The following is a 51,235-nucleotide window of genomic DNA, read 5'->3' as shown; positions in this document are numbered from 1 at the left end:
TAAAGTTATTCAAGTTATTCAGGGTTTAGTCTGGTGATCAGGGGTTAACTGGTTGATAACCTAACAATCTAAACTATGTTGATTGTTATCATTTCCAGGTTGCTGACAGTACTTCCTAGAAGCTTCATTCCTCGGAGTTTGATCCCCACGTGTTGATCTGTCTCTCACATTGCACCAGCACCTGTTTCCCTGTCCTTTCCAGACATTTCCTTTGTGTCATGATGCACTTCCTCTTCCTGTTCTCATCACCCATCCAAATCTAGTCATTCCTCCTCATCACCATCCATTTCCTCCGTCGGCAAACCTTTGAAGGCACCACATGTGTAACTTTCAAAACCAGACGCACGCTTGTCCCAGTTTACAATGAACCTGACCTGTGCAACAGTTACACAATTCATCCTGAAAGCCTGCACAAAAAGCAATATTAGTTCAACCAGCATTGATGTTTGCTGTTAGTACATCATGAAAAGCATAAGCTCTTTCTACCTCTGTCTCACTCTTTTTCTACTCTTTCTTTCTGGCTGGTTTCTAATGTATTCTGCCCCTTTGGTGGCCTCTAGCCAGCCTCACTCCTCTGTTCTTTAACAATGGAGAGGGAGGAGGTCACTTGATGCCTCTCCTAAGCTTGACTCTGCTCTCTTTTGCTCTCCTCATATTCCCTAATATGCTGTGTTCCCATCTCTCCTTTCTTCTGCTTTCCTCTCCTCTTTTCTGTCTGCTTCCCTCCCCTTTCGTCTTCTCCCCAGCCCTCTGGGTGAGGTTGTCCTACCAGGATGTAACTAAGCTCTCTCTCTCTTACTGTCTCTCTCTCTCTCTCCCTCTCTGAGGACGAGAAAAAGCTGATATGAGGCACATTACAGCAGGCAGGTTCTTCAGAGGATGATGTGCTTTTATGCAAAGACGTCAGGAATGTGCTGTACACTGAAAGCAGATGTTACAAATACCCACAGATTGACCATGTACTGTGCTGTCCTAAGTTATACAAATAATACATGGTCAAAAGTATGTGGACACCCAAATGTTACACCCATATGTGATTGTTGAGTATTTCATCCCAAAACCATGAACATTCATTTGCTGCTGTAACAACTTCCATTCTACTGGAAAGGCTTTTCACAAGTTTTTGGAGCCTGGCTCCAGGGATTTGCCCCCATTTAGCCACAAAAGCATTAGTGAGGGCGGACACTAATGTTGGGCGATGAGGCCTGCCTTACAGCTGGTGTTTAAACTGATCTCAAAGGTGTTGGATGGGCTTGAGGTCATGGATCTGTGCAGGCTAGTCAAGTTACTCCCAGCCCAGTATCCCTAGGAATTATGTTCGTTTGGTATGATTCTGCATATGACCATTTATTTTTTGGTGCTGACGATCAATGCCAATACGGGAAGTAGTATGTCCTTTGCGAGGTGGAAAGCAAAGGTTGGGTTATGCTTGGAAAAAAAAGCTAATGCGTACAATGTGAGGTCCGACCACATCAGAATGAAAAATTGCTTATGGCTGTTCTGCAGTCACACTGAAAGGCGGGGTAAAAAGCTGGCCCCCATAGAGAGGAACCAGACATGATATCATTTCAGTGTGGGAATACCAGTGAACATATCAAAAAGTCTCTCCTGGAAGCCATTGGTAGTGCTGGACTTGTTTATACAAAAGAAAAGTGACAATAATAATTGTGCAACTAATGTATGAAAAGAAAGGAGAGGTGTGGAGGGGAGGGAGTTTCTACGGCTATTCGATCAGCATTCTTTGCCTGCCAAGAGAGCTGCTTCTTCAATGGTGAACTTGAAAAAAATAAAATAAAATTTATGGACTTTGCTTTATGCCCAGAGGCAGTGTAGTCTTGAAACAGGAAAGGGCCTTCCCCAAACTGTTGCCACAAGGAAGGACAGCAACAGTTGGAGGGAATCTATTGTCTAAAATATTATTGTACTTTTCAGCATTAAAATTTAAACTAAAAGTCAGAACCCAAACCAAGACAAACAGACACTGACCAATAGCATGCAAGAAAATGTTGATGATATCTTCAATCTTTCATTCAACCCATAAGTAAATCTTTGAGTTAATCATGACCACAATTTGTGCAACTCAGCCTCCTTCTTTCTACGTCTCTTTATCCTTGTGCCGTTCAGGACGGCATCAGGAGCCAGCAGCTACTGCTACTACAGCCTCGCGCACTGTCTGTGGAGTCAGCAGAGGAACTTGCCATCAGGTCCTGATCGACCTTCCCTCAACCCCCTCCACCCCTTCATCCCTCCATCCCAGTCCTGGACTCCGCTGGCGGCCATGATGAATGATTCATCCTCCCAGCAAAAACAGCTGACTCATCGCTGCATTTCAGCTCTATATTTCCAAAGTGGGCAGGAGCTAAATGGCTTTACCAATAGCCTCATGTCCTCACCAGCTACAGCTACCTTCTTGTCCTGATGCTGAATATGCAAAAGAAGGAAATACAGTATCAAAATGTATTGCCGCGCTTTGAGTTGGAGCCATAAAGGCATATATATCGTTCTAGGCTCTGGCTAATTATTACAGTGTGGTGTATATCTATGTAATTTTTGAATGTACTGTCGGTGTGCAATCAAACTTGCTGCCTCATATAGTTATTTCTCAATTCAGATGAAGCTATCTGACCTGATCATTTATTTAACCATCATCCTAATAGCTAAGATCTCTAAATAGTAAAAAATCCGACTGGAGTCAATGTCTGTCTCTTTGAAGATATTGGTTTTGAGGACTTGGTGCACACAAATATTCAGATACTCACACTCACATTGTGACATTCTGAGATGAAGGACATTTTAGTTCTGCTCTGCTGCAGTGGGCTAATGGTCAATAACAGATTTATTTTCATCACAGTACAGTATGTATATATGTGTGTGTGTGTGTGTGTGTGTGTGTGTGTGTGTGTGTGTGTGTGGCGGGGGAGTGGGGGGTGGGGGGTGGTGGGGATTGCGGGTTTGTGTGTGTCCTTCACTTCCTTCTCCGGCAGTTATTATGGACATTTGAAATTCTGTGCCAGCTTCTAGATTGAGCGGGGGGATTACTCATCTGCCTCAGATATTGTGCTCCTTGGTGGTGCTTGGCTTTGCGGCTGACTTAATGAGAGTGGAAGGCTTTGTTGTTGTGAATTTCTCTATTCATCCAAAAGAGGAGGAAAGGTGCACCACAGAGGAGAAAGAAAAAAAAATAAGGTAGCTACTCTCAGCTGCTTTTCCCGGTGAAAAGGAATGACAACTAATACCTGAGGGCACTTCCTTATCTCCAGCCTGTCAACACAGACAGGCCATATCATTCACCGGGAGCTTTACTCAATGGGAAAAAGCCATCCACCAATGGGAATAAGCCCTTTCTTGAAAACAGTGGTGCTCTATCTCTCGCTGTGACTCTGTAACCTTTATCATACAGTGTTTATGGAAGAATGGTTCCTCATGCTGCCAAATGCTGAGACTTTCTTTCATTTCCTGATTTCAAAGCAAGGCTGAGATGTTCTCGGCTTAGAGGAAACAGGATGAGGTGAGGGATGCAGGAAGTGCATTGTGGGACAAAGATGAGATTATGAGGTGGGGGGAGAAGATCAGGTTGAGATTCAAAAGATGTGCTGACCGCAGGTGGTGTTATTAATGTGCTCGTCTGAGAGAACGTTGCCCTCACAGACATTTTTCTTGATCCCACATTTAAGGATCATAGTTTAAATGATGACGCAGTTTTAAAGATCTGCTCTCCCTTCTTGATGTTTTTGTGCAAAAGTGGAGATACAGAAGAACTGATTTTTGTCTATAAGATTAATTAATGAAAAAACAAATTCACTAAAAACAAAATGTCAGTCGTAATTTTCTTTGGGGAACATGGATAAAGCTGTATGGGACTCTTCACAGACAAAATGGACCTAAAAGAAAAAACACTTTCACCACTATAACCACATCCTGCAAATACCCACTGAAACCACATCCGCCTAAACTTTAAGACATCTTCACATGCATAGTAACAGTTCTCATGAACAGACAACTCAAAATAGTAATGCTATCTGTAGACATCTTTAAGAACAAAAACAGTGCTCTGCAGTGCTGAAGCTCTGGCAATTTCCTGATGAAAGAGAAAAAAGTCCAAAGCACCGCCCCCATTATCCCACCCCACCCTCCCAAAAGTGTCTCCCAAGAAGAAATCGATGACCCTCTATGGGAGGTGGAGATATGCCGCAATTGACTACACAGCCCACTAAATAAGCAGCCACTGGCAGATGATGTTAAATGAGGTCGGGAGGAGATAAAACATTTAGTTACAGCGTTGCTCTGTTGCTCTGGTCCCATGAGAATGCAGGAAGTGATTCAAAGACACGAGGTGAAGAGCCAGACAGTCATGAGTGCCCTTCCACTAAAGGACAGAATTTGATCAAAAATAAATAAACTGATTTAATCAAAATGTTAAAAAAAAAAAAAAAAAAAAAAATTATGGGTTGGTAGATCTTTAATTTACAACGACCTTCTCCAAAATAGTTTGTGAATAACTTAAAATATTCTGCTAAAAGACTGTTAGTTTGATATTTAATTTAAAATATAACCTCCATCCAGTGATAGTGACAGCAGTGACAATTTTACCTATCCTCACTATGCCATTGACTCTCTTACTCTAGGTGTTTGATATCATATGGATCTGTCTTCATATACTGCTGGATTCAGCCTAAATAATAATCCATGAACACATTGTGCAGTTATTCCGCCTCACCTCACTAACATTTGCTAATTAGCAGTACTACAGCTGGTTTTTCATCATAGACCACAGTTTTGGATATATTAAAATATTTATCCATTGATGGTGCTAGAGCAAAAGCTAAGGCATCACCAAGCTAATATAAATCATCTTGAAGTGACAATGAACATGTGCTCCAAATTATATGGTAATTCATCACAAATTTCAATCTCTTGGTGGCACAAGAGGAAAAAATCAGGGGATCATCAAAGTAAGTAGGAAACATCAGCAGGAACCTGTAAATGTCAGCACAAAATTTTGTGTCAATCCATGCAGTAAATAATGAAAGATGAAAAATCAGAGATTACTGCTGTAATTAGGATACATCCCCTGAGGATTATGAATGTCTGTACAAACCTTCATTACAACCCATCTAATATTTGTTGAGATATTTCAGTCTGGACTAAAGTGAATGGACCAGCCCAGTGACAGATTACACTGTCCATCCATCCATCCATCATCTATACCGCTTATCCATTAAGGGTCGCGGGGGGGCTGGAGCCTATCCCAGCTGTCATTGGGCGAGAGGTGGGGTACACCCTGTATGGATCACCAGTCCAACATATACAGACAAACAACCACTCACACTCACTCACTTTAGAGTTACCAATTAACCTAAGCTGTTTGGGCTGTGGGAGGAAGCCGGAGTACCCGGAGAGAACCCACACAGGCACAGGGAGAACAGGCAAACTCCACACAGAAAAGGCCCAGGCCCGACAGGCTCATCCGGACTCTTGCTGTGAGTGCTAACCACTGCACCACCATGCCCCAGATTAATGGTTGTCATCCATTTTAAAAAAAGAAAAAAGAAAAGAAAATAATTCAAGACTTTTGTGTTTGTATTTCACTTTCAAGTTTAAGGTTTTGTACTGTATAAATAATACAGTATGCCTGTTCAGATTGTACATCATTATTGATGACAGAGGTTTGTTTAAGAAGGGGTGAGTTATTGGAAAAATTGAAATTCTACATGAACGTGGAAAATTTTAGGTGGATTGATTTGTTTTTTAACCTTTTTTCCCTTTCTCCTTCAGTGCCTTCACCGTCAGTTCTCCCCAGTAACACCAAGTCTTGTGGTCTATGTCTGATAATGACAGTGATGATGAAGTATTGAGGACCTGTAGTCTCCAGAGTTCTGAGTGGCTCACATCCACTTCCATCTCGCTCTGATATGATTGGTCGCTCAGTTAATTGTGGAGGTCATGGATGGATGGGGAATTGAACTTCTTCCTCAGAGACCACAAAAACTAGATCACTCAGAAGGAGATGTCATTATTAAAAGTAAACTACTGCTATAATAATAAAGACAGATTGTGACCATTTCTTTGTCCTTTGTAGAACATCATACAGCAATACAGATCATCTATAAATGTCAAAGTAACATGGGTAAGTTATGAGAAAATAAAAGATTTGAGTGAAAATTCCAACTAATTTAACTGAAATAAATGATGATCTTTTTTAAGTTAAGTTTTGTGTTGTTTAAATAATATGTTCCTCACCTGTAGAAATTGCCAAATAAATTCAGTAGCATAAGTATCTCTAGCAATCATTGCAGTCTTAAAATGTATTTGTGTAAAGAAATGATTACACGCTTTACACTGAGAACAACTGTTTTGTTTTTGTCTTTTGTTTAGTCTGTGCTTTTAAGGCTTTTTGTCACCAGTTTGAAGTGGATCAGGCTGATTTTAGGAATGAGTACAGTGGCCAAGAAAATAAAAAAACAAACAAACAGAACACAGGCAACTTAAGGAAACATTTTCATCAATTTGACAACAAATGCACTGCAAATACACACAACACAACCAAATAGACAAATGTGCTGCAAGTAGCACAGATGACAACTGGTGTTTCCAAGGGACACAAAAAAGTAGTGAACCTGGCTTGGAGGTATAGGGCTCCATTTGAGCCAAAATTATGGCCACATGCTGGTTGTCTATATATCGACTGGACGTGTGACAAAACATTTGACTGTTTTATTTTACATGTCTGACTGTGTTGTTACGAATGTTGCCCTGATGTGAGGTTCTCCCTGTACTTTGAATGTGTTTTGTGGGTTTTTAGTTAAAAAATAATATAGACTGCAAGACTATAGGTTGTTGTTTGTATTTGCAGTGTGTTTCAGCATTTGGTTGTGTTGTATTTGTAGCTCTTATGTTTTCAAATTGCTGAATATGTTTTCCTAATTTGCTTGTGTTTGGTCTATTTGCATGTGTTTTCTTAAGTTGCAGTGCTTTGAGCTCTCTCAGCCTTAGTATCAGGATTTAGCAGCATTTGAATCAACTTTTTGAGAATGAGACTCTCAACAGATAAAAACTAAGGTTGTCTTTTCAGAAATTTAACTTTGATGAATGCTTATTTAATCATGAATATTTAATGTTATGCAGAAATACTTATGACATGAAACCCAGTAGACAGTCATAAGTTCACTGTTGAGTTGGAACAAGACACACTGCGTCACTATATGGTCTACTTGAGAATATGTAAAAGTTCAATTCTGAGTGAAATTTACAAGTCATTTCATGAACATTGAAGTGGCCTTTGAAATGAGATATAATCACGCAGAATATGCAAATGCCCCTGTAAAGTCATTCCACCTGAGCAACTGATTCTTCATTGTGCAACACTGTCATCCTCTTATTTGATAGTTCTCAGGCTTACTGGGTTTATAATGTAGGTTTTGCTTGCATATCTGCCTCTATATTGATATTGGGTTCCTCCAGACATACTGTATGAGAACAAAACTGTTCCCAAGGTAGTCAAGATTAATGATTGAAAACAAGTGGGCGAAACTGAGAAATAACAACTATAAATACTGACGCTTTAGAGAGCTGGGATCAGGCTGGAGCTGTGCACATCAATGAGTTGCTTTGCTCTACTTTTGCCACTCATTGCCTGTGCAGTGGAAAGAAAAGTGAGAAAATTTTGCCCTGCTTTCAGACTATCAATGTGAGTCATTCTGAAGGTGAAGTTTAAAGGTTACACCACCTGACATTTGTCCAAGTGGTAATTTTTTAATTTGAAGCACATCAGATATTTAAGGCTTAATATGAGGTGATAACCTCTGTTCCTTTATGGACATGTGAAGCAGTAGCTTTAGATCCACTTAGCACTTCACAACATTGGTCTTCACCACCATTTCATTTTGTTCATTACATATGTTGTTGCCCAGCAGAAAAGAAAAGCTTTTGTTTTAGCAGAGGTCCATCAAGACCTTTTCCTTTGTTGGACCTCCAATAGAGCAGACATTTGTTTTCTCCCCCTGATGAGGTTGAGATTGACCTGAAGATCTCAGGTTTCAGCTGTGTCCTCTGAGGCCGTGATTGGTAGGTGTTGGAGGCTTCCCAGCTGGGTGTTCGGTGTCTAGGGGCTTCATCACTGTTAGCCTGAAGGGTTGTCTTCTTACCACTGTCTCTTCAGTCCCCATGTTCAGGGAAATGGATACCGCTTTTGTGTAGCAGTTGTTAGGAAGGTTAGTGTAGCTTTGTCTACGTTTTCTCTTCAAGTGTTTTTTTGAATTTCCACATTGAGCTCATGTGTCCAAGTTTCCACTCAGGTTTAGTTATGCACAAATTGAAAATGCACTTAAAAACTGTTGAGTGTAAGTGCACCTATTGTCCTCGGTCATGCTGAACTTATAGTTGAGCATTAGATTTTATTGATAGCATCACTGCAACAATAGACGGATGTACCTTATGCAATCAAGCTTTGTAAGTAAGATCAATTGCTCATCTTTAAAAAAGTATCCCAAAACCCAATAGTTTAAAACCTTTACTTCGCTGGTTACATTCTGTCTCTTTTCCTTTTAATCTTCCTGTAAAGTACTTGTTAACTTTCTGAATTGGAGACCAAAACAAAGTTTGCTTGCTTCTGTCTCTTGGAGACAAAATAGAAGGAAAGAACAAGTCACTGTTTGCTGTATTTGAGTGTCCACTGTGGGAGCACACAATGGTTATTGGTATCACTACTCGGTCAGCTTGTCATGCTTTTTTAAGCAGATGTTATTTGTAGTTCCTCAAAGGTAAACTGATGAAACACTAGTAGTACTTTGACGTGACTGTACCAGTTTCTCAAAACAGGTTCTGAAAACAGGTTCTGCCAGATCTGTCTCTTGTGGTGGCAGTACAATCACAGTGTGGAGATCTGGGTGAGACTTAACAACAAAAGGATTCTCAAAACACTCAAGTTAGCTAGTTTCAACCCATCTGAGTGATCTACTGGTGGTTTTATGAAAATGTAATCATGTGCATGGCAGCATTGGAGCCCAGGTCAGTGCTTTGACTTGGCGTCCAGCTTCTTTTGCTCATGGTTGGACCTGTACATTCCTCACCAGAGGCAGGTTAGCCTCGGTGTCAGGGTCAGCTGGAGTAACAGATGGTTGCTGGAGCAAGCCTGGTTTTTCCCCTTCTCTCTTTCACTTCCTCACTCGCTCTCTCCTCACAATAACCCCACCGCTGTTCTCATGGTAACACTATCTGCCAAGTCTGAAGGATTGGATTTTTACAGGACACATGAGCTCAGCACTGTACCAGCGGTGGAGACTCTGCTCTCGCTGTCTCTCTCCTTCTCTCCCGCACCTTCATCTCTCTTTCTGTGTCTACTGAATGTTTCATTTCTTCCTCCTCTCTGGCCCAGGATCCCTTTGTCTCCTTTATCTGGCTCCTCCTCTCCACAGCTCATCTGTCATCGCTGCTTGTTGAGTCAACAGTCCCTTCTCTTCCTCCTCCTGGTTTTGTTTCATCATCTAGAAATCCCAACCATGACTGGGCTTTATCAGTTAGGGTGCATAAATCTAACTCCGATCTAATCTCCTGCATCTGCTGTGCCATTGTTCCTCTTTTCTTTGTTTCACTGTATCTTCAAACAGCTTGCCTCTACTGTATCATGTTCTCCAGGCTGTGCTGATAGTCTTATCATATGACTGATGGTTTGAGCTCTGGATATGATCTCTCACCCTAAAAGAATGGCGCCCATTTTGGTATAAGCTTCTTGCGTTGTGGCTTGGTTGACTGTTGGTGCTTTTTTTTTTTTTTTTGTTTGGTTTTATTTTGTTTTCTTGGAAATTAATCAGGGACTCGCACATGCACAGACCCATACAAACACACTTATTAAGGATATTAGATTTAAACAGGAACAGCATGGTGTAGGAAAGACAGCCAGCTGTTCTTCGGACCAACTTAGATTTCTGAAACAGTGGCCATCTGTGGTGCACCAATTGAGGGGGTGACCCATTCTGAATTCAAAACATCTACAAATCAAATGCAAGACCACACACATACACACACACACACAGATTTGCCCAACCCCTGCTCCATCAAAGAAGAAATTCAAATCACGAGAGTTAAGAAGGGAGGCTGGCTTTCTGTGTGTCTTTCCATCTTTCCATCCACAAGGTGAGCTCCACTAGCTCTCTCTACCTCCTCTTTCCCTCTTTCTTCCTCTGACGGCATTGTAAATGGAATGAGTCTGGTTGCATTGCTGTATTACGGTGGGATAAAGTATCAGTGCTGGTAATCTTCCGTGGATTAATGGCTTCTTCTTTATCTGCTGCGGCTGCTCCGCTCAGATGTCTGGCCGGGCCAGGAGCCTCCTGCTGGAATACTAATGACAGACAGACAGACAGTTCCAGCTCTCCCTGTCCCCAGCCCCAGCCCCAGCCCACGGGAGCTGTGTGTGAGTGTGTGCTTGTGTGTGTGGTGAGTGAAAGAAAGGGAGCACATATGTGTGAAGAGCATGTGCATGTAGATAGAGAGAACTCACAGCAGAGGACACAGAGAGAGGCTGCACATGTTAAGTGTGCGTATATGTGTGTGTGTGAGTGTGTGTGTGTGTGTCTATGCCAGCGTGTTTTTTGCCCCCAAGACCCTGTCGCCTCCTTTGTGAGGTAGTCGCTGTCCTCCTTGTCCTGGCTGACACCTGCTTTGCATACAGGAGGGGCCAAGCGGAGAGGAGGGGAGGGGCAACGATGGTGAAATGAGGGTCCCCCAGGATGTGAGAGAGGGACACAGAGGGAATGAGGGAAGGAAGGAGAGGAGGGGAGAGGGAGCAAGACATACAGCAGATTAGCAGAAGAAAATAAATCAGACTGATGGACTGAAAGAAGGAAGCAGAGGAAAAAAATGAGACAGGAACAATGGGAAATATGAACAGATCCCAGCAACTGGACCACACAACGTCGCCCTTTCCCTTTGAGCAGATCCACTGACAGACACACTCATTTTGTAGCAAATAACCTGCTGTAGGGTGTAGTCATTGTGGCACCAGTTCCATTCCCTCTGCAAGGTCACATTTACCCCATACAGACCCTGGGCTAAGAATATCTAGTAGGTCCTTTATGAAAAGGAAAAGGACCAACACTAAACGCCATCTGCTTCCTCAGTGAAAGAAGAAAAGAAGATGAGGGGGAAAGGAAGAGGAGGGGGAGTGACAGAAGCACACCATGTACCAACTACTGGCCATGCCTCTGTGAACAGAAATACAGAGAACAAAAGAACACTGTACACCCTGAGCTTACCTCATTTCCAAGGTGGAACAGGAACCAATGTGAGAGCAGAAGCACCAACTGAACATCCAACCTGAAAAAAATAAAATGAAATGCCGGCGTCAGAGGATACTTATTTGTAGTTCTTCAATGTCACACCAAACTGTCCACAATAAATGACACCATATTACTTCATCAGGCCAACAAAACAGTAGCAAGAAATTACAGGAAACTGGCTTAGGAGGTTCAAAATAATTTTCTCAGTGACACATCCATATAGATTTGTTCTTGCTGTAAGAATAAATTATGACAGCTTTAAAAGCCTCAGTTTGATTCAAAACTCCATTATCACCATTATCCAACAGATTTTATGGCCGCAAACATTACCATAACACATAAAATTGAATGTAGCATCTCTTCAGTTCTCTTGAGTCTCACAGTCTCAATAAAACATGGATACTGTGAGCATTGAAAACTTTAGTGCTTGGCACAGCTTCTTCACAGAGACCTTGCGTGTATTCAAGGCTAATCATGCACAAGGATTCCCAAGCTCTTGTAAGAAGCACAAAACCTGGATCCTTTTTTTTTAGTTGTAGATGTAGCTCCCTTATTCACTACACATGCCTTCTTCCCTTTCTGTTTTGGACTAAGTTGTTATTTTCCCTAGTGGTCATTCTAGGTAAGCAAATGCATGCTACAAGAGTACACACTGGGTTAGTACAGTTTTTTACTCTAAGTAATTGTGATTGGTTAAACCTGCAATAACTGATGGCTTTTCACTTGAGGGGCATGGGAAACAAGTTGCAAACACTTTGACATATTGACACACCATCACATTGATATACCATCACCTTTATAGGTGATACAGTGAAATTAGCTGCCTATTTACCCAACCAGGAGACAGATTATATTTTGGCCAACATTCACCCTCTTTCAGCTCTGTTTCTGTTCTCCACCAACACCGAGGGGAATAGATAGATAGATAGATAGATAGATAGATAGATAGATAGATAGATAGATAGATAGATAGATGTACTTTATTGATGCACAAGTAGTAACTAAAATAATTTAAAGAAAACAATCTATAATTGTAAAAATTACAAACAAGATTATTTTATCAGCCAAAACATCTGAAGTTAAAACACTGCATGTATTGTATGAGATGTAAATTACTCCAAATAAATTGGAATAATTTATCTGAAATAATCTCTATCTGTAATGATGAGTTTTCATGGGAGGAAATGTTTTTGTTCATTTCTCATTTCAAAAAGTATAAAGACTAAGTCAGAGGGCCAGCACAAGAGGTGCAATTATTACCAGTTTCTCAGGGTACACCTGTTCAACCTAATGCAATCCCCTGCAACAGCCCTGAAACAAATCAAATCTTTGCAAAGCTCATCATGTTGAGTTTTTGTTGACACTGAGTCAGAGAGGTGTTGTTTTAACACAATGGCCATATTTGAGGCTGTACTTGGATTTTAATACTCCTCATGAGTATCATGCTAAATTCCACAAACCTTTCAATACATTTTCTATAGGTTCCCCAGTAATATAGTTGGAAGTAACACTTGATGCCATTTTGTTAGAAAATAACTTGGACTGAACTAACCTGTAAATAATGGCTAGTCACCATGTGCAAACCCAGTCTTCTCTCACTGTTACTTCATTAACTCCAAGTACTGCCCATTCAAAATGAGCAAGGATATGTGTCCACTGTATCTTTATAAAAACCCACTTTAAACTGAGATTCTGTGACAGTAAATTAAACAAAACCACAATGATACAACAGCTATTTTATGCCTCCTGTTGATATATTAAGTGATATATGCAAATGTTTGGTCACCCCTGAACAAATTTCGTGATAATGTTGCAGTGAGTTTCTATGGGAGTCAACATAATAAGCTAACATGCTTTTTTTGAGAAATACCCTTTCTTCTGTTTTTCACTTTCTGTCTCTCTCTCTCTCTTTCATTCTCTCTCACATACACACACACACACACACAGCCAACTTGCTAGCCAGATGACAGTAGCTCCATTTTTTGGCATTCTCCTCACAGCTGTTCTTTTACAAGTCAGATCTTGAATGGTGGTAGACATCGGCCGTTTGGCGTTCAGTTAGAGCTGTGTGTGAGACTGCTGTGCTTGTATATGTGTGTCTGAGTGTGTGTGAGGAGAGAGAGAGAGAGAAAGAGAGATGTCATGCATGCAACACTACAACGTTGTCATGATGCCCTGATGTGACTCCTCATTCATGTGGTCCCTACATTTTTCATGTTCTCCTCTAGTTAGTATTTCTATTTTTCTTGCCCTCTATCTGCCTTTCTCCTTCCTTCTCCCTAACTTCCCTACTGAGTCTTTTCCTGTGTGGTCCCAAGCAGCTCTCTCCTTACTTTCATCTCACTTGAAGAGATAATGAGTTTGATTGCATCACCCGCAGAGTCATTCGACAAAACTTTGGATTTAAAAACACTCACTTTGATCGTTTCAAAAAATCCCAAAAGGCAGAAGTTGTTGGTAAAAAATTAATGTATGCCATGCTACTATGAAGCACCTATGAAAACTTTTGATTGCTTTAGTTGTTTTTTTTAAATTGATACATCATCTGATCAGACATCAGCTCAGAGAACCGCTGCACATTAGAGATCATGTCAGTATGCGGTGAGAGGCCAAACAATGTCCAGCATGTGGCATGACGTTAAGACACCACTGAGCTGGAGCAGGTGCACTGCCACAAGCCAGAAGATTGCAGCTAGTTTAACACTTTTGGTCATTTCCATGGAGTGATTTGAGGTACGGTACGGTAAACCATCATTGACATGACTGAGACTGACTGGAATTAAACAGCAAAGCTCAGTGTAGATGCATATTTTGGTCTAATCACTGAAATGAAAGATGAATACATGAGAGCTTTGTCTAAATTTGGACAATCCCTGAAGATAAGCAATAAAAGCAGAGGTGTCAATGTGTATGCAAATAGGTCATGTTTGTTTCTCTGGAGAAAGAGAAAAAAACAGAGTGCCCTGGTCTCAGTGGTGGTTGGAGGGATTTGGTGTGTGTGTGCGTGTGTGTGTGTGGGAGCATGTGTTTTTGTAGGTGTGCATATGTGTGTGTGTGCCCCAGAGCTCTTTGTGCCTTTTTGATGGACTCAGCCTTTGTTGCCACTCTACAGTATGTGTCACGTGCACATACACTGACACAAACTAAAACACACACATATCCACATACAGGTTGGCTGGTTTTGCTATGTTTGAGGTGTGACATATTAGCCTTATTTTAAAAACTAACCCCATCCCAAACTTAAAAATACACTCCCAGATTTTGTAGTGTTGATATTACAATATTCTCAGTTGACTTTCAATACATCTGGACAGTAATTTTGAAGTGTGATGTGCACATCTGCAACCACAATTTCCTAAAATCAGCTCTTTAGTTCATCCAAAATGCCCCCACAACCTAAAATGTCCTCACAAGAACGGTGAACTGTCTACAGTCAGTCCTCACAAGCACGACTAAACCAGACCACACACACTCGCACACGTGCAGGCAGCTACCATTGGCTCTGCAAAGAGGGTCCCCTCCTGTCCCATCCCTTCTTGCCTGCAGCTGCTGGCCAGCCTGTCAGTTCCCAGGCATCAAGCCATCACAGATGACGCCTCCTCACGCCACCAAGTGGTAATCACCTGCCCTGCACCTCTTATCAGCAGGGGTGCTATACTCCAAGCAGCAGTGGAATTCGTTAAGATGCTACCAAGAGTGTTTATGGCCCTGCTGATGGAGTTTGAAAATTAGAGTATGTGTGTTCAAGCCTGTACTGAAGGTTCAAGCCACAGCAAAGCCACATAACAAGCTGTATAATTTAAACTGTGTGATAAAACCCTTTTGTTGTAGCAGCATGTAAATTAATAAATGCTCAGAAAACGAGAGATAAAATTGTCAGTATTCTGTGTCAGTGTCAACAAACCCAACTGTGTGTTAGTCCGTCGAACAATACTTTCCAACTTCCCTACCATGTCTGTGGCACTCAGCCCTAAGCCCATAATTCGTTCATTTCGGATGAAGATGTAAATCTTTAAAAATGGGTCACAAATGTATAGTTTAATTCTTGGAGATGAATAAGCGATTTTCCTTAAACAGCTAGGCATGCTAGTTTTTGGAAAACCTTACTCCAACCTCAGTATTCAGTATGCAAAAAGTGCATTTTTAAAAACTACTTTCAGCTGTGGATTGAAAGGAAAAATAACAACAAAACAGGTCACAGACTCAAGCTGTCAGTGTCAGACACTGATGGCTCTACAGTATTTCACCAAGCTGCCTTTTTTTCACACCGTGTCTGTGTGTGTTGTGAGTTTGTTTATGGGTAGTATGCCAACATGTTGGTATGTCTCTGACCTCTACTTATTCACTGTCAGCTCAATGTCATGTGTATAAGAATGTGTGTGCATACAGTCCCTTTGTTTTGTGTCTATGTGCATTAATTGTGTGTGTGTTTTTGTGTTTGCATGTGTGCACATTGGGCTTGAAAAGAGGAAAATCTCATATTATATATACCTTGTATATACCTTGTACATAAAAAGGTGTGCATACATTGTGTGTATAATCTGTATCTGTGTGTGTGAAAGTCAGCCTATGTGAGCACATTTTAGCATGAATTTTCTGCACCTGACAACTGGAAAACAGGCAGAAGTCTGGGGATAAAAAGAGGCTGAGGAGATGAGCCGTAGGGCAGGTGAGGCACAGGGAGCAAGGGGCCAAGGCGAAAGGAGCAGGGGGGCTCGACTGGCGGGGGGGCTGCACAGTTCACCGAGTAATTGTAGTGGGGGTCATCCAGGTCTGGACCTCATTAAGAGACTTGTCTGGAAAACTTTCGGGGCTCTGAGTAGTCGTCATGTCACCTGCCTTCTTGTCACAGGAGGCAGTGTTAAGGAAAACAGCAGCTTATTAGTTTGTCTTTCAGTTTTTCCAGGGCACACGGTTCAACATTAGAGACAGTAATATCAACAGACACTAAAACAAAGCAGTTTTGCAGCAAACACTTTGAGCGTTACAAGCCTGTAATTGACATGCATACGTCTGAAATCTGTGAACTCCAGGCGTATTAAAGGCAGGTACATCATCTCAGCCGGTACTGCTTTTGATCGTCTTTGAACATCTTCTCTTTTCTCTTCAGCCCCCCCGCCCCTATTTTTAATTTGTATTCACAGGGGGGTTCTTCGCCGTCTGAAGTTACATAGATGAGAATTGGGGGGGATTTAGGGGATCTCTCTGCAGCAGCTTTTTAAAGAGGGTGAGGTATCAATCAGGTGCTGATGTTACACTGACGCAATATTTCAGCCTATGGACGAGGTTATTTCTGGATGCCGTGCCGCTTTATATCAGCTTAGAAGCAGCTAATGTAGTTATCAATTATTCTTTGACACATGATACCGTGAACAAATGTGCTATGAGAGCTACATGATGTTTGACTCTGTATTAATGGGTAGCTTTCTTTTCAGGGACATAATTTTTTAAATGCAACTGATGATCTTTAAAATACAGGGTTGTACCTATGTTCACTGACCTGCACAAATCTGCCAGATGAAGCTGTAGGCTGGATACCACAAGAACACATTTTATAGAGCATTTATAGCTGTTTAATCTCATGCTTTCAGTTGTAATTCAAAGCATTCACCAATGAAACACAACACAATAAAAGGCTGTCTTCCATTTCCAATTGTTATACATTCAAGAGTGCATTTATCTAGTATAAATAGAATAAAACATCTGAGTGTCACAGAATATAATCTCTCTTTTAAAAATGTCTCTTAACTATTTCAGAGTAGGAAATATAGCATTTACATGAAGCAGAATATATACAGAGAGAAAGAGAAAGATCGAGACATTCATAGATCAGCAGGTGCACAGCACTGTTCCCAGAACCCAGAGATAGAATTATCAACCATTTGTTCTCATTATAAATATATAAAAATTAAGCTACACATCGTACTGCAAGTGTGCAATCAGCCCAAGGATAATATGATGTTCACATCCAACAGCATAAATATTACAGTACTTTAAGGATGGGGGTGATTATCCCAGAATAAGGTGCAGGGTTGGTTGGAGTCAGCTGTTATTGAAATTCTATTTCAGCAAAAGGCTTTAAATTGAATTCTAAAAAATGTAAAAGAAATAAAATGTTAATAGAATGGAATAAAAACTGTTTTGTCCAGCAAGACAAAAACATGTTTCCTGATAAAAGAGAAACAGAGCAGGAAGTCCTGGTATGACAAATCTGAATCAGAAATGACTCCACAACCCTTAGAGGTGAAAAGGCGCTACGGGGCAGAGTCTGACTAGTTTGTCTTCTTGCAGTCTGTTGTCTCTGCGTTCTCTGACTCCTCTTTGGCTTTGAGTGATTCACTTTGTCCCCTGACGGGAGAGGCTGGGGCGCTTTTCCCCACTGCTCTGTTCTCACTGGACTCTTTGGTTGTGGAGGTGGAGGTCATCCTGTTTGTTGTGCCATTATCGATACATGCCTTCTTTACCTCGCCGGTGAGGACGGCATAAGGGGAGTAGCCAGTGAAGAGGGTCTTGTAGATGGCTGACTCGAAGGCAGCAAATGGTGAGGCGGAGGAGCCAGTCAGCATCATTCTTGACTGAGGGAGAGAAGTTTAAAAGAGAGCATGTGGCTGTCTAATCACTTCCAAATCAGTATTTTTTTTATTAACAATAGGTCACATGACTCCTTGTCGCTGTAGTGATGAACCCAAATAGAGCGTTTTGGCGTCTCAGCATTGTTTTGGTTTTCTGGCCTGCAACTTTACTGCTTTCGTTCAATCTCGCTGCTCTGATCAGCATCATTTTTGGAAGTAACAGACAGGAAAAAACTCTAAAACTCCACTGTGCACTACCTGCTCAGCACCAAACTAAAGACAGGCAAAGCTAGCAACTAGCTAGTGAACGTAGTGGAGCAATTAGCAGCTGGAGAGCCAAATATTTTCTTCAGGAGTTGAGGGACCAAAGCACAGCTAAAAAGTGATTGAATAGTTGCCTTACATCCATCAGGTGGCTCAGAAAAACAACTTATATTAATGTTTCTCTGTAACTGCTGGACGTGTACATAAACCACTGTTTGCTATCAAGTTTGTTGTAACAGCTCAACAGGTGACAATACAACAATGTTATGTTTGATTGTGCCCAAAAAGTTGCAAGTTTAACCTTGTTAACAAGCAACCATAAAAAAGTGACCTCAGTCACATGATGACACTGGACACATGGATATAGTACGTAACCCAACCAATTATGTAATGGTAACCTGGTTCACATATACAAGCACTGAGTATGTGGATAACACATTAGTATTTACTTCTCATTAGGGAGCAAATGTATAACTCATCAGGAACACAAAATAATAAACAGCAGGTTGGTCACAAGTCTTAAATCTGATGAAATGGTTGGGTGTTAATTTGACAGATCAGAGTCAGAGGGAGCTAACAGAATGAGAGTTGAAAGAAGACATGGTAGATTTATCTGTGTCTCAGTCAAGAGCACAAGTTTCCCAGAGAAGAGAGGAGAGGATGATGCAAGCTGATGAAAATGATGCAAAAGCCCCAGCCCTACGGGTAATACCGAGCTAATGTGAGTCACCACAGCTAAAACTTCAAAAAAGCAGAGGGAGAAAGGTCATTTAGAAGACGAGCCATCACAGATTTGGAGGGAGCTATGCCACCAAAACATTCATTATACCTGAGATCTAATTAATAATCAAAGAATGGTACTTAATAGTTGTCCTTGTCTAGGTAACCAATTTAACGAACCAAAACACAACTTCCTGTTTTGAATCTGCATCACTAAAACCATGGGAATATAGTCTCAAGGTCACAGCGTCAGGTATGACCTACACCCGATAAACCAGACTGACCTTGTTGATGACGGTAAACATGGTGTAGAGGAGCATCAGATGGTGCTTCTGGAGAGGCAGGTAGTGGGTCTGCTGCAGAGCAAACAGCACCGCCCCTATCAGGGTGATCTTGGTAGGGCTAGACAAACATGCAATGAGATTTTATCCGTTATGATACAGATGTATAGTTAACGATTTTTTGAAAAGTGCAAATGACAATACCTTCATGAACACACTTGAAAGATGTTACATCTTATATTCACAAATAAACTAAACTGAAGGCACACATCATCAGAGCTGTTGTGCAGTACATCCCTTTAAGAAAATAACTCAGACCAGTTTTAATGCTGCCTTGAGGTAACACAAAGAACATGTATTCTGCTGAGATTTGTTTATACAAATAGGTGTAAACTACATTATATTCTAAGCTTTGTTGAGTGACTCAATCTTTCGTTTGAAGGAATAGTTAGACACTACAATATGCTTATATTTATTTTCTGGACAAATGTTTGATGAGATAATCAATATCACTCTTATGACTGTAAGGTAAATATCAGGGTACAACCATCAGCAAGTTAGCTTAGCTTACGCTAAAGACTAGAAACAGAGGGAAACAGATAACCCAGGTACCTGCCTCCCCCCTCCCTAACCCTAACCCATTGTATCTCATTTGTTTAACTTGTACAGATGGAGTTTTATGGGGTGTTATTAGTTGGACTATGTCATGCACAGGAGCAGTTACATCCAGCCAGGTAAGTTCAAGATGCCCAACCAAGAAATACTGTGGCACTTAACCCCTCTGTAAAGCCACACCTTATCTTCTCATCTGATTCTAGTCAAGAAAGCAAATAAGCGTTTTTCCCAAAATGTGGAACAATTTCTTTAAATTTCACACTGCACTCAGGACACTACAATACACTCCCAGTGTATTAAAAACATAGTTTCATAAGCACAAAGATAACACAAAAATGTGATGCACTGATGTAACATTAGCAGAGTCCTTTAGAAGACTTACTAAGACATTTTGAGGAGCTCATTAGTCTCTGGTCTCCACACACCCCGAACAAGCTGCTCAAAATTACTTATCAGGCCACCTCCTGCACCTAGTGTGGGCAGAAAACAGACACATGGTTGATACAGATTAATATGCAGCACATATTAGCTATTCGTTAAAACACTGAATTCTTCCAGGTTATTTACAACCACCAACCTATAAACAAAATCCTTGAGTGTGACACATGCACACCAACAGTCACTGACCTTTAGCCCACCCAATGGCAATCATGACCAGCAGGCTATCCTTGTATTTACTGTGAGCCTGGGTGACCCCTCCAAGCACCTTCCATGTCCTGGTCACTTCCTTCATTCCTGACAGCACCAGCCTGAGAGGCAGCAGGGCGGCACAACAGTACACCAGGTCCATGGGGCAGTAAAACACCAGGTACCTGTAGAGAAAATGTGGCTCAATTAACTGGTGCAAACACACATAAACATTTAAGAAACCTGCTGCGTGGAAACGACTGTGTGTTCAGTAAATATTTTTACAGTATCACATGCCAGTCTCTCTAAGGTACCTGACTTCTCCAGCAGAGGGCAGTGTGTATTTTTTTGAGAGACAAGTGTAATTATATGTGCCACCAGCGGAGGGCGCCAAAGGCTTCATATTTAGAGACAGGACCTCGACAATAACCTCTCTGTTTCACTCAATGTCGTCCACATTTAACACCCCCTTTACAGAAAATTAAGTAGTTCCACATTTCTTCTACAAGAAAACCTGATTACTTGGTATTTTGCTTCAGGGAGACATAGATAAAGGAAAGGACTGTGTCCCTTTTCCTCAAAGTTGCAGAGGGCCTCTCACTAATCCTATCTAAACACTTTCTGTTTCCTTTCCTCTCTCTTTTCTCAATCTATATACTATATATTTTTCATTTCTCAGGTATTTACCAAATGACTGAAGCGAGCAGAACGCTGGTGCTGTTGGTCAGAGGTGCTACAGGTGGCTCTGCCAGCATGATCCCTGACAGCACAGCTCCACCAAAACAGAAGAGCATGGAGCTGAACCAGCAGGCTAAGGGGCTGACTCTGGACACCTCGAGAGCTCCTGCACAAGAACAGAAATGTATTTATTAGCCTGATTTCCTTGAGACCCATATGTGTAGCATACATACATCCATACATAAGGTATTAGCACTCCTACAGGATGTGTTCTCAAGTGAGTCTGTGAAAGACATGATTACTATAATTTCATAAATCCCTCCACTACAATTAGAATAAGGAACAGTCTTTGTGGTCTATGTAGTCCAGACTAAAAGTGCAGTGCAGAATGCAATCAGAATAACAGGGCAGTAGTAGACAGGAAGTGGAGTGAACACTGTGTCTGTTGCTCTGTGTGATGCATGCCTCTCCCCATCCCTGACACTGTATAAATATTAACTAGTTTAGAGTTAACAGATACAGGAACATAAAGAGAGGAGGGTTCATCAAGCACAGCTATATCATTTGTGTCTGGGCCTGTGGTTCAAAGTGCAGGAAAGGCAGGACATTCACAGTTACAAAACACTGACGATATCAGTTGACTGAAGATTGTAATCAGCTGCTCAATGCTCCCTCTGTGTTTCCACCCTGTTTAAGCACAACACTGTATTCCTTTTACCACTGAAACCAACTATATGACATGAGCACTCATGAGGTATAGACAGCATGAGTTACAGTAAAGTCAAATTGCATGGGAACTGCTCTTTATTATATTTGATGTCCTTATTGTAAATCTCCCCTATGAGAGGAAGATTTAGTGTAATTATTATTTACCTGTACTGTCACACAGGTTTTATTCACAAAATTACAACTCTTTATATTACTCTACTTATCTTTGCACAGTCCAGTAATATCTAAGGCTGACTTGTCTTATCTCTACCTAAGATATACATATTTCACTTAAGTTCACACAGGTAGGGCTCAGTTAACCCTGAGCCACCTGCCCCGAGTCACTGTGTCCACACACAGGACCATATTGGTAATCTGAGGATTACAGGCAGATTATAGACTCCTGGAGAGAGATCGGTAAACCAGGAGGATTTATAGCTCTATCTTCCTCCTCTGCAGACTCCCATGGATTCAGGCTGCGTGGCTCACATGTAACTTTCTCAGTTTTAAAAGAATGTGAAAATAGCAGATGAGCAATTTCATATACTCACGTTTAAAATATACTGGTCAAATTTACAAATTATTGTTTTTAGGTTTCTAAATTAGGGATGTTTAAGAACAGTATCATTTTGAACAGTTGTGACAATAACCCTGTGACTGATATATATTTCATACTGACAGCTAAAGTGTAAGCAGCATTTTACTAATGCAGCTGGTCGAGGTGGAACCAGTTTATCTACTTAAGATACAGGTACAAGATAAATCTGAAGGGATTGTGAGATGATTAATGGGGCAGGAAAGGGGGGAAAAAGCTCTGTACACAAATCTGTTTTCGGTTTTTGGACTTTAATCTTTGCTTTTTTATGAGATGGTGGTTTTAAATGAAACCATGTGGAAAGTTTAAAGGGGAAATTTCTCTTTGGTGGACATGCTGACAACTCAGTTGTTTTGTGAGGGGTCACAAGCTGAATGGTTGCGAATCACTGTAGCTTAACAATGTTTTGAAAACTTATTATAAGTTTTTTTAAGTGTAAAATCTTCACCTGTAAAGTAACTTGTTACTATACTGTTGTCAGATATATGAAGTTGAGTAAAATGTACAATATTTCCCTCTGTAATGTAGCAAAGAATTAAGTAACATAAGATGGATACACTCAAGTGAAGTGCAAGTACCTATATATTTTTTACTTAAGTATAGTTTTTTCTTTCCACTACTGCTACTATCATGTATACTACAGAATGTGCTCTTTTTACACAGCCTTTATGTATCCAAGATCTACCATACTGTCAGATACCTTTTACATAAGCTTATTCACTTGTTTAAAATATTCAGCTACACAAACTTGTGGGAATACAGGTGAAACCACTGACTCGATTAACTGCTGCAATGCACTGAACTCACTGCTGGAATGGAGCTATTGTTAGTGTGTTAGAGTTCACCAGTGTTCTTCCTGCTGTGACAAGTCAAATGCACAAATGGAGAAGCATGGAATTAACATGTTGGAGAGAGACAAAAAGGGAAAGAGGTAGTTAAGTAATATGCAAGTAAAAAGACCTACCCATATGGCCTGTCTTTATATAATATCTAATGTTGTTACATAAAATACTCAGAGGGTATTGTTATGATTTTAACACATATTCTTTAAAGCCTATATGGTCTCATACTTACATTACTGGTTCACTATTGCAACTAAAATGAGGAGATTCAGACATTTTAACACATTAGAGTCAAATATTACAAAACAGATGGATAAAGTCACAATTGCACCTTTGTTTCCAACACAGCATTCATTAGTATATACAGTACCATACCGGAGGTGACTGTAATGACATAACAGTGGTGCGTGATATATTGTGTGATATAGCTGTAACTGCAGCATTAGTGAAGCAGTGGTGTTGACAGATTTTAACTGTTTTTCTGTGCGTGACTTGAATTTTGAAAGTGAAAACTGGTGACACAACCAGGCAGTTTCTCTTCTGTGTGCACAGAAGTCTTACCAAATTAACATTTTGTGGTGCCACAGTTATAAGAGGAGGAAGTTTAAAAAAAACACTGGCTAGAAAAAAAAGCACCCAAACATCAGATAGGGAGGAGTGTTTGGAAATATGCCAAAACTCTAGCACCCTGACTATCATACACATCTTCTTCTCCTCTGATAGGCTGCACGAGTCAAGTCACGAACAGCACACAGTTCACAAGCACAGCACATTGTTTACTATGTTTACTATGTAAACAATGTTGCTCTGTCATCACCTTTAGTTCAAGTGCAAAACAAACTGCTGCAGTCAGTGTCTGAGCCTGATTTGGAAAGGCACCAGCTTTTAAGGGGGACAGAAAATAGTGTTTAGTCTTGAGGTGGAGACTGCATCACAGTTTCAGCAAACAGGCACCCAATGTATTTGTAGGTCTGAGAGAATTCGGTTGCTTTCCAGAAAGCATGAAAAACATTATGTTGAAACATAACACATTACTTGAACTGCTCAGACATGTTGGGCTACAAACACACCAGACCAGATCCTGCTTCCTGGTTTTGCATTTGAAGGAAACACATTTACAAGTCAAATTTGAGCAATACAAGTCAAGTACAGCACAGCTGTAACACATCATTCTGTGTTGGTTGTATTTACAAGTTCTCTTTCTTTCTGTGTATCTTCATCTCCAGTGGGAAGGTAAAGAGTGGGTTAATGTTGTGTCTCATCTCTGTTCCCCTCAGTTCTCCCACGAATTAAAACAAACCAATGACCGTTCCCTTTTTGGAAAGCTCTCTTAAAGGCCAGCTACAATAATTACTGGAATCTGAGTTAGGTTTTGCCTTTTGAACCATTTCATGGTAAATGAGAGCAAAGACCTTTTGCAACTTATGTTAATAAGTAAAATAAAAGATAAGTGTAGTTTATTTGCATGCAAATGAACACACACAAAGGAAGTATTGTAGCTGAGTAACAGCTCAGTTGTTGCTACTACAGCAGTGAACGCAGCCTCAAAAATAGTCATTTAAGTCTTAACAAGGACAACATCTCACCAAACACAACATTATCTAAACCTGTAAATAAGACATTCCTCCTCTCTCCTGAAACTCGCTCTCAAGCTGTCATGTTCTTTATTCCATCACCTCCATTCTCTTAATCTGCATTTCCATAATTCTCCCTTTTTCTCCAAGTCCACTGCTCTCTCGGACACGTTTGTTCTCACTTAATCTCACCCGGAACCCCAGCGCTTTTTTTCCTTTGCCCACTATTTCATTTTTATAGCCCCTAATGGCAGAGCTAGATGAGAGAAAAAGTGGCTTATTTACCACTGATTGACATATAACCACTGCTCCTCTTCCATGTCCCTGCCGTCCCCACTTCCTGTACAATCCACTCACAGCAATGTTTAGAAATGTGCTTAAAATAACTCCACAGTAAACAGGAAAAAAAAAACAACTAAGGTTACTTGTGCATTGAGCAGCTCCAGCACTCAATACCCAGAGTAGATGCACTGCAGAGCAGGAAGGAGAGATTAACACAGGAGAGAGAAAAGCAAGAGAGGGTTGGATGGTTTATGGCATTCCTTTCCTTTCTGGGGAAAAGAAGAACTGGAGCTGTCTCCAGCAGTGTTTTGCATCTTGACTCTTATTCCTGTTATACTGAACTTCCTTTCAACTCGCCCTGAGATTTAAACCTTTCTTTTGCTATTCTCTTAGTAACATTTTGTTAAGCTATAGTCATCTATCTTCACACACGGCACATGCTTAAACAGATAAGTACAATGAGTGCAAAGACACAGAGACACACACGTTACTGTTTGCATCCTACATCAGATACAGTCCATGTGATTAATTCCCCAAATATCTCTGTCATGTCTGACTTTGTGTTGTGAGGGCTTTGTGTTTTATTTGCTGACCTCTAGCATATTGTTTGTCCATATTTTTACTCTCTGTGTATCTTTCTCTCAACTATGGACAGATAGATAGGAGTAGAGGACAAAGGGTTAAAAGGTCACGGCGGCTCAGATGCTTGGCGAGGCAAGTTCGAAAATAGACTGTTGAATTACAGCAGCGGGACTACAATGGACGGTGTGTATGTTTGTGTGTGTGTGGAAAGTCAACTTGCTGCGCAGTTAAAAGCCACCTGTTCCTGTAGCCACAATCCCAGTGACATAACATAGCTGGCTCAGTGCCAGCCTTTGGTCTGAGCTGATACAATAGGCGGTGTCTGAGTTACAATTTGTGTTTTAAAGTTTTCCATTCTGCTGCATTTGTGTTGCATGTGTGTTTGTGTTTGTCAGAGGGCAAACATGATGCTAGGCAACTGCATCAAACTGACTTAATAATGAGATCAGGTGATGCTTTCCCAAGATGGAGACTTACATGTAGTCTTTTTAATTATTCAAAGGGCTCAGTTTTCACCTCTTTAAAGAGACACCTACACCACAGGGACAGGTGATATGGCTGAAACCAGCATCACAATATCAATAAAATGTTTTGCCAATATCAAAGTGGCAAATATAAAAACTGATGTTCAATGCAATTAACTGTGCTCCACTGTTACCAGACCAGCTACAACCGTAAATGCTATTTAGATATTAATGCATTAGTAATAATAATACAGTACTGCTTGTTGATAGTACTTATGTCTTTTTACCTAAGGTTTTGAATGCAGGACTTCAGTGTGTGATGGAGTGTAGTGTTACTGTTTTTACTGAAGCAAAGCATCTGAATACTTCTGCCACAACTGGAAAAAAATCTTCACGTGCATAAAACAAAACTTCAGTAACTAACTATACTATTGCAATACAGTAAATTACATTTCATATTGTATAGTATCAAAATAAAGTATAAGGTAAACAGGTGATCAATGACATACAACACCCTGACAGAACAAGGCTTTACACAGGCTGCTACAGCTAATTCAGCCAAGGGTGGTAGGATACCAGTGCATCCAATTATAGCTGTTGCTTATTTTGTTTTAAATAATGTAATCCAGTTAGGGTTGCAGCTAACAGTTATTTTCAATATTGATAATTAGCTGGTGGAAGTAAAATATGGCAGAAAAGTATGTCCATCATAACTTTGCAGAACCAAAGAGGACATCTTTAAATATCTAGTTTTGTTCACAATCCTCCCATTTGAGAAATTGTAATAGGAGAGCATTTTTTCAGCACTTTTGCTTGAGAAAAAATGACGCGATTAATCAACTATCAAAATTGTTGATTATTTTTGCACAACTGACAAATTGATCCAAAAATCCTCTATCTTCTACAACCACACTGAAAAAAAAACTACATCACATGATAAATAACATCAACAGTATTAAATACGGGCTTCGCAGGGGGTACTGTGTGTCCTGTAGCTAATAGCAACAGATTTAATGATATGAAATAAATGTCTATATTATATTGACAAATTAAAAGTGAAAAATCATAACAAAAGTTTTCTCAGGGCACTTTTTTTTTTTAGAGAGAGCAGGTCTGGATCGTACTCATAATATTAAAGACACCCAACAGTTCCCACCATGAGCAAGCAACAGACAGAACAGATGTATTCATTCTGATAGAGCAGACTGGGACATTGAAGTTACCACCCTCTCCGAAAACAACCTTGTGGCTGCGTGACATTCAGGGGCAAAACTTGAGATAACAGGAAAGCCTTTTGGCCTGTTAGTGAATTTCATCACTTCAAACTACTGCAAAACAAAGCAAAACTGTCCGTCACACTTTGTTAAAACTGTAAATGTGGTGCCTGAGCAGTCAGTTATCATGAGCTTGAACCTTGCGTCAGCCACTTACCTGGCTGCTCCCTCAGAGCCATGACTGACACGATATAATGCGCCATGTCAAAGTATGGAAACATGGACAAGTTTGCCAGTCCGTGGGACAGTTCGTCCAAATGCAGTAACCCGAGCACATCCATTATCTTATTTCTAAAACTCTCGAGCAACGGTAAACTATTCTAGCTAACCCGGGAGAGGAGTTCAAGTCGAGGAAAGGCACCGGTTCAAGTCAGAGCATCAGGGCAAACACTTGGCTTCATCCACCGTCTGTCAAGTCTGACACAAGCCTCCAAACCAGCTGTGTGTCCGAGGAGATCAAGGCCAAGTTGCTCGCAGCTGGTTAGTTGACTTCAGGGATCGCCGCTCGTCGCCGGGCAACAGTTCTGTACCGCCGGGGGATAGACATCATCGGTGTTACCCCGTCAACGACGCTGTCACCAGCGCATAAGCGGAATTCCTGCTCCGTGTTCCGCCATGCTAGTGATGTGGCGGGCGGAGTCAGAGCGGCTTTGTGATTGGAGGAGCGAGAGCGCGGCAAGCCAATCGCGTGTCAGAGTGTGGCTTTTGAGAAGTGATGTTACAGGATTTGTAAACGCAAACAGATCCCTGCTTACACACCTGAAATATACACACACACACACACACAGAGCATGGTCAGCAGGATGTTGTCGCTACATGTTGTCTTCTTATGGAGTTGCTTTTACAGTGGTCTTTGCCTTTAATAGGTGGAGCCTACAGGTAGATATGACACGCTGATATTTTAGGTATGTCAATGTCAGTAGTGGAAGGAGGTATTTAGAACCTCCCCTTAAGCAAAAGTGAATACCACACTGCAAAAATATTCAAGTCCTGCACAGAAAACATTACTCAACTAAAGGCATTTAAATAAAATCAGGAAAATGTACTTACAGACTCAAAAGTAAAAGTACTCAATGCAGAAAAATGTCCCCTGTAAGTGTTGCTATACACTCACCAAGCACTTTATTATTAACAAAATATTAATACTGGGTAGGGCCTCACATCTTCATGGAATATGGATTCCACAAGATGTTGGAAATTAGATTCTGGTCCATGTTGACACGATAGCATCACATGGTTTCTGCAGAATGTTCTACCACATCCTACTGGATTCACACTTGGTGGCTGGAGAGGCCTCTGAAGTACAGTGAACTCATTGTTGTGTTCATGAAGCCAGTATGAGACGATTCGACTTGCTCTGTGACAGTAACCATTAGAACACGAGTACAGTGCTGCCTTGTGAATGGCTGACTGGATAACTGCATGAACAAGCAGGTGTACAGGTGTTTATCAGCAAGAGTACAATTATGGCTTGAACATAGAAAAGTTAGAGTCATGTTTTATACACCCATGGCCCAAAGTGGCCACCATCCCAACCTGCGCTCTTACTAGTTTGGCTACATTGCCTCCAAACAACAAAAAAGCATCAATCCATACAAAAATGTGAGAGAAAGCAGAAAAGAAAAACTCAGAAAAGCTGCCAAAGAAAGTCTTGGTTATCATTAAAAATAAAGTATATGATGACTATCAGTTAGTCTATTGTTATACATTGGATCACAGTTGTTTCTTTGTTTGACAGCATCCAAAATTGTGTTGACACAACAACATTTCTGAACCACAGTGACCCTGTGAGCCTCAGTCCATCAGCTCCACCAGAGCACAACTCATGCTTTTGCAACAGCGTGTGGAATTCCACAGATTCAAACTGTATAGCAGAGGGTGGGGCTGGCTGAGTCACTATGATCATTTCAGATCCATTGAAACATGAATGGTTTCACAATAACTTTAAAAATCATGTTCGAACCAATAAAGCAACAATATATGCTGACAGAAGTCGAATGGTTGGCTGTACTGTAAATAATCTGGTTTTGTACCAGATATACCCAATCAAATGCAAATAACCTAAATCTAAATCAAAATCTAAAATCAAATCCAAAAAGAATCATACAAAAGATTAGTGGATGCCTTTTAATGGATCATGCAAACTAATAACTGAAAACCACTTGAATCTGCCATATGACACTCTTGTTTAGTTGTGAGCTATGATGTATGGAAGGCCACTTTGGTTGGCAAAGATCTACCTTAGTTCATACTGTATAATCCAAGCCATGCATCCCTAATCTTTCTGACTTTGATGTCATGATATTGTCGGTAATGGACTTACAGTGCTTAGGCCCTGAAAAGCCTATGTTAAAATATTTTTAAATGTTTCTTATACAGCTGTTTTCTGGCTTGCATGAGCATGACACCTGGTGGTGGCTCCATATGAATGTTATTCCTTGCAAGTCTCATTTTATTTTGTAGGTGACAAAATTGTCAAAGGTTAACTGCAACTGAATTGCTGACCTAATAAAAGTTTTTCTGTTATCAGTGGGATTTATTTTATTTTATTTTATTTTTTTGGGCACAATTCTAATTTGATTTATGGAACAACACATTATTCCCTCCGTTTCAACAGCGCAATACACAATAAATGACTAAACTTTCATAAGCCGTCATGAAGACTAAATTGCACAACACCTTCTATAATGCTGTAACAAGTAGCTGCAGCCAAAAAGTTGCAGTCATCTACATATGAAACAAAAACCTTTTCTCACATGTGAGGCTGTAATAACACCATACTGAATAATCACATGTCAAACTTGCTAATGACATTTAAACAGAGCACCTGCTCTTTATATCTCAGTATGTTGTTGATCATTTAAAGCAGCTGTTCTCACACTTGAAATAATATTAATGTAATAGTAAATAATCTGAGAATTGAAGTAGTACAATGTGAAAAGCTATTTTAAGGAGCTTTTATGAAGCTGTAATGTGAAGGATTAGCCACTGGATGGCAGCAGTTGACTATCCATTACATATCTCATTATGTCAACCTCTGTTGTCATAAAGTGTAATCCATCTGAAACTTAACTATCCATCAACACAAACAGTATAATCATATGTCATGGCTGTCTTATTAGAAAAGATAAATCAGCAAGTGAGCACTTGGATTATATTTAGGAGTCAAAATGAAAAAAGAGTCTGCAGTCGATAAGGATTAGTCATCAAACTTTGGGCTTTAGTGAGGTGTGGATCAGTGAAAAATGCTGGTGTTTTTCACCTGTTGTGGCCTTGGTCTGTTTCAGAGTACACAAACTTTGCGTCACTTGTTACAAATGGAATGAAAACTTCCATTGGAGGTGACGTGACTTCAAAACTCCTGATGAATATGGGCTGATGAATATCTTGAAGACACAAAACCTGATGATGTAACCACGTGTTTAAAACATTCAAGGCGCAACTCCACCTGAGACCATTCCTGTGTTTGTGTTGGTAGCCGGCAGAGCGGCGAGATGTGTATCAGCTTGTCAAACGCTCTGAGTTGTACAGTGTGTCGTCATTGGAAGCTGTGCATTATTTTCCAGGGCCCACATTTTAGATATGACCTAACTATATTATGTGACACCTCCCATAAATATGTTATAGGACCATGGGTCTTTCAGGGTCAAGGCTCAGTGCTTGTCAGTGCTTTCAACACTCAAACACACACACTTACACACATATACACACCCCCTCTGCCCTCCGAGCACTTCTCATCAGTATTCTCCCAGTGGTGCAGGATTAAATTGTGTCCACAGCACCGACAGCGCGGGGGACGGCTTCTCATTCCTTAGATTTCTGCTGCCCACCTCAAAACAACTGAAATCTTTATTCAGTTACGTCTGTGGCTGCTAAACCTGTCACCAGTGTGTTACCCCCCCCCCCCCCCCCCTTCAGTTCAAATCCCCAGTGCTGTCTTCACTGAGGAAGTCAAACAGGGGTGAAACCAGATGAGGTTGTGCTGGTATTTCTAATAACAATCTACATGGGGAGTTTGCTGGTCTTGGCACAGCTCCTGTTACAATCACATCAAATGGTTGAAGTTAAGGGGAAGCTTTTCAGTGAATAGAATGAAGGCCTTTGCACATGGCAGCTAAAAATATACCACATCAAAACTTCAAAACTAATCATGTAGTAAAATAATAGAATATCTTACTTTAAATATCACTTGTTGACATGGCCTTGTGGTTTCATAAACTGCTCTCTTCCTCTGCTGGAAGGTTAGTCTGATGCTATATCTAATGGTTTGCTAACTACCTATTAAATGCTACACAATTCTCTCCCACTGTTTTCACAACAAGGTCTCATTCTTTATTTATTTGTTTATTGATTTGTTTGTTGTTTTGTTTCATGCTGCGTTTACTTGTTGGCATGTCCCCTCCACCTGTGTTCCCCCTGATTACTCATGTTTCCTCCCACGGTCCAAAGACACAAAGGACGGTGAATGTCATTAACTTACTCTTTGAATGTGAGCCTGGCTGTTTGTCTGGGTTCACAATCACTGACATTACCAACTTTCTAAGTGTTTCCCAGCCTCCTGCCTGTTTCATTTTTAGGCCTCAGACCTAAAAATCCTTTAGATGAACAGGAAAAAACATCCCCACATCTTTATTAGATCAAGCTCCTCCCAGATTAAACATAATTTAAAAACTCAGTGAGACTTTGTATTTCTCTCTTCACTCCCTTACTGTGTATAGATAACTGTAGATCATTTTTCAGCTTGTTTATTATGCTATTTTAACTTGTGTTCATTGATTTTTTTGACCAGCTGAGTGCGGTGAAACAAGCTGTAAACACAACACTGACATACAGTACTGTCACTTTATCAAGTTGTTAAAGCAAATGCATTAGCAAACAGCTGCCTTTTCACACATTCAGAAGAGAAGGAGCAACATAAGGATTCAGCAGAAGTTGAGTTTTTGGCCACCTGATGAATGTAAGTTCACAGAATTTTAACCCTGTATTTGATCTCTACCATCTCCTGAGGGGAATACCTGATTCTTTAGCTGCTTAATGCTGCACTCTGCTCACCAGCTACACACAAATGTTGTCTATTTATTGTGTGTGTTGTGAGCAAAAAGTAGGTTGCAAAGGGTTTTTCAGACTACTTGAACTGAAAGCTGCTACCTACTGCATCTGGAAACAAGACTTGTCAAAGTGGTGAGAGTGAAACAAAGACATCACAGGCCAGAAAACGAAACAATGAGCTGAAAGACATTAAAACGTTAAAATGAGGAACTGAGTCATGTGATAATTGCCTGTGGGCTTGTCACTGTAAGTGACCCCATCGTCATTATTCATGGTAAATTTTCCCACTGTGAAACCACTCGTTATATTATAGCAACTTTAAAAGACACAGTTACCATTTTAGTGTATCAGTATGTGCCCCAAGCACAGAACAGAACTGTATAACTGTGTAAAATGAAGCCTTTCCTCATAATTTACCAAACTGTACCTGTTTAACTGTTTCTTGGACTGAATAGGTTATGATACACAAAAGATGGGTCATAATGCAACGACAAAAGACAACCTTTTGGCTCAAGTTTTGTTTTGAAAAAAAACAAGCAGAAAGAAGAAGGTGGACACAGACAACATGCCACACCTTATCAAAGATGACATAAAGAAAGAATGAGTAATCATGAATGTGCCATACAGCTGTTCTGATTCACTGCTGTTCAGGTGTTTGTGTGCAAAACATCATATAAAAGTCTTCTGAAAATGTATCCTGTCACGGACAAACAGACTGACATGATACACAGGACATTTTTATAACAGATGATACTGGTACATGAAACTCTATGCAGTAAACAACATAACTGGTCGGCATGTTCTTGTGTAAATGTGTAGCAACAGAGCAAATTCCTTGGTATGGTGAGCAAGATGCAGTACACAAGCCCATTAATCAAACTGAACCACTGAGAGGATCCATTATATGTGTGTGTGTGTGTGAGACTCTGTGCTCTGCACTAAATTACTTTCCTAGTAATATAAACTTGAGTGGACAGGATTTTTCCCATCAACACAGACAGACTCAAGCAGAAAGTCATGGTCATAGTTTCATAATCATGTGCATAATGAAAGAACGTCAAAGATAATACCTTTGATACTCATATATTATATGGTCCCAAATATAAAAAGCTCAACATCAACTGAAACTTGCTCAAATGTCTTCCAAAGAAAGACAAAACCAAAGTCTTCATTTTGCCCATACAATGTATGTTTATTCAAAACCAAGCTTCCATGTAATGCCTGATTCCGAGATTGCCTCACAGCTGTGGCTGATTTCTCCATGCGTTTTAGGAGTCTTGTGGATCATTCATTCAAATTACTTTTTAATTATAGCTTGAAACCCTAATCTTCCTAAACAGCCTGCTTATGTTCCTGCAAACAATTATTCTTCAAAGTTGAACCCTATTGTCAGAGATGGATGAGCTTACAGTAACTGCATTTACAGCACATGAAAACATGTAGCTGAGGCAGTTTAGTCTCCTGCTCTGGATACATGACCTTTTTTTCTGATACTCAACATCAGATAAACTGAAATTTAAATCAATGTTGACTGTGAGTATGTTATAGTCCACTAGTTTCTGTAACTCAATGTAATCTTTCATTTCTCTCATCTGTGTTTTTGAATAAATGACTGAAAAAATACTTTCCTTATTCTAAAACAAATTGGCCTCCATTGTAGCACTCCAGATTACAAACTGAAATTTTAACAAAATTAAACAATGTTGGTGAGCACAGAAAAAACACAGAACAGAAAGTAAAAAGAACCTCAACCACAAATTTCTGTACTATTTACATTTGTGCCTCATTAAATCAGCTGTACACACAGTGCTGTCCAACTTCTATCTGTGGACATTTTGCTAAGGTGTTTGAATGTGCAAAATTCCATGTAATGTGTTGTTATCAACTAATATTGCTAACAATGGCTAACAATGACAACTGTACTTCTACTGTAATGTGGTCAGGGATGACGTCAATCTGAGCTTTGACTTCTGACTTCTGAGGTAAAACTAGCCACAACCCTTTGAGTTATGGACACGTTTTTTCTTTTGAGATGTTTATGGTGCATTCCATTTGGAGACTGAAATTTCTGAGTTCCTTAGTCAGAAATTTCAACTGGAAGCACCACATAAAGTTGGATTTCTGTCTCGGAAAGTTGGAGGAACCTCACAAACCCTGGTTGCAAAATCCAAGATGGCAGCCCAAGAATATGTAGGTCACACGAGAAATGTCTTTCATTAATGGCCAATGACAATGTTAGATACTTTTTCAAAAGACTACCATCCTTATCTAAGCACATGAACCGAGCCACGTGACATACTGCTGTGAAAGCCTCTGTTCCAAGGCTGTTTTTTTAATTAATAGTGCAACTGCAAAACTCAGTGGGATTTTGAATGAGGAGTTTCTTACTTCAGGAACAGGACCCAACCACTTTGGCTCTTATGAATAAACATGATAAAGTGTTATTTCAGAACAACATCAGATCCTGTCTATCTGTCCTGAGAGCCAGAGCAAGGTAAAGAAGTTTGTTTACATCCACATATATCCAAGACATGGTATCTCAGGCAGTGTGACATGACACCTTCACACATTAATCCCCAGCAACACTGCTTAAAACAGAAACTAACCCCAAAATGCTTTGGAACAACCAGCAACATATTTGTGGTTAGCTAAATATGTCAAGTGGCAGTGACATGAAACACCTCGTATAAGGTTACTGCGGTTTGAAGAACATGTGAGGGACGATTATATCGCGCCTTTACCTGGTTGTGTTTGTTTCCACCAAACTTTATTTATACAAACACACAAACAGTTCCTGTTGGGATCAACTTCCAAGAACAATTACAACAAATACATAAGCAACAACACAAAGCAACGATGCTTTATTCATCTCAGCAGTGTGACAGACTCCTGAGGTTCATCTCATTCCCATGAGTCTCATGATCGAGCTTCCTCAGCAGGCATAAAGAGGTTGGTCACACAGAGACTCCCTTGTCTTTATCCTTAACACCATGTTTATATCAAAACAGAAGTTCTGCCTCCATAATGACTGAAAAGGTCAAAAGGGGTTCAGGATCAGTTCCTGCAAGTAATCCGCCCACCCCCCCACCCCAACAACTGCCGCATTCAGCTGAATAAAACTACTGCAATTAGTATCAGTCAGGCAGAGAGAAGGATCATTTATTTAGGTTGCATCAACATTGATTTCAAATAGTTAGGGTCATTCCTGAGCCATAACCACGAGCGTACAATATGAACCATTTATTTCTTTTACTTGTACTAATCACAAATATATTGAACTTCTTTTTGAAGCGAAATGGCTTTAAATATTAGAAATGTGCTTCATCACAGAATAAGAATGCCTCAGTGCACAGACTAAAGAGATTAATCAAATCAAGACTACATTCACAAACAGAATTTAAGTTAACACCAGTTACACAAAACTGAGGAAATATAAGTTTCTCTTATAAATGTGTCTTCAAAGGGAAATGTACATGTGTGTTTTTAAGATTTGATTCCTCTCTGCATTATTCATTCATATTTCAGAACCTTAATAATTTTAATGGGTGCTCTAGATTATAATAATGTGATAATGCTATAATGCTATAATGTTATCTTTCATTGTAACCAGATAATCATTGCCTGTACACAGGCGTATCTCCGGCTGTGTTGATGCAGAAAAAGAACAGCTATACTGTGGGCTGACTGCATGAACAGAAAGCCTGACTATGCATTATGTATATGTGTGTGAGAAACTTACAGTAGAGTGTGTACTGTACTGTAAATGGTCCATGTGAACAGCCCACATAGCTTTTTGGCTGAGGACACAGCAAAAAGGAGGCCAGTCCTGAAGAGGAGGGATAAACCGACAACAGGGATAAACCAGAGCAGTCTTGTCATCACTATTAATAGCCAATATAAAATTCCATGTATGACAGCAATATCACCAATAAAACACATTATATGACGCTGCATTGTTAACTAGTTAACATCAGACTAGCAACAGAACACCAGATCCGTTTGCCTTGGTACCTCTGACTAAGGCTGCACAGATAATTCTCACCCTACTCAGCAGTTCCCATCAGCTCTACAGAGTGTTTTAGCTTTCAACTCACTGTTTTGGTTTCACGGCCCTTAACTTTGCTATTGTGGTTCATTTGCGTGTCATTTAATTGTTTTCAGATGCAACAAATCTCTAGTTTCAGCAAAAAGTCCTTATAATTCACAGTTCACTACCTGCCCAGCACCCAACAGCACATAGACAAAGTTAGCCACTAGCTGGTGAACACAGTGGAGAATTTTTGGAGCTAAAAAGCCTGATATTTCCTTCAGGAGTTGGTTGAGACCAAAATCAAGGTTGAGGGAGCATGAATATTGGACTTACATTCATCAAGTAGACACAGCTTGCCTCAGAATCAATGCTAATGTTGCTTCATGTCAGCTAGGTATGTAAAAAGAACATTTAACATTTAACCTGAACAGTTTTGTGAGGGGATAATATGTCAGTTTTACCCCCAAGTGGCCTGTGTCATTGCTGTGCCTATACAGGAGGTATGCTGTTTTCTTTTTAAAGTGCTTGAATTGAATCAAACAACTCAGGACTGTGTCACATGGGACAATAGGGTCCGCAGCATACTCAATGTACATATAAGGTCAGTCAGTGAGTCAGCTTGTTGTTTTCCACCTCAGGAAAGTAGATGTATGTGGGACATTGGCTGCCTCTGGGTCTGGCTGGAAAAACCTCTCACCCTCCAGACCTCTCCACACTGCTCTCAGTTCCCATCTATACACACACACACACACACACACACACACACAAGCAGCCTAGAGACATCAATGCCCTGTATTCTATCTACGGCATCCTAAACCAAGTGTGTGTGCTGGTATGTGTGCATGTGTGTCAGTCTGACCACACAGAGATGCAGGGAGTCGTGTGGCTGGCGTCATTCTGTGGTAAATTAGTAGTCATGTTATAAACAGATTATTTTAGTCTCTGATTACATACCAAATGATGGCTTAGCCTAAACACCAGCGACTCTGCCCAAGTGTCCTCTCTTTGATTACACAGACGAGGTTTTGAGGATAATTATTATACTAAAGAAAAGTTGCACAGAGCGATTACCAAACAGTATAAAGGTATTATAAGAACCATATCACTGAGATTGTTACAGTTAGGAAAGGATTTCTGATTGCAGCATCAGATTTTCTCAAGATTTCCATTTCCTTTTTCATTTTTCTCCGGATGCAGCAGCTGTTTCCAGACACACAACCAGGAAACGAGGAGTGTTAAATGCTCCTGTGTGCCACACCAAGGTAATGCTAAGGATTATACACAGATCAGCTCGGTTTCTCTGCTGGACCCCCTCCAGCTATTAAAACAAATGACAACACCTCTGTATGCATCATACACTTAGACGCAGAGAGAAAAGGGTGGAGGGCGAACTACACCCTGTCCACAAATCTCACTGGCTTCCTCTCTCTCTCTCTCCCTCTGTCTCTCTCATAAACACACGCGCACATGTGTACTTTCTCTTCACTACCGGGCTGAAGCGTATCATTTCAGGAGGACCAAATCTGGGTGTTGTCTGTTTCTGGTGAAACCACGTCACCAGGCTGGTTAGAGAGATGGCAATACCTTTTAAAGTAACTATGACTGTTTACGTTAGTCAGAGAGAGTTGAGTGGAAAAAGAAGTCATGACTAGAAAAAAAATGCTTCACCCAAATATGGCATCACCAAAATAGGACATGATTTATACCCTCCACTGTGTGTTTGTGTGTGTGTGCATCTCTACCCCTTGGAAATTAGGGACTTGTGGATCACAGGGTAACAAAAAAAGAGAGAGAGAGAGAGAGAAGAAGACACATTTAGGAGTGAGAGCTAAAGCGAACATAAAACTCAATAGAGAGGTCAAACCAGTATTGACATCTCACATTGACCTTTAACTTGTTGAACAGCAGTGAGAGAAGATGACCCACAACATTGCACCCTGGATATGTAGGCCATGTTGTTCCTACAACAGAGCTTCTAGAGTCTCTAAACGATCCAAAAACAATACTTTTTATACTCACTAATAGCATTGTTTATAGATTGAAGATGAGAAAAATTTGTCTCAGATTAGAGGAACTGGTCCTAACACTAGTTTCATACATTCATAATCAGAACCCAAAAGATGAATGTTAAAAATGGTTTGGAGGATACAGCAAAGTTGTTGAGTGATGTGCAAAACAGTTCTTTTCAGTGTCCAGAATCACTACAATCAGTTCATTATAAAGATTTGTTCAAAAGATTTGTTGTGCTCCAAGTACATAGTCCCAGTCACTGAAATGAAACCACCAAAGCACTGTGAACAGTGATCTTACAAAAATTACTGTTGTGGACTCAACTTGTTTTCACATGAAAATCGTGTTTTTAAAATTAGATGGCTTTGTGTAGGTTTAAATAGTCTAAATATAAGTTATGTCCTCCAATACTGTATGCACCAAGGAGTTTTTCAGCCCATTTGTTTGGACCAGAGACCAGAGATCAATCTCTCCTCTCTCTTCGAAAAAAATAACCATTAACAGGGTGTCAGACTGCAGGTCGACTGAAACAGCTAAACCCACTGAGAGGCTGCCAAAGGCTCTGCTTGCTCTCTGTTTTGCTTTCAGCTGGTGGGGAAAAAGAAGTGTAGTGTTTTGTGTGTTGGTGTGCGCAATAAGTCCATGGTGGGAAAACTGGCAATGTTTTGCACTTAGTGAAAAGATATGGGCTCTCAGTGTTAAAATCAAGGCCAAGTTCTAACTGAAGCACTGCAGAGCTCGCTGTCAAGGGCACTCTGAATTAATTATGTCTGCCTAATCCTGAGTGACATAAACATGTTTATGACTGCAATACAACTCCAATAAACAACTTGTTTCATTATTTCATTGACGATAATTAAAACATAACCATCATGTAAACAACATTGTTTTAAGTTATGCCTTTTAAAACGAACTTAATTCCCTCTTTTTGCATTTCGAGTCCCATCAATTTGCCATGCTGCTTCAGACAGACATTTAGATTAATCAAGCCTGACTTGAGCAGTTGTCGTGCTGAGGAGGAATGCTCCTCTTGACTCCCTTCGTGTTTGAGGATAATTGGTACTGATTACTGCCTCTTACTGTGTGTACTCACTGCTCACTGATGAGGAATGACTCAAAAACACAGATGCTCACAAACACACAGACACACTTTGTTGTCTCAAAAAGAAACTTGATGTGCGGACAAAAGCTCACACACACGAGTTTCCGTCATTATCTGCTCCAGCGCATACCTGCAGAGGAGGAAGCTTGTTTATTTGAGCTGCTGGGTCTCTTAAAGACATTCCAGCAAGTGTTTTTTCCCACACTGAGGGTAGGGCTTGTAACTGATGAGGACTGTGTTGGTGGTGGATGGACCTGGGGCAACAGCCTCTCGGACTTTGTGTTGATAGTTGGTGCGCGAATGGCCAAAAAATGCCTTGTCTGTCCACTACAATACAACAGGCATTCCTCTGAAACATGTCCAGACATGTTAGAAAAGACCAAGCAAGGACACACACACACACACACAGACTTTCTCATAGATTTGGGTATTTAGAAAAGGGAATGTGGGTTTTATACATGCAAGTACATGAGTGCATTTGGACAGGGAGGAACTTTAATGCTGCCGGATTACTGTTGATTTTCATTGTAGTTTCTCAAATCAACACACTGCATCTAAACACAGATGCTAGAAAAAGCTTTGCCAGGCTTGAAAAGAGGGCAGCAACATCAAGCTTTAAAAAAGAGGATGGGGGCTAGATAATCTGTCTATCATTAGAAACGCGGTAAAAACAGAAAAGAAAAACACAAGTGTGGAACTGCCCTGAACTGTGTGGCTCCAAAATAGATCTTATCAGCGAGGCTCCTGATAGATAAGACGACTGACAAAAGACAACAGTTTACTGTCTATTTAAGCGCAGACCTGCATGAACACACACACACACACACACACACACACTGTTCCTTCTCATGACCTGGTGCAGCATCCCCAAAGCTCCCATTGTCAACATATATCAGTGGCGTTTTGGTGAAACCAGACTCCGCGGACATCAGAGGGCCAAAGAAACAGAGAAGAGAAAGAGGACCCCCCCCCCCTTCTTTCTCACCCCTCAGCTGCCAGAGAGGGGGGCAGCTCTGTGCCCTGCAAGACATCTGATTTATACGCTGCAGGTGTCCGGTATGTTCATGTGCATGCACACATAAGACCACGCACGTGTAACATCAGAACAAATCACCCCCTTCAGTGGGTTTTACTATTTAGTTAAGGCCGTAAAGTGAAATACTGAGATGAATGCTTCGCACTCTGGGTCTGCTCCATTGATTCCACACTGTAAAATGCCGCCTGTAAGAGCCCCTATCTATTGTGTAAAGGCAATCAGATTTAGTATGCACTCCACAAAGCACATTAGAAATTTCTTTAGAGGCCACACATCCAGTGCACATCAACTGCTGTTTATCAGAATTAAGTGCTTTATAATATTTTCTTGTTAAAAGGTATAAATAATCATAACAGCTACAGAGTTTTTGTTTGTGTAATTTAACGGACTCCAAAACCTATAAATGCCAACTGTATGCTGGCTGTGTATTCTTAGATCAAAAGCAAGGTCCATCTATCTCCATTTGTACACAAGAAAGAAATAAACTGTTCTGCAATGCACATGTACATTTACAGATTGTTCTATGTACAAGAATGTGCTGTAATGTGTATGTTTTTTTAAGAATAAGACTCATTGTTAACGAATCCCATGAAAAGACTGGAAGCAACAATTAATTGATCCCTAACTAACAAGTGTTGTCTGTATAGCTAAAGCCTGGAGTAGCATATCTCCCCTTTGCCATTGACCAAAACAGTACAAAAAACACTTATAAGTGCCACACTGTTGCACTTGGTGACATTTCCTTTCATTATCAAGAACACACACACACACACACACACACACACACACACACACACACAGTAGTTGAATCAATCCCATATACACCATCCTACTGCTTTAAATACTCCCAAGATCAAAGACCAAATGTGTATTAATTCGCAGCTGAAAACAGTCCCTAACAGATGCATTTTTACTCAAGTTTGAGAATGATTTACTAAAAACTGCAGTGCCCATGTTTTTAGGAAAACACATATACTCAAAATAACACAAGGATAACATATACTATGCCCACTTTAAACATGTTTCTTGCTCCTAAATCACTGCAGCTCTAGAGCAATAAAGAGAAGGATTTCAGTCCATGTGTAAACACTCAAAACTGAGTTCCTGTTTGCTGAAAAATTACAGGCACTGATGCTGTGAAACGCCTGTTTGCCTGCATGTCTGTGAAGTTCACTGGAAGCAGATTGTGTGCTGTGGGTCTGTTGACACAGGTACACACAGGTAAATGTGCTTACAATATAAACAAACACTATGTCTTTTCTGTGGAAGGTGTTGACAAGATTATGATTATTAGATTCAAAGAGAACAGTTGGCAATAAAGGAATCTTTTTTTGTTTGTTTGTTTGTATAAATCGAAGAGGGCTGTATAAACAGCAGTGCCCAGTTTCTTTCTGCAGTTCTCTGCATGCCTCTCTCTGTCTTGGTTCTTGTCTGAACCAGCCCCTCCCTCCCTTTAACATCACCTCAGAGTCTCTTCTTTCAGGTTCCCAGGCAGATAGTCTTGATAAAGGGTATACTATTAAAAAAGACCGAAGGGAGAAAGGATGAGATGATGAGACAGAAAAGCAGTGGGGTGGGCAAGAGGGTGTTGGGAGGGAAGGTGGAGTGGGGGTGGTGGTGGAGGGGGTCAGGTCAGTCCAGAGTGCTGAATCAGCTCCTCCTAACACCCATCAACAGTCTATTCCAGAGTTTCCCCAGGGAGCAGTTATGTTCTCAAGGCTCCACGCTCTATATAACAGGAACATTCATAGGGCAGACAGCACTTAGTGACAGGGATCACATTACTGAGATGGGGCAGTATGTGGTAGAAAGGCCCCACATAACTGTGAACGTACATAACAATGAGTCAAAGCATAAGAAATGTTGACGCCCACATGATTTTAAATATAAAGCTCTGAACATCCTTGAGGGGAAAAGTACATATGATGGTCCTGTGATATCTGACAAGTTTCCATGTGCATGTCTGCGAGGTACGAGGTACACTGGTGGGATGTTGTTTTTAGCTGTCACCATGCAGTGTTATTTCCATCTGTCCCAGAAGAACCACATAAACTTATTTGAAGTCAAATACGTGGAAATATAATGTCTTTCCATGGCTGTCAAAACAGCACTGTTTGACCTCGGTTCCATCTTCCTCAGGTTGCCACCACTTCAGCCCACTCAGTGCATCTCAACATTCAAACAATAGAGAGAAACCAACAGTAAGTCAAGGTTGTTATAGATATTATTTAGAAGCCAGCTGAGCTGACAAAACCACCCAGAAACTGATTCAGAATGACTCAGACGACCGTTTCTAATTGGCTGCCAGGAAGGAAGCAGATGAATACCAGGAAGTGAGGTTCATTGAAAAGACCCAACCAATGCAGTGGCTTTGGTTGCTTGCGGCATGAAACGTGAAAAATTTCCTGAGTCTGCCCGAGTCTGGCTGCTGTTGCTTAGCAACTCTGATTAAGTTTAATCACTAAGAGACCTTTATCTGCCTGTGACTGCAAAGTGTGCCCTGCCCTTTGGAGAGGTCGCCCCAGATAATGTGTGTGAAGTCATGATATGCTGAAGTGTGTCTGAATATGACTCCATCAATGAACTATTCTATTCTATTGTGTTCTATTCTATCATACTATGTTCTAATCTGACATGAGGATCAGTAATATGGGGGCAATTTGTCATGGAGTATGTCATTTTACAGTGCAACACTGATATATAGCACTGATAGACTTATATAGTACATTTTCAGGACATTCAAATGAGAGAAAATTGTATTAAAATTAATTGGGTCAGTCCAGTGAATTAAATACCTTACAAATCAAAGACCTTTATCATATTGATGTAAAAATTCAGTAAATACAAGTTTGCCATACAGTAAGCATGCTCACTGATTGCTAGAAAGAGATCAATATAACCAGAGATATTAAGGATAGCTCCATATAGAGGAAAAAAAATCTCTGATGGCTGACACATCTCACTGTATGTATTGCCAGACTGTCTGACCCTTGTTACGAATAAGCAAGGCCTTGCCATTTAGTCATTTGATAATGGCACCAATTGTGCGTTTGTTAAGCCTCTGAAAGGGTTCTTAGATACCCTCTTCATGGCTACATATTGTGTTAACAGAAATGTTGCATGTCACAGGGAAAACTGGCATTCTCACATGTACTGTCATTTTTCTCATACTCATAATCAGTTGGTAGCTTGTGCACTTCGACGTTCAACATAATGCTGGGTTACTACTGTAGGTAGCTACCTAGTTAGCGGGGCATGCTAATGAGTGCTGCCTACAACCCCATACACCAGTTCATTGTTTTGAAAAACCCAAATTAGGCACAGCAGATATATTTGTTAGCTAAGATATGACTGGACAATCATTGCTTGGGACGTGCAAACAGATAATTCACACAAATGTTACAGAAATCAAGTGGTCAGGTAGACAAACATTTGATTTTTCAAAAGATATCATACAGCTAGAAATTAAAGCATAAGTGAGTGCTCATACACACAAACACTGTCCTGTAAAAAATTGTCATTCTTCTCCTGGCCATGTTCATAATCCATTTGTCACAAACACATTTATTAAGACCGTCTGGGTCTCAACAACACATTTCTCACAATCACCAATCCATCTCAGTTTTCTTTCTCTCACACTCTCCCTTTATCTCTGTGCTTTCCTTCTTATCTCCCTATTCATCTGCTTTCTCTTTCTCTGCCTCTCGCTGTGTGTGGTTGTGCCTCACCTTTCTTTCTCCTCCTTATTCAGTCCTTATATGGAAACAACAGGTAAAGGTTTTTCTTACAAGGTTCCCTGGCCTTAGGGAGAGATATAGGTGAGAGTGCAGCCATATAGAGGCCATAAATGATTTATTACAGGTTTGATATGTGGTTCATTTGAAATTCATCTCACACGGGGTATTACTTTCTCTTGTACTTCTCATGTAAAGGAGAAGGAACAAAGCAGATGAAGGGAAAGAAAGAGGGTGGACAGTGAAAGGTAAACTGTTTCTGTTTTTGAATCAGTATTACAGAAATACCGGAGTACAGAGGAGAGGAAAACTGATGGTGTCTGACTTAATCTATATTTTGCTCTATTCCATCAAAAGCACAGTTGTTTCAAGAGTTCCCCAGCATTGCCCAAGAGTTGCACAACTATGTGAGCCGACTGAATTTCCTGCGTTATCGTGTTAACAGGCCGAAACGATGCAAGAAGGCATATATAAACTGCTGTGCCACAGGACAAAAAGAGACAGCTAACAAAACCACCGCAGTTATTAATCAAACTACTGATACGAGGAGACAGATGGCAGGATGTGTGTGTGTGAGTGTGTATAAGACAGCTGTGACTGTCATACTTGCTTGACGTAGACCTTCCCAGGTGTTGCCTCCTGGGCTCCACTGAGAGAGGCTCGTTGGGCACTGCCTTCTTCAGTGTGTGTGTGTGTGTTTGTCTAGATGTACAACTGTCTGAGAGCAAAGCAACACTTTCATGAGTGTGTGTTTTTTCTGCACTCAAGTTTCGGTGCCAGTGGACAAGCGTACGTGTCATGTCATGCCTTCGTCAAAGCGAGTGTTCACAGTAAATCTCACGCTGTGCCTCAAAGCGGTTGGCACAGGGAGAGACAAAGGGAATTTTCTTGAAGCTGAAGTGGCTCACACGTGTGCGTTCTTCTCATACCACAAGCCAGCCAACGCCAAAATTAAACAAAGGAAAGATATCTTTTACTTAATGTTTATGTATTCAGGAAGTCCCATTGAGACCATGAGACGAGCACAAAATAGAAAATAGGAAAATCAATAATGTATGAGGAAAGGAAGACTTTAAGAATGCTTTTAAAAACTGCACATGAGTATAAAAGCGCATTTATTCCATGCTTTCTACTTCCCTGTCAAAGCCTGCATTACTGACAATGCAATGTAATGAAGCTCACTCGATTGCACAGATTCAGGTGTGTCATGCCAGTAGTAGTTAATGTAGCCTCAAGCCTCTAACTTGAAGCAGAGATGACAGGCAGGTTACAGAGGTCTAGTCAGCTCACCTCTTTCTAGTTGTACGCCTCCATTTTTTATTTTTACATTTTTAAACTTGTAGCCTTCGTAACCAACCGATATTGCCATCTGTAAGCACACAGTGTGTAAAACTGGTGGCGTGCCCCATCAGTTACAGTGACACTTTACTGGATTTTTTTTTTTTTTTCATTTTGACAAACCACATATGCACAGAAAGTCATAACTTATGTTAATGGACAGTTATTTCCTGTTAGGATGAATGTATATGTAAACAAATGTCACTAAGAATAATTCACTATGTCTCGAAAAATGCAAACCTATAGTCACATTGATTAGTCATGCATATAACTTATGAACAATTTGAGAAGCCCTGAGTCAGTGGCCATATGAGTCACTTTAGACAACAGCTTATAAAACCAAACAGTGTCTGTGAGTCTTATAGATTATTGCCACTTCATTCATTTACATTTTTATCATCATCACAGAGTTGATCATGAACAAACACTTGAGCACAATGAGGGTGGAAGTGTGTGTGTGGACTACAGGTTCCTGTGGGCATGATGTGACTGGACCTTGAGGAGAAGTTAACTGTCACTTGCTGGCATCACACAGACAGGAAGCAGATCACTGGCTGAGGAAACAGGAAGTCAGACTGATAAGCAAGAGTGACCACAGACAATGAACAACGGTTAAATATATCGGTAAAGAGGACCACTATACTGGGACACTCATGCACATGCTGCATGGTTGGCCTTGGACTATGAGCGTGAATATGAAATATGATTCATGACCAAAGAAATGCTTGCACTGTTTTTTTTTCTGTGCCTTGTACCGTAAATGAGCTTATTGTTTCGCTATCTGCTGATAAAAAAAACACACTCTGGCAGATTCCCCGCTATGACAGAAATTTATCACATTTCCCACAAAAATGTTTTCTCATCAAAAAAGGGCTTGATGGAAACAAAGGCCCATATTCTGTGCAACTGGAATACTTTCAGTTGAACTGCAGCAACAATGTTAGGAAATAATACACACTGGCACACATTCCAAAAGCTCAGGAAGCACCAGGAAACCTTTGTGGCCTAATTTGAGTTCTACACGTGGTCTATGTGTGACTTTGTAACCTGCAGTAATCTTTAGCAGCAGAGTGGTTGTTTAGTTATTCTAGACAACAGGTGACACTTGCTGTCTTTGTGTTGCATTCCAGTGCTGTGAGTCTGTCTCCCAAGGGATCTGGATGCCACACAGTTAAGGATGTCCTGCTGGTAGCGATACTTCCTCAAGAAAAGGAGATGAAAGGTCAGCACGTGATGATGTTTTTGAACACCAGAGATGGGAAGTCAGTATCTTGTGTGTGTGTGCGTGCCTGTGTGCGTGCCTGCGTGCGTGCGTGTGTGAGCAGCTCTGGATGCCACTCTGAATGAGGTCGCGGCCAGAATTTATTCCTACTCTACGCTATTTAAGTAAAAAATACTTCAACATATTGAACTTGCATTGACTGCATTACTTTACCAATCGTTCTATATTTTATTATTATTATGAAGGGATCATTGCATTCACAAGCATCTTTAGGACTTAAAGCAGCACTATGTAACTTTAGCTGAATAGCAACAGCAGTGGCCTCTGCAACCACAAGTGGTCAGTACAGGACACTGGAGCATTAAATTCTGCTGGGCTCAGAGTCAGAGTGGTTATCAATCACTCAGGAAACAAACACAGAATTCATTTGTATCTCACTAAAGGCCCCCTCAAGTTGTCAGGACTAGCTAAGTCAGAGACACTACTATTTTCTCTGTTTTACATTTTTATGTTGTTTCATTTTAACATGCTAGGTATCGAATTTGCATTCAAATCTCAAGCATTTTCACCAGCTTCTTTGGTTTGGTTTTGTTGTTTCTGCTTCCCTTTTCTCTTTTGGAGAGTAGTGTCTTTTTTATAGCCTTTCCAAAACCAAAATCACAAGAGTGCGATTCTGGAATGGATTAAACTGTTGCACATTCTGGACGCTGTCAGAGTTTTAGGTAATATTACCAGTTCTGTGGGAGTTTACACCACAGCAAACCCAGCCAGTTTAAACAAGATAGCATTATTTTTTGCAAACACATCTTGCTCCTTATCATAAAATTCCTTTTAGAATAAAGACTAAGAGCCCTTTCACCAACTTCTCCTCATAAATGATGAGTCTGCTTTTGTCTGCCTGTGTCTGAAATCAAGGACCCATTGTGTCAAAAATTACTAAGAATTTAGAGCGGTAAATCAGCCATCGTTATCGTTCAAAAACAGAAAGCTTGGCTAGTTTTCCCAAAAAGAAACAGGCTCAGGGGTGTGTGTGTGTGCATGAATGTGTGTGTGTGTGTGTGTGTGTGTGTGCACAAAATTGAATCCCTCTCAACACCTAAATAAAGTGCACCTCGAGTTCAAGAGAGTGATCCAAATACTTCTGCAGCCCAAACTAGTGTTCTGCATTGGTGACGAGTCTAATGACGAATCCTATGGTCATCCCTCTCTACAAACTCTTTCTCTCTTCTCTCTGTCTCTCTCTCAAACACATGCACAGACTCACACGTTTCCCTCAATACCACAAACAGAGCATAGCCAATTAAATAAGATGAGCTGCAAGGCTTGGGGTTACTGGAAGCACACAAAAGGCTTTTGTAAAGCTGCCCCAAACTGACACACACTGGTTGAATCTATGGGAGTAACCATGCATACATTACCATGTGGCCAGCAAGTGTGACTCACAGAGACTGTACCTCCTTTCTATACCTTTGCACTGCATTACAGTTAAGTCTTTCAGACCAATTATTTTGAGAACGCATGGGAAAAGAGGCTGCTGTGGATATTTAAATGGCTGGTGACAAACTTTTAAGCATTTCTGTCCTTCATTTAAAAAGCACAGTGAAGACAAAACATTGGGACGAGACCTTGAATCTTTTCAAAAGAAAATTCTTGTGCTCTGGTGGAGAAAATACTGCAGTTTCTGCAGCAAGGAGAGGGCAGACAGCGGAAAGGCAGAGAGAAAACGGAGGAGGAGATTAAGTGACGTGAGGGGGAAATAGACGGAGAGAGAGATGGTTGGACAAAGACTGACCCCTCACACAGCAAAAAAGAAAAAAAAATCCATTGTTCAGGCAGAAAAGAATCATTATTAAATGAGACAAAGAAGAGGAAAAGAAAAGGAAAACAGAGAGAGAGAAAAGAGAGAGGAGTGGACATGTCTTGACTCATCCTGACAGACAATAGTTGAATGATACAGTGTCTAACCTGATAAAAATGCAACATATTGTGTGTTTGTTGGTAAAGAAGTTCAGATAAAGTGGTGGAAGTGGTGTGAAGCAAAAATCAGGATTGTGGTTGGATTTTTTTTACCGTACATCTGTGGGAATTCTTATTTGAAATGTCACACACAAGTAAAGGCTTTGTAAAAATCATTACACTCATCCAAATAGTTGTAGTATATGTTAAGTAAATAGTATATAGACAATATCAGTTGTGTATACTATGGATAATTAGCTCATCTGATGTAATTCTATAATGTCATCAGTGGGGATTTGGTTCTATCTTTATGTATTTTATTCAGTATATTGAGCTATTTTATGTTTTATTATGGTGTACCTCCCACTTCTGAAAATACATACATGTATGCAACCACACATGCATGTCAACACAAAGAGATGCTGGCATGCATACAAATGAAGACAGTTGTTTTGATGCTTTCACCCCCCTACACCCACCCCAATGGCAATATCATGCTCCAATCTGCACGGGGTTGTATGAAATTGAATAATTCAGCAAGGAGAGTTGCCTTTCTCTGCACACGCACACACACACACACACTTACAGTATGTGGTCAATGACTCTGTGCCTTCCTACTGTTTTTAAGGGCAAACCTATCTCTATTTGATGAAGACTTCAAGAGATTTAAAATCAAAAGACTGAACATATTGGAGCAGCAAGATTGTTCAAAGGCTTGCTAACCTTTCAAGAGAGAAGGAGAATTATCTTTCTATGAAACCCCCTGTGCATGAACTCACTGACTGACGAACTGAACAAGTGAGGTAACTGAAACCCTTTATAAATAAAGGAATAGTTTAACATTTTTGAGAGTTCACAGTTGGCTGTAGCTTAGCATAAACAAGACTATGAAACAAAATAGATCTAAGAGCACCTCTAAATCTCATATTACATATTGTTTGATTAAAAGTGTTATATGTGAGTTTTGCTATCACTACATAGGCAACAACATCATCTTTTCAGACTGGATGCTACAGTGATTCACTCACAAAATTGTATTATGAAATGGGATGGACTGGGGCTAGCTGGTTAGCATGCTAACTTCAGTAGAGGAGAAGAAGTTATAGAAAAAGAGGCAAAACAAGAGTTCACATTGGTGTTGCTTTCCACTGCTGCAGACAGTTCTTGACAAGTAAAGGAATGAAGTTTGATACTGAGCTTGCAACATAAGTAATAGCTGTTAATGCAAATTGCTATATGTAAGCAAAATACATATAGCACTTAATGTACAAAACAGAATCTAAAATGATAACTTGTGGTTTGCCTGTAATTTCATATTTAATATTTCTGAGTTTTAAAAAAAATTAAGCATGTTTCCCAAAACATCAAACTGTTCCTTTAAACACAACCATATATATCAGATGTAAGGATGTGTCTAAATAAAAACTGAAAATACATTAGTTAGGAAACAAGATACCAGATAATAATGCTCATGATTGAAAAGGGGAGGTGAAACTAGTGTTCAGTTTACTTGTTTACTTCTTTGACATGTTTTGGCATTTTTTTGAGTCCAAGCGTGTAATTCTACCACACTGCAAAAAACACAACAAAACTTGGTAATCAATAGCTTATAGATTTTTTTCTCTTTGCACACACAAACATATAATAAATTTTTAATGAGAAGTATCAATGATAACACATGGAGTCTCTTGGCCTTGAATTTAAACACACCAGGACAGACCAGATATGTACCACTCATAGACAACAATACATAACAACCAGAGAAACATACATCATCGCACATATTCCTGATGCAATGCATCAGTGTTAAAAGTTCAAGAAAACACAACAGGATACATGTGTCCATGTCCTGTCTTTGATTTATGTGACATTTACAGGGAAGTGTTATATCTGCCCTTGAGACAGTTTGAGTCCTGTCAGATTTTTCAAGTGCAACTTCATGAATTGGGGGTCTCTGGCTTCTCTTTGATGGTGACAGCGTCAGTGTGGAATGCAGATCTAATCATCACCGTTGGGAGAAACTATTCAGAACAAACTAGTTATTACACTTTCCACTTTCTCTTGCTCTTCCTTTCCACTTGTTCTTGCTCTTGGGCTTTACTGAGACTTCAGTCCAATAGAAAAAAAAGTTATATCAAGATATAACCATTCTTTGAGTTTTCTACCTCTGAGCAGTTATTCTGAGTCAGTGACATCTTTTATGTCCCTAGATCCCTGCTTAAAACATATTTTTATCAGAGAGCCTATCTTGAATTCTATTTGTCTTTTCATTCAGTTTAATCCCCATAGAATTTCTTTATAAATTCTTTTATTTTACATCACTGCAAGTTAATCTTATGATTACAAAAACAACTGAATATTCAAACAAAGGTTTCAGCATGGTTTTGCCATTACAGGCTTTTCC

At 40.3% G+C, this 51,235-nt stretch overlaps 1 protein-coding gene across 2 annotated transcripts; it reads right to left on the bottom strand.

Moving 5' to 3' along the window:
• Nucleotides 1-16,826: 16,826 nt before the first annotated feature.
• tmem38b (transmembrane protein 38B) lies at nucleotides 16,827-27,990 on the bottom strand. 2 transcript variants are annotated; one of them, XM_018662488.2, is made up of 6 exons: nucleotides 27,512-27,990; nucleotides 21,043-21,199; nucleotides 20,356-20,540; nucleotides 20,111-20,198; nucleotides 19,117-19,234; nucleotides 16,827-17,851 (listed from the first exon to the last, which is right to left on the bottom strand). In XM_018662488.2, exons 1-6 carry the CDS (start codon nucleotides 27,633-27,635, stop codon nucleotides 17,549-17,551), a joined length of 975 nt encoding a protein of 324 aa, XP_018518004.1. In that variant the 5' UTR covers nucleotides 27,636-27,990; the 3' UTR covers nucleotides 16,827-17,548. The 2 variants fall into 2 exon arrangements, with proteins under 2 accessions (XP_018518004.1, XP_018518005.1); XM_018662489.2 differs by lacking the exon at nucleotides 27,512-27,990 and adding an exon at nucleotides 25,038-25,065.
• Between the last annotated feature and the right edge of the window lie 23,245 nt (nucleotides 27,991-51,235).

Source organism: Lates calcarifer, linkage group LG9 (assembly GCF_001640805.2).
Source record: "Lates calcarifer isolate ASB-BC8 linkage group LG9, TLL_Latcal_v3, whole genome shotgun sequence".
Lineage (NCBI taxonomy): Eukaryota > Metazoa > Chordata > Actinopteri > Centropomidae > Lates > Lates calcarifer.
Note: the sequence above shows the minus strand (reverse complement) of the source record. Positions and strands in the feature narration are given on the sequence as shown.

Excerpts from the sequence above, each read along its gene's own strand:
- tmem38b (XM_018662488.2), bottom strand. The coding sequence starts at position 27,635 with ATGGATGTGCTCGGGTTACTGCATTTGGACGAACTGTCCCACGGACTG. Across the intron at positions 20,199-20,355 it reads TGCCATTGGGTGGGCTAAAG|GTGCAGGAGGTGGCCTGATA; the intron begins GTCAGTGACTGT and ends TGCCCACACTAG. Across the intron at positions 19,235-20,110 it reads GAGCTCCTCAAAATGTCTTA|CCCTACCAAGATCACCCTGA; the intron begins GTAAGTCTTCTA and ends ATGTTTGTCTAG.